This window comes from Castanea sativa, chromosome 12, assembly GCF_040712315.1.
Source record: "Castanea sativa cultivar Marrone di Chiusa Pesio chromosome 12, ASM4071231v1".
In the NCBI taxonomy this organism is placed as follows: Eukaryota; Viridiplantae; Streptophyta; class Magnoliopsida; order Fagales; family Fagaceae; genus Castanea; species Castanea sativa.
In genome coordinates, this window is record NC_134024.1 from 23,006,789 (window position 1) to 23,071,657 (window position 64,869).

At 35.6% G+C, this 64,869-nt stretch overlaps 7 protein-coding genes, 1 non-coding gene and 1 pseudogene across 8 annotated transcripts; 1 reads left to right on the forward strand and 8 right to left on the reverse strand.

Moving 5' to 3' along the window:
- Nucleotides 1–4,115: 4,115 nt before the first annotated feature.
- Nucleotides 4,116–5,404, reverse strand: LOC142619160 (aspartic proteinase CDR1-like). Its single transcript, XM_075792238.1, has one exon. It carries the CDS (start codon nt 5,402–5,404, stop codon nt 4,145–4,147), a length of 1,260 nt encoding a protein of 419 aa, XP_075648353.1. The 3' UTR covers nt 4,116–4,144.
- A 3,057-nt stretch (nt 5,405–8,461) lies between these two features.
- Nucleotides 8,462–9,703, reverse strand: LOC142619009 (aspartic proteinase CDR1-like). Its single transcript, XM_075792082.1, has one exon. The coding sequence runs from the start codon at nt 9,701–9,703 to the stop codon at nt 8,462–8,464; it is 1,242 nt and encodes a 413-aa protein (XP_075648197.1).
- A 4,526-nt stretch (nt 9,704–14,229) lies between these two features.
- LOC142619300 (aspartic proteinase CDR1-like) lies at nt 14,230–15,414 on the reverse strand. Its single transcript, XM_075792363.1, has one exon. It carries the CDS (start codon nt 15,412–15,414, stop codon nt 14,230–14,232), a length of 1,185 nt encoding a protein of 394 aa, XP_075648478.1.
- Nucleotides 15,415–25,177: 9,763 nt separating this feature from the next.
- On the reverse strand, nt 25,178–26,376 carry LOC142618891 (aspartic proteinase CDR1-like; annotated as a pseudogene).
- A 4,847-nt stretch (nt 26,377–31,223) lies between these two features.
- On the reverse strand, nt 31,224–31,919 carry LOC142620385 (uncharacterized). The gene has a single exon (XM_075793759.1). It carries the CDS (start codon nt 31,917–31,919, stop codon nt 31,224–31,226), a length of 696 nt encoding a protein of 231 aa, XP_075649874.1.
- Nucleotides 31,920–35,952: 4,033 nt separating this feature from the next.
- LOC142621394 (small nucleolar RNA R71) lies at nt 35,953–36,061 on the reverse strand. Its single transcript, XR_012841775.1, has one exon. It is a non-coding gene; the product is annotated as a small nucleolar RNA R71 (small nucleolar RNA).
- A 925-nt stretch (nt 36,062–36,986) lies between these two features.
- Nucleotides 36,987–38,404, forward strand: LOC142620386 (uncharacterized). The gene is made up of 2 exons (XM_075793760.1): nt 36,987–37,337; nt 37,490–38,404. Exons 1-2 carry the CDS (start codon nt 36,987–36,989, stop codon nt 38,402–38,404), a joined length of 1,266 nt encoding a protein of 421 aa, XP_075649875.1.
- Nucleotides 38,405–50,558: 12,154 nt separating this feature from the next.
- On the reverse strand, nt 50,559–51,299 carry LOC142620387 (uncharacterized). Its single transcript, XM_075793761.1, has 2 exons — nt 51,220–51,299; nt 50,559–50,886 (listed from the first exon to the last, which is right to left on the reverse strand). The coding sequence occupies exons 1-2, from the start codon at nt 51,297–51,299 to the stop codon at nt 50,559–50,561; spliced, it is 408 nt and encodes a 135-aa protein (XP_075649876.1).
- A 6,399-nt stretch (nt 51,300–57,698) lies between these two features.
- LOC142619157 (aspartic proteinase CDR1-like) lies at nt 57,699–58,877 on the reverse strand. Its single transcript, XM_075792237.1, has one exon. The coding sequence runs from the start codon at nt 58,875–58,877 to the stop codon at nt 57,699–57,701; it is 1,179 nt and encodes a 392-aa protein (XP_075648352.1).
- Nucleotides 58,878–64,869: the final 5,992 nt, after the last annotated feature.

The following is a 64,869-nucleotide window of genomic DNA, read 5'->3' on the forward strand; positions in this document are numbered from 1 at the left end:
CCACTAAATCAGCAAGGATCTGACCCTTGATAGAAGTGCTAGGCATATACTTAATATCAAAAGTCCTTAAGACGGTTCCCCACTTAGCTATCCTCCCCGAGTAATCAGCACTTCGCAATACCGACTTAAGAGGGAGCTGGGTCAGAACAACAACTGTGTAGGATTAAAAATAGTGAGGAAGCTTACGCGTAGCATGCACTACAGCCAGAATTGCTTTCTCCAACGGCAAATATCGCACTTCAGCTTCATGCAGAGATTTGCTTACATAGTACACTAGTCTCTGTATACCATTATCATCCCGTATTAAAACCAAGCTGACGGCGTGAATAGCCACCGCTATATACACAAACAGGATTTCATCCACCTCTGGCCGAGACATGATGGGTGGTTGAGAAAGATACTCTTTTAAGTTGTTAAAAAGCTAAGGCACATTTCTCAATCCATCTGAATCCCTTCCACTTATTCAGCAATTGGAAGAAAGGTCTACACCTATCAGCGGATCGAGAAATAAACCTGTTGAGAGTAGCAGTCATTCCCGTTCTCAGACAAATACGTCGATATTGTTTTTCAAAAACATGACCAATTCTATCTTCTCTTGATGTGATAGCCGAAAGCTAACCTGAAAGAACTTTTCAGGATCATCACCTATAAGAAATCTTTCTAACTCTTCACATGTTACTTCCTCTGCTGTCACCACACTGGGCTCATCCAGAGACGTTAATTGCTAAAAGTCCTCTACAGTTGAGATTGAGGACTCTGGTTCGGCTTGATGCAGTATTGCAGCCGATATGCATTGTCTTGCTACTGATTGGCTCCCAAGAATTTCTTCAATCAATCCCCCCGATGGGAACTTCACCTTGACATGTAGAGTTGAGGAAACAACACCTAGAGCATGCAGCCAAGGCCTTGCGACGATGGCCGTATATGAGGAATAAGCCTCAACCATAATGAAATCCACATCCACTGTTTCCGGACCTGATTGCACAGGCAAGCGAATTTATCCCTTTGGTATGACGGCCTTCCCTTCAAAACTTATTAGTAGTGATTCATAAGCCGTAAGATCCTCGAGCTTTAAATTAAGTCCCTTAAATAAATCTGGGTACATAATATTAACACCACTACCCTGATCAACCATCACTCTCTTCACATCATAGCCCCTTACCCTCAGTGTAACCACCAGGGCATCGTCATAGGGTTGAATAGTCCCAACCTTATCTTCGTCCGAGAAGCCAAAAATAGGTGGAGTCCTCGCCTTAATCTTTTTTGGCCTCGAGCCAGACTCCTCAGCGAGAATATGTGATACTGACATCACCCTAGTAGGACAAGAGCCAATCTTGCCAAGAGTAGCGAAAATGACGTTGATCGTTCCCAAAGGAGGTCTGGATGAGTTGTTCCTTTGGTTACTCGAACCTAAATGGCTTCCTTGTTCATTGGGATGACACAAGAATTGTTTTAACTTGCCTTCACTAACCAACTGCTCCAAATGGTTCCATAGTGTTCGACAGTTCTCGGTAGTGTGACCTATGTCATGATGATATTGGCAAATGAGGTTTTGGTTCCGCTTCGTAGGATCTCCAGCCATCTTGCTGGGCCATTTGAAATATGGTTCTTTCTAGATCTTCTCTAGCAACTGATGCACTGGTTTTCGAAACACGATGTTGATTGCCTGAGGAGCGGCTGAATTAGACTGCCCAGTGAAATCTCTCCTCGGCCTGCTGTTATTGTATCTATCAGACCTGAAATCCCTCCTCTCTTGAGGGATAACCTTCGCCTTCCCCTTACCTTGCTGTTGATCTTCTTCAACTTTTTTGTACTCGTTAATACGATCCATGAGCCGGCGTACACTTCGTACAGGTTTTTTGGTCAGCGATTTCCTTAAGTCGTGATTAGGGAGGCCTACTTTGAAAGTGTTAATCGCCACCTCGTCAAAATCGCCATCAATTTCATTGAACATCTCCCAATATCTATCCGAATATGTTTTCAAGATTTCTCCTTCCCTCATGGCCATGGACAATAACGAGTCCAAAGGTCGAGGAACTCTACTACATGTAATGAAGTGAGACCTAAATGCCCTAGTGAGCTCCATGAAGGAATCAATAGAACCTTCCTTTAGGTCGTTAAACCATCTCATAGCAATGGGTCCCAAGCTAGAGGGGAAGACTTTGCACATTAAGGTTTCATTCTTAGAATGTACCGCCATCCTCTGATTAAAATGACTCACGTGCTCCACTGGGTCTGTCCTGCCATTATAAATGGTGAACAAGGGCTGAGTGAACCGTCGTGGAAGCTTTCTTTTTTCGATCCTATATGAGAAAGGTGACTTAGAGATCTGATGCAATACCCTGCTCATAGCATCGTTTCCTAAGCCCCCTGGAGGAAGACTTCTTATCCCTACGACCAGGAAGGTCGTCTTTCTCATACGAGAAAGTTTCGCTAGGAGGAGTCTTGGACCTTGGCCTGTAACTACTACCCTAAGAGCCCTCAGAAGAAGGATCAGAAAGCGATGGTGTCCGCCTCCGTCTCGCATGGCACAACTTCTTCTTTAGGTGATCAATCTCCTTCTACATGGCCTTTGCATCATCCTCTTGGGGGACTTTGCTTCCACCACGCGAATGACTCCCACCGGGGTGTTCTGTATGTACACTACCCTCTCGATCCCTTTCACATTCAAGTCGCTGGAAATGATCCTCACGCTGGGACCCTTGAGACTCTGCATGATGCGGACCTGAGCCTGCCACAGTATTCCAATTCCTAAGCACAAGGTCCCCATAGACGGCGCCAACTGAGCCAATTGTAAGTGCACAATTTGTACTTGGACCCAAACGAGTGATGGGCTCAGGCCCAAAGAGCCTTATACAATGAAATTTATAGAGTGTGGGCTTGAAACTTAGGCTTTACGGATATTGGACAACAGATAGGTGGGCTAAATCACCACTGCCTAAGCAAATAGATAAGAATAACAGAAATTCTCCTCGGACATAAGCCGAGGATGGTTTGTATTACCTTTCTTTCTTCGAATGATAGACTAAAGTTAGAGATGAGGTGTATAATGCTTTCTTTCTCTCTTTTTCTTTTTCTTCCTCCCCATTTTCTTACCTCGTTTGTTCTCTTATATCCATCTTCTTCTCCCTTTGATCTTCCACGTGTAGCACAAATCACCAAATTAGATACTTGTCCCATCCACCACCTTCTTGAAGTTTTTTTAATAATAGCTAGAAGACTGAATATTTACTGTTCAGAGGTCATTTTTCCATTAATGCGGCCAAAGAAGTAGGAGCAGGGTCTTTAATGCGGTAGTAGCAGCCTTTTCCCTTGATATTTCTTATACGTTCCCCCTCTCTATAACCATGTGGAACATATCTTTACCCAACAAGTTTTCTAGAATCCTCTCCCCAAACATCATGACGTGTCATACGATCTTCATTTGACTTAGCCGAAGAGATGCCTCTCCTTGGACAACCTCACTAATCTTTCTAACAAGAGTTAGCTTGTAGGCCTTAAAGGCTCTGCTTGGACAGGCTCACACCACTAAATCAGGCCCAAGGCCCAAATGCGTGTTTTGAACATTTTACCCCCACACCTCATATTTCTAAATATATTGTGCAATTATGATATGATGACTATTGTAAATAAAATAAGATTAAATAATATTTTATACTCAAAAATCTTTCCCATGGATTGCATGGTTTTAGAATTCGCAACTACCATATAATATATTTGGATGACATCATGTTTTTGTAAACTTCATTTCTCTTTGTGGTGTATTGGCTGCTTTTTAGTTCAGACTCATCAAAGTTTGGTGAAAATTAAATTGTGTCATTTTGGTTTAATTTATTTTTTGGCTTCTTAAAAATAAGATTTAAAAAATATTATTATTATAACAAAAAGGATGTGAAATTTAAAAAAAAAACAAAAAAGAACAAAGTGGAAGTATTTAATAGAAAAATTAACACTATATTTATATATCAATTCAGAATTTCAATTAATCAAAATACCAAAGAAAATACGAAGTTTGAAAATTATATTATATGGAAACTTTCCCATGAATTGCACCACTAGTTAAGATTAAGATATATAAAGTATAAAGAAGAATAACCAGGTCATACTTCTTAATTGACATACTGTTACATGAAACTGGAAAAATCTACTGTTTGGTACAATCAGTCGGCTTGAAGGAGACCTTCATAGTTTCTTTGTCAAATCCAATCAAGAAATTTGCTTGAGCATAGTTGCCATATATGCCAACATCACCGTCAGATTCTTGCATGGCAAAGCAGTAAACCCCATCTTTAAGTGGAACGAAGGTATGTACAGGCATTAACTGCACATTTGCACCCTCAAAATGGACAGTCAAAATTGGTCCATTAAGATTAGTTTTAGTTCTATAGCAAAGTTGTGTCCCCACATCAGGATCATCCTTAATGGGATCCATTGCAATTTGCCTCTGCACTTCCGCTGCCAATGGGTCATAAAAATCAAATGGCACAATCGTCGGTGGTGTTCCTGAATCTAGTAACACGTTGCCCTTAGAAAGCTTACGTGAAGAGTTAAATGGCACATATGTATCTCCAACACTAATTCCTTCTAGTGTGACAAAATAGGGGGTCTTATCTTCTTTGGCTACTAAAGGTGTTGAAACCACACCATCACCCACAACTTCACTGCCATTGCCAAAACTTATCTTGCTTGCAATACTAGGATCAGTATCATATGGCAACAAGCATTGAGAAAATTTGTTGCTACCAAAGATGGAACCTATTTGTGAAACAAGGGACACAGGCCCTCCTCCTAACCCAATGATTCCCATTTCATGGTCATTGAAAGTCCCGGTATCGTTGTGTCCACACCCAAAAGCAATGTCTAGGGAAACTGTTTGCCCTGAGGTAGAAATCATGGTGACTTTTTCTTTGGCCAAAACACCTTGGGCTATGGAAGCATCTGCATATACATACATGTAACTGCAAAGATTTTGAGGAGAACAAGTGGCAGAGTCTATAAGACGACATTGTTTTGACTGACAAGAAATATCACTATATGTGGAGGACTTTTGAGGATCAAACATGGGATTAACCTGTTTGTAGCAGCCATCACATGGTACACATTGTGTCCACACAATGTCGCTACCTGTATCGACAATGCCATAGATGTCTACCGGTGGAGTTCCAATTGACACCTTCATAAGATGCTGAGCGTTGAGAGCTGTTACTTGTGATTGAATGGCATTTGGATAGTATTTGTTTAGATGGCCGGTAAAAGTTTTGTTAGCATTGTAGAAGGGAGATTTGGGAGAGTCCGGGTGCATTAGCTCCACCGTAAACCCACCATTATTGCTAGCAGTTGTTGCCAAAAGGCCTATAAAATAATTTGTGAGAATAGAGGCAACAAGGAAGTATGGATGAAACATGACACTGCTTGCCATTGAATTTGAGGTTTGGTAGAGAGCCACACATTGGAAAGTTTTATATACACTTTCTCAATCCTCCAAAATTTGCATTTAATTATTTCAATATTATATTATATTATTATCTTTAAATTCTTAATTGGCAAATACAATGTATTATTTATACCTAATATATTTGATGATACCATCATAAATATAAGACATTCATTTCTCCAAGCATGAATGGTATCAAATGACCTACTAATTAAGCAAAATACAGAAATTGATATCTACCAAGATTTGCTATCTTTTATAATATAAAGATGGTTTTTTCCCCCTCCAAATCAAGTAGGACAATACCTTTCTCAACCAAAAAAAGAGAGTAGGACAATACAAATCTTATCGGTTTTTTATTTTTTTAAGAAGAAGTAAAAAGGGAACAAATTGGAAAATTTCTTCCTATTATAGTGGCTTGTTTTTGGTCAACAACTCTGGCCGAATTCATTGGATTTAGTCAACTTTTGTTTTGCTTCAAATTCAGAAAAACTCTTTTATTATATACATATAGGCTTGAAAATTCAGAACTTTTTTTAAAAATATTTTTATATAGAAAGTTTCAACTTTTGACGTTTGCTTTTGATAATAACTTTTTATAATCAAACCAAGACACCAATTGGCTTTTGGTGTAAGTAGAGATTGAATCACAAATCTCTTAATCAACCATTAGAAACTTTATCAGTTTTTTTTTTGAGGGGTAGAAACTTTATCAGTTGAGTTAATTGGAATTCACTTAAAAATTTTAGATTCGAATTATCTAATATCTAGCCAAATTATTAGCTGAAAAATTAATTGTAGAAGAATGAAACTATTCGATACAAGGATATATAACCTAATCCTAATATTGTTACCTATAGCCTATAGGCTATAGTTTGGACTAATGGCTTTAACGACACGCAGCTCCAACTTAATTGAACTCTTTTATTTGGTGTATTTCTGTAGTGTACAAATACATTTTGTGTTTTTGTTATTTGGATGAGAAAGTTTTGGAATACATTTGGCCTTATTTTTAATTTTCCTTTTGTATTTGGATCGTGGTTTTCTTAGGGGCAGGTTTTGAAATTATTTATTTCATTTGTTCTTTGAATTTTAAATTGATTAGATTTTTTTTTTTTTGTATTTTTTTATATTGGATAGGACAAAATTTAGTTATAAATTTAGCTGTTGCCAATGACTACTACTTTGATTAAGAAAATTTAACATAATTACATATTTTGAAAATCTAACCATTTGATTGTATGATTTTTATGCTCTTAATATGCATTTCGAATTTCTTACCAATTAGATGTTATTTACTATTCGATCTTTAAACTTGTTTTTATGCATAATTTTAGACTACAAAAATTTAAAATTTAAAATTGAAACATTTGATTGATGACATATCTATTGATCTGTGATCTTATGAAAAATTTTCAAATATATAGGATAGAAGAAGAAAATATTATCCAATGATTGAGTGAAGATATAGTTATTGGTTGCAACCAAGTTTGAAGCAAAACCATGTCCTTTTGGATATTAGGGAGAGAAATTTTGGCTTTTACTCCTTTATTTATTTATTTATTTACATTATTATTTTCTAAAAAATGAATCATTTTCCATTTCCAAAAGCAATTATTTTTTCAAAAATTGTCTCATTTTTTAATGTTTACACTTTCAATGGACTTTAGGTCATGAGAGTGTTTGTTTATCATTTTTTTTTGTTCGATTTATTAGTTTGATATAATTTTCAATATTTTGGATATTAAGAGAAAAAATTGGGTTTGTTTGTTTGGGATAATAATTGTCAATTTCTAACATATTTTAATGATGCTCAAAATGTTATAAATAAATGTTAGGGTTAACTACGTATTCAACCCCTATCTTTTACATCATATTTTATTTTGATCTCATTCTCAAAAAAAAAAAAAAAAAAAATCAATTTAGTCTCTAACTTTTAGTGTCTTGTCAATTTAATATCTATCATTATCTCTTAGATGAAAATTGCTGACGTGACAAATAACTAAAATAAATAAATAAAATTAGTTCATTGCCACATCACTAGAAGTGACTAAATTGACATTGTACTGAAATTTAAGGAACGAAATTGACACAATTGAAAGGTTAGAGACCAAATAAAAATATAGTGAAAAGGAGTGGGACTAAATATGTAGAGGACGTTTGGATGCAGCTTATTGCTGCGTCCACTGCGTCCACGTTTTGCCCCCTTCTTTTTTTTTTTTTTTTTTTTTTTTTTTTTTTTTTTTTTTCAGCCGTAGTTGTTGACTAATTTCTCATGAACAGTACATCCGTGCACTGTTTATGGACCCACAAATTTCACTTTTCAGTAACTTTTTCATTAAAAATGGGTCTCACGGCACTATTCACACATTTAAAAATTATTTTGCTACAGTGTTTTCAGTTTTCAGTTTTCGGTTTTCAGCAATAAGTTCTATCCAAACGGACCCATAGTTTACCCTAAATGTTATTTAGGAATAAAAATTCTCTCTAAATTATTTTCTGAATTCTTGAAAGAAAATGATTTTTTTTTTCCATTTTGATATTGTGGAAATTCTTTTATATATTATATATATATATATATATATATATTGAGCACAGCGTCTTGTTTGATTGTTGCTCATTAATAAAATATTTGATATTGTTATTAAGTTATTATCATATATATATATATATATATATATTAATAAAAAAAGGAGATTGTTTTTTTTTTAAATTAATTTATTTATAATTTGATAGTTGGGAAATGAGAGATATTTGAACTTGGACATCAAGTTTCAAGTTTCATCTAACACACATCTACTTCCTAGATATCACCTAGCCAAGAACGTATCTCATGTGGCTGGAGCATACAAGACTTTTGTCCTAGCTAGGCAGGTGTGGTAGAAAATTAAGTCTTTTATTTTATTTTATTTTTTTTTTAATTATTGAAAATTAAGATATACAATTTATAAAAACGAAAAAGAAAAAGAAAAAAGAATAGTTATATATCTTTTATTGAACGACTATTTTACATGATACTGGCGAACTCTATTGTTTGCTGCAATCAGTCAACTTAAAGGAGACCCTCATTGTTTCCCTGTCAAACCCAATCAAGTAATTTGCTTGAGCAAAGTTTCCATATATTCCAATATCAATATTGCCAAAACTTTGCATTCCAAAGCAGTAAACCCCATCTTTAGGTGGAATGAAAGTATGTATAGGCGTTAAAAGCACATCAGCACCCTCAAAATGGACAGTCAATATTGGTGCATTATCATGAAGATTAATTTTAGTTCTATAGCAAAGTTGTGTCCCCAAATCAGGGTCATCCTTAATGGGATCCATCGGAATCTGCTTCTGCACTTCTGCTACCAAGCGATCATAAAAATTTTGTGGCAAAAGCGTAGGTGGTGTTCCTGAATCCAGAAACATATTGCCCTTAGAAACTTTACCTGACAAGTTAAAAGGCACATATGTTTTTCCAACACTAATTCCTTCTAATGTCACAAAATAGGGAGTTTTATCTTCTTTGGCTACTAAAGGTGTTGAAACCACACGGCTACCTACAACTTCACTGCCATTGCCAAAACTTACCTTGCTTGCAATATTAGGATCTGTACCAAATGGCAACAAGCATTGAGAAAACCTCTTGCTACCAAAGGTGGAACCTAATTGTGAAACAAGGGAAACAGACCCACCTCCTAACCCAATGATTCCCATTTCTTGGTCATTGAAATTCCCGGTATTGTTGTGTCCACAACCAAAAGCAAGGTCAAAGGAAACAGTTTTCCCTTCGGTGGAAGTAATGGTAACTTTTTCTTTGGCCATAACACCTTGAGTTATGGAACCACTTCCATATGCATAAGTGTAACTGCAAAGATTTTGAGGAGAACAAGTGCCAGTGTCTATTAGATGACATTGTTCTGATTGACAAGAAATGTCACTGTATGTGGAGGACTTTTGAGGATCGAACATGGGATTAGTCTGATTGTAGCAGCCATCACATGGTACACATTGTGTCCACACAAGGTCACTACCTGTATCAGCAATGCCATAGATGTCTACCGGTGGTGTTCCGATTGAGACCTTCATGAGATGTTGGCCTTTGTATGCAGATATTTGTGATTGGGGGACATTTGGATAGTATTTGTTAGCATTGTAGAAAGGAGTGTTGAGAGAGTCTTGGCGGACTAGCTCAAAGGTAAAGCCACCATTGCGAGCGGCCGTTCCCAAAAGGCATACAAGATAATTTGAGAGAATAAAGGCAACAAGGAACAGTGGATGAAACATGATAATGCCAACCATTGAATTTGAGGCCTGAGGACAGAGTCACGCAATGAAAAATTTAATTATATACACTTTCTCTACTCCTTCAATAACTGTACTTTCAAGGAATTTTCATTTAATGATTTGAATATTATATTACTATTTTTAAAATGTTGTAAATCTAGCATTACTAAAAATACATTATATCACAGTACCTGAATAGATGTTTTTGATGATAACACTATTTTTGGAATAATGTAATACTAATTCATTGCTCTATGATAAAGATAACAATTCGGAAACAACCCCCCAAAAAAAGAAATCTAAAATATATTACAAATATACATGGGCACAGGAAGATTTGCGTAGAAGGTGTGGGTAGGTTTACATTGGTTGCCAAATCAAGGTATTAAACCAAACTTTCATGTCCGGCCTGGAATAGTTACGTGAGAACGTACATAACCAGAAAAAAAGGAAATATATTAGTCACCTATAACGATTACTTGATGGCATCAATTGACCTACCATTAAAAAACAAAAAGAAGCGATTTCTCCTGCCGTGAATGGCATCAAATGACCTACTAAATAAAAGCTTGAAAATTTTCATATCTATCAAGATTTGCTTTAGTAATAGTTATTGAACGAAAAGAGCATAAAGGATGCAATAATATTATAACATATCTCTTATTTCGTTGAACAGTTGAATTAATGGGTCATAAAGCCTTATTATGTAAGAATAAATTTTTTTAGGCCCCGCAATTTCGCAGGGGCAAGCAAATAAATATTTGTTTGACTTTGCTGTTTATAAGGAACTGCTTTTCTATTTTTTTTTGTTTTTGATAAGAGCTTTTCTATTTTTTAGGTGAAGACAAAAGTTTTTTTTTTTATTTTTAAAAGAGCATTATTGGCCTCTTGTTACCTCACCTGAAGGCATTCTCAAAACATGACCACAATATTTGCCACAATTGTGGTGAAAAAAAAGTGATAGATTTATGTAACAATGACAGACAACCAATCATAATCTATTATGTGAAATAGTATATTGTGCATTTTTATGTGGTACTAAAATTACTCAAACTTCCTTGACCGATTTCTTTGATGATCATCCAATAACTCTTCCATAGACAGGAGCAAAAATAGTGGGCCAAACCAAAAAAAAAAAGAAAAAAAAATTATATTATATACTATATAATAAAAGTTGAGATTAGATGTTGTGGTTATATAAACACACAAAATTGCAAAGTTAAGCTTAGAAGTTGTAGTGGTGCCAAGTGGCAACACCAAATTGAAACAAATTTTTAGATAAAAGTAACTAATTTGTTCTTATTAATGATTGTTTTATCATGTCGTAGTTGCACTAAGTGGTTGTACCAAATTGCAAAGTTAGACTTAAAAGTTGTGATTTTGTCAAGTGGCGAAACCAAATTGCAATAAATTTTTAGATAAAAGAAAATTATTTGTTCTAATGAAAGATTGCTTTATCACTTTTTCATTGACGATGTGTTATTGCGAGGCCAACCAATCCTACCTCACCAAAGTTAAGAAAAGAAACCATTTACTTTAAAAAAAAGGATCAATTTCATTATTGATTTTGTTTTCTTACCTACAAAATGATCAAAATTTAGTTTTGAAAATATATTATTTTTTCCTTCTTATTTACAAAAGAAAGTAAAAAAATTTGACACTTAACTGCAATATTTAATGAAAGTTATCCAAAAAGCCTTAATTAAGTAAATTTGAAATTTAGAAAACTCAATTAAAAGAAAATAAAGTTAGAAGCCTTAAATGAATATTTGTTCAAACTTAAGGGTATAATTTGTATTTTCGCTTTTTTTTTTTGTGCGGTTAAAATGAAAAATACACTCTCTAAGTTTCTCCATAATTCATTTTATTTTTTTAGGTTTTAAGTTTATTTAATTAAGGCTTCGTCAGCTTCTACTAATTTTTTTTATAAAAGAAATTCTAGAAAGTATTTTCAATCATTAATTGGATTTTAATAATTTAAAATTTTTGAATTTTTTTTATTTTAAATTTAGACAATCAACCGTGACATTTAACAAAATTTTATAGAGAAGCCTTAACAGCCTTAGGTGTCATTGCAAGAAATAGTTAAGTTCAAGTAATAGTTGTTTTATCCCATCGGGTACCATTGCCTGCATCACTTTGAAGGAGATTCTATCACAATGATGACAGCTCCTTTTGGAAATCCAATCCAGATACCCAAGCTTTAGCCGCCCCTTTCTAGGGATACCCACTTTCTCATGTCTGCAGAAAGAGTAAAACCACAGCTCCTCATCTCCTACCTCTCATGCAAAGCTAAAGAATTATCTGATATTGTCATTTAGTTATAGTATGATTACGGGGACACTGGTGTTAATTGATATCAAAATATATCGTTCTCTACTCTTTAGTACGAAATTAACTCCTTGTAATGTACACAATCTGTTTGAAAAATGTCTCACTTATGCATTAGATTAAGTCAACTTCATGTTTTGTGCCTCTTGGTTTAGTTTCCACTAGTCACATTTTTATTTTTATTTTTTCTCATGTGCATTTAGGCATAATAGGCCATCAACATAATTGGTATTTTTATCTGTCTGAAAAATATTAAGTTAGCCTTCAAAAATAAATTAAAAATAACCAATTTGCTCCCTTTTAAAAAATGAATATTTTTTTAAATAATAAATACTCTTACTTGGTACCAACGTATTTAAGGTGTTAACTACTTAATTCAGAAAATGTTGCTAGCTTGTCCAAGGATCAACAATACTTTGAAATACTCCATCCTACCGAAAATACTAGATAGGCTAAGGGCTCTTAATTAATTCTCACCCCATATTTTCTCTCTCTCTCTCTCTCTCTCTCTCTCTCTGTCTCTCATGTTTTAAAAATGTACATAAATATAAATTTCTAAATCAAATAATAAATAGCATTCAATTAGCACAAATTTTTGCATTTGTATTAAGAACACAAAATCCAATTGTGGAATATTCAAAATATTAATTTAATAAAAAGTTATTAAATAGCATAATATTGTTTAAGAGAAATGTTATGTCCACAATATTTTCACAACAAATTCTAAGTGACAAGTTGTTAGTAGTTGTTATTATTGAGACAAAAAAGTAATCTCCTATGATTTGAACCAACAACAGCTAACTGCCTATGATTTGTTATGAAAATATTATGGACGTAGCACTTCTTTTTGTTTAAACTTACCAAATGTAATGGGTTCCAGTTAACTCAACTAGTAAAGCTCTGATAGTTGTATAAGAGATTTGAGCTTCAATCCACCACATAAAAAACTTATTGATGTCTTGGTCTGATTGTAAAGAGCTATCACTCTCTCTCTAAAAATAAAAAATAAAAACTTACCAAGTGTAACTTGATATATATTATAATAATTACATTAACAAATGAAGTGCTTAAGAAAAATTAAGTGCTTAAGAAAAATACTATATTTTTTTTTCAAAATTTGTCATAGAATTTTTCAAAATTAACTGCTTAAGAAAAATACTATATTTTTTTTTGAAGGCTAAAATAAATGAAATCAAAGCAATCAATTAATTGGTAAAAAGTAAATTATAAAAATTATTATGTTTTAATTCTAGAATTAATTAATTTCGACGCAACACTTTCAAAAAAGGAAAAGAGCAAACACAAATACTAGAAATTAACATAGACAAATGTAATTTATAAGATTATATGACAACAAAATGATTTAAAATTATGATTAATTTTCAATCAATTTTTTTTTCTTGGTGAGAAACAAACACTCACACAAACTCACAAGAGAGGGAATAGGTAGAGAAATATGATTTTATCTGTTTTCCAAAAATTAAAAAATCTCCCAATCAAAAGTAAAAAAAAAAAAGAAAAAAAGAAAAAAAAGAAGAAAGATGGAAATTGAAAAAAAAAATAATATAAAATTATACGATAAGCTTCAGAGGGATGCTTGAAGCCAAGGGGTTGCAGATCTAGAACAAATTGTTCCACAGCTTAATTTTGTGTATGTGGTATTCCGCTGTGTATTGGTTTGATAAAATAATAATACCTTATTAAGCTAACTCATTTAAGTCAGAACAATACCTTAGAACAAATTCTTAAACCTCATTTGCAAGCTCAAGAATTAAGACGCATCTTTCCAGGCCCAGCGATACAAACTTTCTCATGTCCGCTATGAGGGTAACACCATAGCTCTCTTAGCTCAAAAAGCTAAAGAAACAGCCAATATTATTGTTATTTAGTTTGGTAGTTTTCTTCCTGAATTTACTTTTTCATATCAGTTGTAATTTATAATCTATTTCCTTTTTTATTTGATTAATACAAAGTTTTGCTAATTTCTCAATAAATAAATGAAGTGAAGCAGTTGCGAAAGACAAAGAGAGAGTAAAAACATTTCTTTAAGTTGCTGGAAATGTGATTAGATCGTAATGAAAGTAGTCTTTTTGTTTTTTAAAGATTATTAAGCTATATATATATATATATATATATAAGTATAAATAGGTATATATCTTTCTTTGATCGTATAAATTACATGAAAGTGTCAAACTCTACTGTTTGGTGCAATCTATCGGCTTGAAGGAGACCATCATTGTTTCCAAGTCATACCCAATCAACAAATTTGCTTGAACATAGTTGCCATATATTCCTAAGCCATCCCAAGCGGCCAAATCAGAATTTGCAGTACTTGTAATTCCAAAGCAATAATATTCATATTCTTTAAGTGGCTGATTGAAAGTTTGTGTAGGCTTTAACTCCACATTTGCACCTTCAAAATGGACAGTCAATATTGGTCCATTTTCATTAGTAATTTCAGTTCTATAGCAAAGTCGTGTCCCTAAAAGAGAGTCATCCTTAATGGGATCAATTGAAATCTGCTTCTTCACTTCCACCTCTAAGCGATCATAAAAATCTGGTGGCAAACCAAATTGTGGTGTTCCTGAATCGATAAACACGTTGCCCTTAAAAACCTTATCTGAAGAGTTAAAGGGCACATACGTGTCTCCAACGCTAATTCCTTCAAGTGTCACATAATAATAGGAATTTGAATCTTTTGTGACTATTAAAGGTGTTGAAACCACACCATCACCCACAACCTCACTCCCATTCCCAAAACTTATCTTGCTTGTAATACTAGGATCAGTGCCATATGGTAACAAGCAATAAGAAAATCTCTTGCTACCAATTTGTGAAACAAAGGATGAAGGCCCTAGTCCTAACCCAATGATTCCCATTGCATGGTGATCGAAATAGAAGGTATCGTTGTGTGCACATCCAAAAGCAATGTCAAAAGAAACCGCTTGCCCTGAGGTAGAAGTGATGGTAACTTTTTCTTTGGCCAAAACACCTTTGGATAATCCACTTGCATATCCAGTATTGAAATTGCAAATATTTTGAGGAGAACAAGTGGCTTCGTCCAATAGTAGATGACATTGTTCTGATTGACAAGAAATTTCACTATATGTGCAGGACTTTTTAGGATCGAACTTGGGATGAATCTGATTGTAGCAGACATCACAAGGACATCGTGTCCACACAAGGCTACTACCTGTATCGGTAAGGCCATAGATGTCTACTGGTGGAGTGCCAATTGAGACCTTCATGAGATGCTGACCTTTGAATGGTATTAATTGTGCTTGGGGGACATTATGAGCTGTTGCCAAAAGGCCTATAACATAATATAAGAGAATATAGGCAACAAGGAAGCATAGATGAAATCGTACACTACTTGCCATTGAATTTTAGGCTTTGGGAGGGAGTCACAGTTTGACACAATAATGGTTACCAAAGGCTTTTATAAACACGATATAACCAAACCTATAATGATTGCTTCTTTTTTCCAGCAATAACAATTACTGTAAAATTTCATATCCACCAAAATTTTCTCCTTTTAACAAAAATAAAAACAAATAACGTAAAGAGTGCAATCATATCGTAATATATCTCTTGTTTCTTTGAAGAACAAGTCATCAATCCTTATTTAATTTTTCTAACCAAAAAACCTTATTTAAGAATAAATTTGGTTAGCTAGGCCCCACGGTGTTGCATGGCAACTGTGCCTTTTTTTTTTTTTATAATGAAAATAGGAATTAATTTTTGTTTGGCTTTGCGATTTATAAGGAACTGCATTTCTTTTTAAGACAAAGACAAGATTTTCTAATTATATAGTAGGGATGCAACTTAATCTATAGGCATTTCCAAAATATTATTTGAATTTAAACTTTTACTAAAGCTTCAGTTACAATATTCTTTAATGTTGTGAATTTTAGTTAACTTAATTGATAAAGTCTCTGATGGTTGAATAAAAGATCTGAGGTTCAATTTCCGCCTTTACCAAAAACTGATTGTATATCAAAAATTTCAATCATACCAATTAAGGCTTATTTTTAGATATGTTCCGCAACACTTTTTCTTCCACTCTCAAATCTTATTGTCTCTGTTCAAAACTGGAAGCCTCCCCTTTCTCACTTTCTGTCTCAACTTATATATCCTCAGTGCAATACAATCTCTCCTCTTTCTCTCGAACTTGGTCTAACCTCGCTCACTCCAACTACTCAATTTCCTTCAACCCCTCAAGTTGCAGAAACAATCCTAGTCTCTCGAACTTGGTCTAACCTCGCTCACTCCAACTACTCAATTTCCTTCAACCCCTCAAGTTGCAGAAACAATCCTAGTCTGCTGTTGGCAAAAAATTACTGAACTATCTCTAATAATAGATGAAAATGTATTGGAAGAAGTATTCTCCTATTCTTTTGTGTTTTCTTTGCTTCACATTGCTTCTTTTTCTTTGTTTCATTGTTTGCTCCCTTATCTTCTATTTCTTCATTTCTTCTCCGTCTTAGGTCTGTTTCTCTCTATGTGACTGCATTGCTTTATTTCTTTGTTTTTTCAATATTGGTTGCACGTGATGACACAAAAACAACAACATGAGACAAGATTTAAAGTGGGAACATGTGGAGGAGTTTAAAAGAAGGGAAAAAATATCGGTTCCAATTAGCTTAACTGGTAACGTCTCTGATGGTTGTATAAGAGACTTGTGGTTCAATTTCCGCCTACACAAAAAACTGATTGGTGTCTTGGTCTAATAATAAAGAGTTATTATCAGGAGCAGATGCCATAGGTTGAAACTTTCTCAAAAAAAAATAAAAAGAAAAAGATAAAACGTAAAAGGTAGAGAGAATAAGTGGATGAGAATAAAATGGTATTAAAAAATGCTGGTATTAATATTAGGATAGTTAGAGCAAAAAATATATAAATGATCTAAAGATAAAATTATAAATTTCACCAAATTTCACCACTTAATCTAACCTTTAGAAATTAATGTCACCAGTCAAATTTTTATTTATTTTTATTTGTTTATTATTTATTATGTTATTGTCATTTACCAATCATAATTATTATCACATCAATTTATAATATGTTATTTTATAAAATTTGTAGTATCTTTAGCATTTTTCAGAACATTTTGCTTAGTTTATATATAGTAGTAATTCCAAAATGATACATCAGTATTGATTGGTATTGAAATATATCATTCTCTACTCTTCAATACAATATTAACTCCTTGTAATGTACACAATGTGTTTGACAAAATGTCGCACTAATGCATTAGATTAAGTCAATTTTATGGCCTCTTGGTTTAGTTTTCACTAGTCACCTTCTTCTTCTTCTTCTTCTTCTTTTTTTCCCTCATGTGCATTTAGGCATACTAGGGCATCTCCATAATTGGTATTTTTATCTAGCCAAAAAATATTAAGTTGGTTTAAAAAGACTTCAAAAATAAAAATAACCCAGTCCTTCATTGCTATGGGCCCTCGCTATTCTTCCATCACGTCTGTTGCCAAATACTGGAGAGGGGAGCTAGGTTTTGCTTGTTCTAAGAAAGTGAATATCATCACTCCTCTTTAGGCAGAAGTTGAAGCTATTAAATGGACTCTATCCTTAGCAACCAACTTGGAGTTTAAGGCGGTTATCATAAAATTAGACTTCCAACATTGTGCAAATCTTCCTTTGATTTGGATTCTGTCCCCCCTCCCCCCCCCCCCCCCCCCCCCTGGGGCACTTGGAGAATCAAATCTGTTTGTGCTAACCCTCAGGTTCTCTTGGCATTATCACCTAAGGTTTCTATCTGTTGGTTGCCTAGGTTGTTTAAAGTATATTCTAATTTTTTTGGCAAAGTGGTCTTTAGCTTGAAATCTTTTTGGTTCTTTTGATATTGGTAACAACCTCCCTTCTTTTGTTTTGGGATGAGGCTTCTTTGTCTAGCTGTGTAGTTTATTATTCTCACATGGCAGATTGCCAAAACCATTCCATTACATTCATCCAAAAAAAAAAAAACTAACCAAGAGATTGAGTAGAGACACTTGTGGCCTACGAGGACTGAATAACCAACTTAGGCAATGAGACCCATTAGAGGCAGGTTGCACAATATCATTCCAGGCCCTAGTCACCAGATCTGAGTAGAGCAGCAAGCTCTCTCTCTCTCTCTCTCTCGGTGTATGTATGCACACGCAAAGGCACGATCTCTCTTTCTATTATTCTCTCTGTAAGGCCCTCTTAAATCTTTCTCTATTTTAACTCTTATATTTGCTAAATGATGAGATGATACTCCCTTTGCTCTTAATAAATGATAGGTGAATGTGAGTAATGAGTGGGTGTTTTTTATAACATATGTATATATGAATTCTATAAAGGTGAATGCTTCTTATCGACATGATACAAAATAGACAAATAATTAGTAGTTTTGCACTTATGCTTGTTCACTAGTGACTTTTTTAAAAGTAATGTTGAGATGATTTGAAATTTGAGTAAATTACGTATTTGGTTCTTAATCTTTTACATTGTGTGTCAATTTGGTACTTGACTTTTCAAATGTGTCAATTTAATCTCTAACTTTTTGTTATTGAATCAAAATGGTATTTGTCATTAATTAAGCGATGGATGAAAAATGCTTATTTATTTATTTATTTATTGATAAGAACACACACTGAAATATTATTAAACATCAAGAACCAAGTACATCATAGAGAATAACTTGCTGAATACAATAAGGAATTTTTTCAATCCAAATTATACCATTGACAAAGCTTTGAGCTTGTCGTGCTAGAATGTGGGCTGACTTATTACCAGTCCTACGCACATGAGAATAACCAACAACCCCAACATCTGAACTCAACACATTAATTCCTTCCACAATAGCTGCAACCGTAGTAGGAGGCTGTGAAACCTGCTTGAGGGCGTTGGAAACAATCAAAGAATCTCCTTCTAACACTCCATTCTTCAGCCCCAAATGTCTCGCTAGTAAAACACCAGCTTCATATGCCTTTGCTTCAACTTCAAGTACCCCATTGGAGCTCTAATTTTCCTGCATAATGCAGCCAACAATCTGCCTTGCTGATCTCTAATGACCACACCAATGCCAGCCAACATTTTTCTGGGAAAAAGAGCACCATCTACATTAATCTTGCATAGACCCGAAGGAGGAGGGACCCAGACCGTATGTTGAACATCATTTTGTCTGTCACCGAAAGGCTGAATCAGGTCAGAGGCAGTGGAGTCATGCTTCTCTGTTGCAGACCAAAATTCCTGTAAATAACTTGCTGCTGACCAAGCCACTTCCAGTCCAGTTTTGCTTCACCTTTATGATAAATTTCATTCCTATTGCACCATAATTTCCAAGCAATCATAACCAATTGTGAGCATTTCATATCCCCAGCATCACTGGTTGACTATCAAATATAAAAATAATTTTTATGCCACTTCAAATCAAATTACACGTCCACTGCCACATGAAATAAAAATTAGAAAAAGATTCCCACGCTTTTTGAATTTTTTTTATTTTCAAAAAATCACTTTCTCTCATTTTCCTTTCTTTTCTTTTCTATCAAACACTTCCAAGTATCATAAAATTTGCAATTAAATAAAAACCGACCCCAGAAACATGATTGCACCATTTCAACATGAAAAACTTTCACCAGACTATTTCAATTGAAGGAAAAAAAAAAAAAAAAAAAACCAGTATAAACTGTAAACCACAAATCAACCATTGATATTGGAGAAGCCATCGAAAGTGAAAAACAAGGCAAAACGGTCTCTCCCCTCATATCACTGTTTCCTTGAAAAAAAGCCACCAACGGAAAATTATAAATTCAACCAAAACAAAAAAGAGCTGTGGTAGGCAAAGATTTGACGTCCAACTCCGACCTTCCGGTACAAAACGAGTCCACCTTAATGCTCCACGGGTTCAAGCATATCTGAAATCTGGAGATCAACTCCATTCCAGCAACCCCAACGTGGTTGATGTCTACTCCACAGTGACTGATTTTGATTTGTTTGGTTGCCAAGAAAATAAATTAATTTTTTTTTCATTGATAATCTAACACATTTGCAATATTTTTTTATTTTGAAATATTTTAGGGAGTTTCAATGGGTTAAATTTCTATAAGTCTCCTATTTTCTAAGCCCTGTTTGAAAAGAAAAAGAAAAATACTAAAGGTATAACAAAATGTTCGCAATACGATGTAATAATGATTGCGATTGATAAATTTTAGTAACCTAATTAATGAATATTTGAGTTACTTTTAGGGTTCGTTCGGTTGGAGGAATGGAAAGTGCAAGGATGGAAAATTGTGGGAGGATGGAAAATATTTAGTTTCCCTCTTGTGTGTTCGGTTGAAGGGATGAAAAAGTGGGAGAGTGGAAAACTCTTTTGTTCGATTAGAGAGAAAAATGGAAGGATGAAAAATGTAATTTATATAAATTGACTATTATACATTTGCTACATAATATGTAAAAAATAGATTTATTTGTACTCATTACATAATATAAAATTTATCACATCATATATATAATTTTTTATTATTTTTTTATTATTATAATGTAAAAATTAGATTAGGTCACATAGGAAAAAAAAAATATTCAGGTCACGTTGCGAACGTTTAGGTAACGTTGAAAAAAAAAAAGGACAAGACAATGTTTCAAGTGACGATGAAAAATAAAAAAAGAAAAAAAGATGAGAATGTTTCTCAGGTCACAATGAGAGAGAGAGAAGAGAACGTTGAAAAAAAAAATAGATGAGAAGAGAGTATTTTTGTAAAAGTGCTACTATAACACTTTTCTTTCCAGATTTTCCTTCCGATTTGGAAAGAAAAAAAAATGTGGGCCCGGAGAGAACTTTTTCCCTGATTTTCTCTCATTCCTATTTTCATTTTCTAAACAAACAGTGAAAAACAATATTTTTCACCCTATTATCCTTCCTCTATTTTCTATCCTCCTTATTTTCCGCCCAAACGGACGGACCCTTATTATAATTGGTAACATGTCAGTTTCTAAGTTTATGTTAAAATTTGGGATACTCTTAGCATCTCTTGTTAAGGAAAAAAAAGTGCTCAATCATTTATAAAATTTTAGACATTTTATAATGAGAATGGGCTCTTTTTTTTCCTCGGAGAAATTTTGTTTTTGTGGTGGGGCCACTTTGTTGCCAAGAAAACAAAGGAAATGAGAGAGAGAGAGAGAGAGAGAGAGAGAGAGAGAGAGAGAGAGAGAGAGAGAGAGAGAGAGAGAGAGAGATTTTTTTTTTTTTCATAGTTAGTCACATAATCATTTTCCATCTGTCAATACTTAGAGATGGAGATTATTTTGCCACAATAACAAAATCCTAAGGACTAAACTGGCACATATAAATGTTGGGACCAAATTAACACATATTTTAAACGTTAGGGATCAAATACATATTTTACCCTTGAAACTTTGAATGGTTAATTCTTGAGATTTTATAAAGTTAGTTGATTATTGATTTGTAGTGTAATGTTGTGTGTGCATATTACTATTTTTAACAAAAATAATTAGTATCTTTTATAGATGATTATTAAATATAAAATAAGATGATAAATAATTAAATACAACTTTTATATTATCTGTCGACCTTTTCTTTTAACAGGTGCATATTGCACCCATTAAGATAGCAATTAATACAAATTTTGTCAATCTATTCCAAAAAAAGAGTGCCACTTTTAAAATGTTCACAAGAAGTTAATATTTTTTTAATGAAACCAATTGACCTTTGTTCCATTTCCCTCCCCGGCAAAACAATTTTTTTGTCTACTTCTATGATCATATTTTTCTCTTTATTTAATTTTTTTTTTTTGTGGAGATATTAAAATCAGTTTGAATTTTTATTCTATATATACACTAAATAAAAGAAATTATTTATTAATTTTTACCATCTCAAATAAAAATAATGATTTATTACTAAAAGAAAAGAACGGTATTAAATTTTTCTGTAAAAATATAAATATATTTTTAATTATTAAATCTATGATAAAAAAAAATAAGATTTTTGCTTTTTTTTTTTTTTTGGTTTTTGTTTGTTTGTTTATACTTCATCCCCCTGAACCCCAAGTCCTGTTTCCATCTATAGACATGAGTGATGATAGCTCTCTAGAATAATAAATATTTGCTGGCTCCTTTTGGAAATCTTATTCATGATACCCAAGCTTAAGACATGTTTCCAACGATACAAACTTTCTCTTATCCGCAGAAAGGGTAACACCACAGCTCATCTCCAACCTTGCAAAGCTAAAGAAATAGCAGATATTGTTATTTGGTTGGATAGTATTCTTCCTGATGTTTCTGTTTGAGATCAGTTAGTGTTCCTTGTATTTTGTTTTATTCTTCATTTGATTAATACAAAGTCTTGACAGTTTCTAAAAAATAAATAAATGAAGTGATTTATTTGTAAAAGAGATCCCCCTTCCCTTTCCAGTGGTCACTAAACCAGTCTGGTATTCCTAGATGCATTCCTTCCTTTCATCGAAAGATGATCATGAAAAGAGACATGTGGGTGCAACTAAATAAATTTCTACACTTTTTTAGCAGTTGCGAAAGACAAACTGTAAAAGTAAAAATCTATATATGTATAAAAGTAGAGACCTCATGTGAGAGTGCATGAGGTGTTGTCATGTGTCACTTTAATATAACATTTAACTTTTTTTTACCTTTTTTCATTAAATTTTTTTAACCGTTACCCAATAGATCATTGTAACTCATTTTTACTATTATATAAATTAGCATTTTTTATCTCTTTTTATTTTTTTTTTACTGTTACCCAATAGATCATAGTAACTTCTTTTTACTGTCTTGTCACGCGGCATTCTAATATTGCATTTAACATTTTTTACCTTTTTTCATTAAGTTTTTTTTAACCGTTACCCAATACATCATAGTAACTTATTTTTACTATTATATAAATTTAGCATTTTTTACCTCTTTTTTTTAAGTTTTTTTTACCGTTACCCAATAGATCATAGTAACTTCTTTTTACTATTATATAAAATATTGGATGTTCTTAACAATTAGACTAAAATTAATTCACTATAAAGTAAACTACATTTTAAAAGTAGACCAAACCTTATGAAAAATTCAAGCCAGCTCTTACCTTATATATTATGACCCAAGTTTGACTCTTCCCACTTTTAAATCAAAGGAAAAACTCTTACTCTCTTACAAACTCTCTTCTTCCTCCCCCACGTATAGGTGATACTTCTAGAAAATCTCATCCTCATGAAATCATGTCTTCATTTTTCCTCAATTTCAATTCAATATGCATTTGTCTATTAATAATATTATATACGATTTATGCAGAAAAATTTGTTGTCATCGACCAGTGCAACAAAAATATATATAAATCCTAAGATCCTTGCTGAAATAATTGACAAGTGCATATTTCTAAAATTTATAATAACAAAAAAGTCTAATAAATATCGTATACTATCTCACAAAATGCCATTAACTCAATATTTTCTTCAAAAAAAATCAATGATAGGAATGGTAAAAAACATGATCTTATACAAGAAATACCAAAAATACATGCAAAAAAAAAAAAAATTCATAGGAGGATTTATCTTTAAATATTATGAAGACAATAGTAAAAATAAAATGCATTGAATGAGATCTTACAAAACAGGTTTGTTAATCATTTCAATTTATACTCATCATTTACGTAAAAAAAAATCATACATCATATTATTTATATTAAAAAAATAATGCATATTAATTTCAAAGTTCATTGCAAGATGTAAACTACTAGGGTATTGTAATAATAAGTCATATTGATACAACAGTAGGTTGGTATTACATTTTATGCGTACTTTATGAAAGGAATGTCAAACCACAAGCAAAATCATTTTGATATGCGAAATGTGAAACAAAAATAAATCTTTCTATCCCAAAGTTAGAGGAACTCACATTAACTATATACCCTCCAAATATATAAAATATATTTATCTCACTATAACTGCTATATATATACAATTGCAAACTACTTCAGATACATGATTCAAATAGAAGTTTTTGATGCAACTATCAAAACAAATTTTGTGATATTTGATTGAGATGCCGAGAAAATCCTAATTGAATCTACAAGATATTTTGCTGAAAAATAAACTGAGATACAACTTATTTAAATTATTGTAAAAATATTGATATTGGAAAACGAATTCCCCGAGATTTGAAAAAAAAAATTAGGGAAAAATGGATTTCTCTACTTCATTTGAATTAATTCAATCTAAATGGTGGTTTTGAAAATTACATAGTTGCTAAGATTCTTGATGCACCTTCAAATGATAAAAAGTTATGAAAGAAAAAAAAAAAATACACAATTCAATATGCTATATTAATTCTTTTTGCTGCACTATTCCAAAATTAACAAAAAATATATATATATATATATATATATATATATATATATATATATATTTACAAAAAACTATAACATCAGTGAAATTTAATATAAATGCAAATACTATGAAAAATCTTAGCGACAAAGTCCAAACTTTGTAAGATCCAATTAAAAATCTCTCGATGCCAATTCATTAGTGATTAACACAAATGATGTAACAAAAGTAAAAAAATGATGAAAGCTCAAAAATTGAACAAATATGGACGGACTAAATTTCAAATATTGAAGATAGAGAAACTGATGATGATAACAAGTATCACCATACCTTAATAACAAAGATTGAAGAAAAAAAAATGATTTCGTAATAAAGCTTTTTATTACATCATATAATAAAAATCAATAATATAGAATGAATTAATATGCTTTTATCAACTTTTATTGTACAATATTACTTCAAGTGGTTTTAATTATTGCTCATTACTTGAACAAAATAATTATAATAAATATATGTGAGCAATTTATAATTGTTACTTTTTATGATGAACTCATTACTAACAAAGTTTTATAATAAATATGCTATAATATATGTCTAATATTTTCAAAAAATAAATTTACATAAAACATTACAATAGTATCCATGCATCACACGAGAAACTTACTAGTTTCTTTAAATTGCTGGAAATATGATTAGATCACAATGAAAATAAAACTTTTTTTTTTAATTTACAAAAAAAAAAAAAGATAATTAAGCTATATTTTATAAAGTATAAGTTGGTAGGAGTATAAACGTTTAGGTTACATGAAATTGGCCGCAAACTCTACAGTTTGGTGCAATCAGTCGGCTTGAAGGAAACCATCCTTGTTTCCAAGTCATACCCAATCAAAAAAATTGCTTGAACATAGTTGCCATATACTCCTGTGCCATCCGAAAATTCATTATATGTACTTGCAATATTTGTAATTCCAAAGCAATAATATTCAAATCTTTTAATCGGTCGATTGAAAGTTTGTATAGGATTTAACTCCACATCTGCACCTTCAAAATGGACAGTCAATATTGGTCCATTTTCATTAGTAATTTCAGTTCTATAGCAAAGCCGTGTCCCCAACAAAGTGTCATTCTTAATGGGATCAATTGAAATTTGCTTCTTCACTTCCACCTCTAAGCGATCGTAAAAATTGGTGGCAAAGACAATGTTGGTGATCCTAAATCAATTAACATGTTGCCTTTAGAAACCTTACCTGAAGAGTTAAGGGCACGTATGTGTCTCCAACACTAATTCCTTCTAGTGTCACATAATATTCATGTCCAGATTCTTGATCTACGATTGGTGTTGAAACCACACCATCACCCACAACTTCACTGCCATTGCCGAAACTTATCTTGCTTGTAATAGTAGGATCAGTTAACTCAGTACCAAATGGCAACAAGCAATGAGAAAACCTCTTGCTACCAATTTGTGAAACAAAGGACAAAGGCCCTTATCCTAACCCAATGATTCCCGTTTCATGGCCATCGTAATGGAGGTTACTGTTGTGTGAACATCCAAAGGAAATGTCAAAAGAAATCGCTTGCCCGGAGGTAGAAGTGATGGTGGCTTTTTCTTTGGCCGGAACAACTTGGGATCAATCAGATACATATCCACTGATGTAATTGCAACTATTTTGAGGAGAACAATAGACTTGGTCCCATTCGTGACATTTTTCTGAATGACAAGAAATTTCACTGTATGTGCAAGACTTTTGAGGATCGAACTTGGGATACGTCTGATTGAAGCAGTCATCACAAGGTACACATTGTGTCCACACAAGGTTCACATTGTGTCCACACAAGGTTACTACCTGTATCAGCAACGCCATAGATGTCTACTGGTGGAGTGCCAATTAAGGCCTTCATGAGATGCTGATCGTGGTATGGTATTAATTGTGCTTGGGGGACATTATGAGTTGTAACCAAAAGGCCTATAAGATAATATGAGAGAAGGAAGCATGGATGAAATATGACACCACTTGCCATTGAATTTGGAGAGATGAAACAGTAGTAGCTATACTAAAGGCTTTTATATACATGATTAAACCAAACTTTCCATGTCTTGCCTAACGATTACTTGATTGCACCATTAAGTTAACCTAACAAAAAAACATAAAGATGAGAATTCTCCATCCATGAATGGCATCAAATGTACTACTATAAACTAGAAATTATAATAAGCACCAAAATTTGCTTCTTTTCAACATTATTTAAAACAGAGATTGTAACAAATGCACTAATACCAATATATTATAACAAATCTCTTGTTTCACTGAAGAATAGGTCATCAATCCTCATTTAATTTTCCCAAACAAAAAACCTTATTTAAGGATAAATTTGGTTATCTTGGCCCCTTGGTTTTCCATGGCAAATGCACCTTTTTTATTTATTTATGAAAATAGGAATTATTTTTTTGCTTGGCTTTGCGATTTAAAAGGAATTGCTTTTCTCGTAAGACGAAGACAAGATTTTCTAAATAGTAAGATGCAACTTAGCCTAAAGGCATTCCCAAGGCATGATATGAATTTAAACTTTTACCAAAGCTTCTGTGACCACTTTCTTAATACTCATCCAATTACTCTAGCTACCATAGAGAGGAAAATAAATAAATAAGAGTTCTTTGGTGGTGGATTAGTTCTGTATTGGAAAGCATTGATTAATTTAATGGTGGAAGATTCAGATAGATACTATATAGATGCGGTGATTGATAACAACACGGAGAATGAATGGAGATCAACGGCTTTTATGGTGACCTAGGTTTCCAAAATGCTATAGTCGAAGGGGACTCTCTTGGTCTGATTCAAGTTTTAAAGGCAGAAGACCATAATCTATCCCCACAAGGTTTATTGGTAGAGGATGTGAAGTTGTCTGCAAATAATTTTGTAAGATTATCGTATTCTTACATTAAAAGAAGCAGCAACAGTGTAGCTCATAATCTGGCAAAACATACTATACACATACCAGATTTTCAAGTATGGATGGAAGATGTCCCATTACATATTGTTTCATTTTTACAAGCAGATGTAGTTGATTTACCTTAATAAAATCACACAAGTTCTTTCTCAAAAAAAAAAAGAAAAAAGAATCACTTAAATCTAAAAAGTTTATTTCTTAATCTCATTATATTAGAGGGAGAAATATTGTGCCTCTCTACTCAAATATGGGACAGGAGCCTAGAGTCAGGGACAAAGCTAGTCTTTGATCTTAGGGGGGTTTCCCTCCCCCTCCCCTTGCCCCCTCCCTAAAAAATATGAAAAAATAAATACTAGTATATAATAGGTAATTAATTTTAGCAAGTTTGCGCAATAAAATTAGGCTTGGCTCCCCTAACAACATCCCAGGTGATCTAAAACAAAAGCAAAATGGCCATATTAAAAATTACTAATATGAAATCTCGAAAAAAAAAAAATAACAAGCCCAAAAAAGATTGGCTTAACCACAAAATCACTAAGAGAAAAGCTAAAGAAAATCTAGCCCAATCATTCAACCAATTTGACCATGCCCTTAAAAAATTTAACCAAAACCAGTCTCATCATACACGGCAAATTCCAAAATCTATTCCATCAAAATAAATAAATATAAAAAAATTATAAAAACACATAAATAAGAGACTAATCAAAGGCACTTGCTACCTGTGAGGAAGGCTGACCGACTAAGGTTATGAGGAATGAGTCGTGAGGGATAACCATAGTTCACTTTTTTTTTTTTTTTTGGTAAACGGGAATTTCATTCAAGAAACTAAGAAACAGAAACAACTACATCAGGATCAGGACACAGCCTGAAATGAAAATGACCATATAGGTCAGCAAGATAAACATTTAACAGATTAGAGGGAGGAGAATCATAATACAGTGTATCTGAATCTTGAAGAGATCCTATTCTAGCAAGAGCATCCGCACAAGAGTTTGCTTCCCTATAGAAGTGGCTCACTTTAATCTGTAGAACTTGGGAGATTAGAAGTTTGCAATCAGCCACAAGTGATGAGTTAGTAGCATTAGAGATGTTGTCATTGTTCATCAAGTCAACAACAGCTCGTGCAACTAACTCGACTTCAAGAGCACTAATTCTCAAGTTTAGACACATGATTAACCCATCCTCAAAGCCCAAAGCTCAGCTAGGAAGCTGGTGGTTTTTCCTATGTTTCTGGAAAAAGCTTGTATCCACGTTCCGGAATCTGAACGAAGAATGCCCCCTCCACCTACTCGACCCAAGTTTCCAAGAGCTGAACCTTCTGTATTCAATTTGAACTAGTTGCGGTACAATCTTTCCCACCTCATACTTCTCTCAACACGTGGACTCTTGATAGAATTTCTTTGAGCACAATACACAAATTCAGTTGTTCTATGAATGACTTCGGAGTGAATATCATGGTTGGGATTTCGATTTTGGAACACCACTCTGCTTTGGTGTTGCCAAATGTTCCACACACCAAAAGCAAAAATCATGTTCCAAGGTATATGCATTCTCTCGGAATTGTATTAGCCTTACAATTAATCTCCAACTAGTCCTGAAGGTTTAGATTGAAAAAATCTGCTCTACTATTAGCTCCAAGGTTTTGCCAACAGTTTAAGGCAAAAGTGTAGTCCCTCAAGGGATGCTAAATAGTTTCTGGAGCTTGATGACATATTGGACAAGAGGTGTTTACAATGATTCCTCTAGCTGCAAGGGAAACACGGGTGGCAATGCTATTTTGGAAGCACATCTAGATGAAGAATTGGACCCTTGGAAGAACATTTACTTTCAAATCCAATTGCCATTGAAGTATTGGTGAGGCTCAAGTTGCTGTATTGATAGAAGGTAGGCACTACTAAGGTTGAACTGTCCATTGGAAGTTGCTGCCCATATCAACCAATCCTCTGATGACGCAACACAAGAGTGAGGCATAGCTCTAATTTCCATGACAATCTGACTTGGCAAGATTATAGAAATCTTCCTCCAATCCCAACCCAAGTCTGAGACTATGTATTTGACTTTAATATCCTCCTCCCCTCTAGTGAGAGGCCCCTACACAATAGCTCTCAATGGACTATTTGAAGTCCAATTAATTATCAAACCAAAAATTGATGTTACTGTCACGACCTAGACTCCATCTAGTACCTTTGGCAAAAATATCCAACCCCTTCCTCATTGCTTTCCAAATACGGGAAATAGGCAGAGATGATTCATTAGGAGAAGCCAACCTCCTACGGGTCATATATTTTTTTCCTCAAAACCTGAACCCAAAGAGCATCCTTTTCGGAGTGGAACCTCCTGTTGAGCTTTGCAAGGTAAGCTAAATTTCTGCCTTTAGCTGTTTGAATACCGAGACCCCCTTTAGTCTTTGGCCGAGTTACTGTAGACCATCACACCCAATGCATTTTTCTTTTCAATTTACTAGATCCCCAAAGAAAGTTCCTATTGAGCCTGTCCAAATTGTCTAGTAACCTTGAAGGGAGATAGATGGATTGCATTACATATGAAGGAATGGCACTAGTAGCAGCTTGGATAAGAACCTTACGACCAGCAAAGGAAAGGAGATTTGCCTTCCATCCTACTAGTTTTTGTTTAACTCTGTCTACAACAAAGTTTAAGTCTTGATTAGAGGCTCCAGCATGTCTTAAAGGGAAACCTAAATAAATATGTTCTCAAATTTAAGGTGGGTTGAAACCCAAGAATATTACAAAACTCTTCTCTTTGATCACTACTAACATTTGGAGAGAAGTACACCTTGGACTTACTATAATTTATCTTCTGACCATACCTTAGGTAAAATTCATCAAATGCATCCCTCACACTATTGCAATAAGTTGCATCCGCTTTAAAAAAATGAGGAGGTTGTTGGCAAAGAAAAGATGGGTAAAGGCTGGCCCACTTTTTGAAGCTTTAACCGGACTCCATTTCCTATTGGCACTTTTTTCCTCAATAATTCTACCCAAAACTTCCATACAAAGAATGAATAAAAATGGCGATAGTGAATCACCTTGCCGGATCCCCCTTGAAGGGAAAAAAGGATCAAGGGCTCCACCATTAAAAAGAATAGAATTGGAGGTTGAGGGCACACAACTCATAATCAATTAAATAAATCAAAAGGAAATCTGACCTCTTGAAGAACTTCCCTTATAAAGGACCATTCAAGCCTATCATAGGCTTTTTCAAGATCAACTTTGATAACCATGTTGTCAATCTTCCATTTTTTCCTACTAACAATATGTATGATTCTTGAGCAATTATAGCATTATCCATGCCTTTTCGCCCCCGCACAAAGGCTGATTGGAAGGGGGAAACCAGCTTCTCCATGAGTAGCTTGATTCTAGCCACTATCATCTTAGTTATGATTTTATAAACAATGTTGCAGAGACTAATAAATCTAAAGTTCCCTACAGTTTCCGGGCCTTTGATCAACGGAATGAGAGCTATGTGGGTTTGGTTTAGGGAGGTTGGGACCCTTTTTTCTTGGACTATTCTTCTTATTTCTTTAGAGACAGAGCGGCAAACCACAAGCCAGAATCTTTGAAAGAAACAGCATGGAGTCCGTCAGTACCAGGGGATTTGAAAGGCTTCAAGGACCAAAAAGCATGTCTAATTTCCTCATCAGAAACAAGGATGTTGATTTAATTTGCCTCGGATTCAGAAAGGTAAGGCCAAACTAGATCACTTGAAGGTGTGGTCATTGAAGAGGAGGTGAGCTCTGAGGAAAAAAGCTTGATAAAATGATCACGCACAAAGTCCATGACTTCCGCGGTATCATTAATCCACTCTCCTTGGCTGTTTTTTAAATTTATAATTTTGTTATGTTTCCTTCTAATCAAAGTGGACACATGGTAGAAGGAAGTATTATAATCCCCCTGAATCATCTAATTAATTCGGGATTTAAAGGCCCAAAGCTCCTCCTCTTGGTTCAAAATAGAATTGAGCTCCAGTTGTAGCTCTTTTTCTAGATTGACAAGAAAAGAAGTAGGCCTAACTGCCATGGTTCTTTGAATTCCACTCAAACAAGCCAAGATTCTTTTCTTCTTTGCAAATATGTTCCCAAACAATTCACGATTCCAGAACTTGACCTCACTTGTGAACTTATTTAAGGAATCATATAAACCAGCATGGTTGGCCCAAGCATTCCTCACTAAATCCGGAAAGGAATTATCCGAGAGCCAGAAGTTTTGAAATCTGAAAGGTCTATCCAATCTGAAGTTTGATTGTGGATGAAGATCAAGCAACACTGGGCAGTGATCTGAGGAGCATCTAGTTAGGTGTGAAACTTGGGCTTCCAGATACAACATGCACCAGTCAGGATTTGCAAAGAACCTGTCTAGCCTTTCTTGGATGAGAGAACTAACACCATGATCATTTGACCAAGTGAATCTTGGCCCTTGAAATCCAAGATCAGCCATATTACAAGCATCCATACGCTCTTTAAAGGAAAGGGCTCTAGATAGGTTAACAGGTCTACTCCCAAATTTTTCATCATTTGACAATAATTCATTAAAATCACCAGCTATAACCCAAGGTAAATTATGAATATTTGCAACAACAGACAAATATTCCCAAAGCATTCATCTTTCTCTATGCCTAGGACTAGCATAAATAGCAGTAAAAATCCAACTAAGATTAGAAGATCTCACCTTAACAAGTGCATGGATCTCCTGTTCTGTGCTAGCAAGGTTTGTAATTTCAACTCTATCTGGATTCCAGAGGAACCATAGACCTCTAACATAACCCATGGTATCCGTGTGTATTGCTCCTTGAAGTGGAAAAGTGTCCGAAATTTCTTTAGCTCTATCTCCCCTTACACGAGTCTCCATAATGACAAGAATTGCCAGGTCATGATCAACAATCAAATCTTGCACATGGGATTTAAAGGAGGGCTTCAAAGCTCCCCTGCAGTTCCATATTATAACATTCATCATGAGAGGGTGTTGTGGTGATGGGCACTCATTAACATGAGGGTTGATCCTCGCCTCCTCCCTCAAGGTCCATCCGGTCCGACGTCTCATCTCCTTAGAGAAACCTCTCCTCGGCATCAGAGTAGCACACTGTTGAAGTACCCCCATCATCATCTCCCTTGAATGGTGACGAAAGCTGAATTCGGTTGTTGATTGAGAGACCTGGATTAGCTTCAAAACAATCCTGTCCCCCATCACCGATATAGAGATTGGGCTGAATTCCAGCATCCACCTTTCCATTAGTGATGGTCTTTGATTTAATTTGCAAAAGATTGGCACCGACAAAAGCTGCAACACACTTCTCCATACTTCCACATATGTCTCTGTCTTTTCTTGGATACCTGACTTGAACATCCACCATAGTTGCTCCATTAGTTGCCACACGGTGACTGTCAATGCTAGTGTTTCCATCCTTGCACTGCTCTCCGTTAGTGGGGAGAAGAATTTCTAGGCTTTTGCTAGGTTAGGGTTGAGCCAAACCATTTCTAGCTTGAGTAATCCCCACTTCCTTACAAGGTTCACTAGTGAATTTGAAACTTCCATCAGTGAAGCTTAGTTGAGGAGAGCAAAAGCTGGAATAATTTGTGTTTGCTCCAAAGGGATTTTTGGATGAGGAGGCGTGTTGCATAGAATGTGTTGGATCCCTAATTTGGCCTTTTATTTCTTTACCCTTCAATCCATAATTAGGCTTCATGTCATAGGGTTTTTTTATTGGGCTTTTAGACAGCCTACCTATTACAGGCTTCTCCATTATGGGCTCTTCCATCCCATTGGACTTCCTTTCCCCCTCCTTGTATTTGCCTACTCCGGTTTTAAAAACCACCTCACTGGAATGCCGACATATTGCATCCGTATTTTCTTTAGGGGACGTGCCACTACCACTACCTTTTCTGCCAATCCTAATTCCATTCTTTTTATGTGTCACTACAATCCATGGACCATATGTTTCCTTGTTATGTTGGGTAGTAGTATTTTTGTCTTAATTAGTAATAGAGGCATTGTCATTAGCATCCTCCACCTGCACATTCTCACCGCTTTCTCGTGTTGTACTATCCCTGGATGGCTTATTTGTCACCGGCTGTTTAATCGTATAATGGCATGCCTCTTTCTGATGGCAGCCACATGAAAAAAAAAGCTTACTTATCCCTTCATAGGTGACTAGTTGCTGAAAACCCCCTATCAGAATAGTGTATATCAATGGCTTGTTGATGTCCACCTGCATGCACAATCTAGCAAAGCAACCTCTTGCTTCCGATGTTGTGTGGGTGTTAGTCCGAAGGACAGTTCCAATGGCTTGGCCAATTTCTGTCAAAGCTTTAGGATGATAATACTCAATAGGCAAGTGTGGTAATCTGACCCAAACAGCTACAAAGGCGATGTTGGTAATATTTGACCTAAAATTTGGCTCCCATGGCCTAATGGAGAGAAAGTGTTTTCCAATAAACCAAGGGCCTTTTCTAACACCAGATCATGGTCATCTTTCAATGAGAACCTAACCAAAAAGAAATCAAATCCTAAATCAACACAGTTGATTTTTCTTTTATGTTTCCAGAGGGCCTGATGTGCATTGATAATAGCTTAATTTTGCATGTTTATATCATTGTTAGAAAGCATTATCATACTTATTTTGAGGTAATTCATGCATTTTATATTTGCTTTTGGAATAATGGTGAATAATCAATTTTGTGCTTAAGTGAATCTTATTGCGTGAATTTATCTTTTGTAGAAGAATGGAATTAAATAAGTGGATTTGTGCAAAGAAGAAAGCTAATGGACTTTACTTTTACAAGGGCCATGATGAAGTTAAAGAAGACCAACCCAATAAAATTTAAGTCCAATTGGAGCAGGGAATCAAAGGAAATTTGCATCAAATCCAAGTTCAATTCGGACTAGGATTCCAGCCTGCACATCAGTTAGTATTTTTGGCATAACTTTCGGCTCAGATGTTCAATCGAGATGAATCAAGTTGGGCTGAAAATTTAACTTAAAGGGATACAACTTTATAGTTTACCAAAAGTCTGAATTCTGACGTTAAATGGGTCAAAATTGTCCGTTAAATAAAGCCTAAAATTCTGGAATTTTCTCCAAACGGGAATTCAACTTGTAATAGGATTCCTTGACCTATTTAAAGTCTCTTTAGGGCAAAATTCAAGGGGGGCTAGTGCTAGGGCTGGGGGCTGAACATAGAGAGTACGGCTACTTCTTTGGTTTTCTTCCATGACAGTTAGTTTTATTTTATTTGTCTAGTTTAATATTTAGTATTTTATTCTTGTGTTTTATTTTAATTACTATGAGTAGCTAAATTTATAATTAGGGTTGAGGATGAAACCTTATTAAGGATTATTAGTAATATTTATGTGATTTGATTTTTCCCACAATAGTTGTTCTTTAATGATTTAAATTGTTCTTGCTTCATATCAATTGACTAAGATGAGATTCTAGATATGAGTTCAATTATGTTTTTCTCATGATTTAGGATTTGTCTTAATTAATTGAATGCTTGGTTTATTAATTCTTGATTATAAAATTGGGTATCGCTTGTGATTTATCTGTCAATGGATACAATTTATGATTTGATTTTTAAAATTAGATATATCTTGTGATTTGTTTGGCTATAGATACAATTGATGATTTGATTTTATACTTAAGAAGCGAAGAAGAACATGCTTTTGATTTTTAAAATAAGGATTTTAATGAGAATATTTTCCATGATAGCAAGATTGATTTCTAGATTATCATGTAGTGAGTTGGGAAAAATTAATGATCATAAATATATGCTGATATGACTTACAAGGCAGATTCCAAAACCTTAATTCATTTCCCTTGATTGTTTACATCTTTTTATTATTTTATATTTTTTGCTTAGTTTAACCATTTTCTTAACTTTATTATTTGCTTAGTTTATTTACTTTCAAAACAACCAATTTTTATTAAACTAGATTAGGATTAATTTGGTTAAGATTTAATTAATTTTCTTATATTCATTCAAGTCCCTGTGGGTTCGACCTCGTTCTTGTCAAACTATACTTCGGTACGGTTTGTACACTTGCGAGTATTTTAAAATTTCACAACAAGTTTTTGGCGCCGTTGCTGGGGACTTGGTTAGAAAAATAAATTAAGCCTTAATTGAATTTTTTTCTTCTACTAGTTGTAGTTAAATTTTTTTTATTTAAAAAAATAAAATTATTTCTTTGTGCATGGTGTATGAGAACTTGGATACGTGATAAAGAAAATCGTCTTGTTAGTTTTGATTATTCATCCACAATGGGAGAAATAGAAGATAATTCAAAAAATCTTAGGGAGTTGTTCTCACCCATAACCACCAACCCTCCATCTTGCATAGTATTGCCTGCAACCACTGCTGCACATTTTAAGTTAAAGCCACAGATAATCCATCTTCTGCCTACTTTTCATGGATTGGATAGAGAAGATCATTATATGCATGTGAAGGATTTTCTTGAGATTTGTGCTACTTGTAAGTTCCAGAATTTCACTGATGACTCTGTTTGCTTGCGTTTATTCCCTTTTTCATTGAAGGATAAGACAAAAGCATGGCTTAATTATTTGTCACCTGGATCTATCACTTCATGGAAACTATTGGTCACAAAATTCCTCTCTAAATTTTTCCCAATGGCCAAGACCAATGCTTTGAGGAGAGAAATTGCAGATTTTTATCAGGATGAACAAGAGAAATTTTATGAGAGTTGGGAGAGATTTAAGGACTTGATCTTAAAGTGTCCCCATCATGGTTTTGAAACATGGAGACTAGTTCAATATTTTTATAATGGTTTAACTCAGACAAATCGTAACATGATTGAGTCCATGAATGGTGGTAGATTTTTGAGTCTTGTAGATGGTGAGGCATACAAATTTCTTGAGAATTTTTCTGAAAGTTCACAACAATGGGATTTTTCCAACCATAAAGAGAGATCTGCCCCTGCAATTAAGAAAGGAGGATTGTATGAAGCTAGTGAAGATTTAGACATAAAAGCTAGGTTGGACAATCTCACTCGTAAGGTTGAGGCTTTAGCTTTAGGTAGAGGGATGAATTCTATCATTCAAGTTCAAAGTGAAACATGCTCTATTTGTACAAGTCCTATGCATACAACACAAATGTGTCCCTCTGTAGTTGGGTACCCTGGTTTTTATACTGAGCAAGCAAATTCACTAAATAATTATGGAAAACCATTTGCTAGTCCATTTTCAGAGACATACAATCCAAATTGGAGGAACCATCCTAATTTCTTATGGAGGCAAAATCAGACTCCCACAAATGTAGGTGGACAACAAGTGCATCAACAAAGTCAATTTCGTCCACCCACTCAAGCATATCCTCCCATTCCTCAATCACCTCCTCAGTTTGTAGCACCACTAAAACAACAATCATCTTTGGAGGAGTCTCTCAAAACTTTCATGCAATCAACTAGCCAAGCCATTCAAGAGTTAAAAAGTTCCACCCATTTGAATACTCAAGCTATTTTAAAGTTGGAAAATCAAGTTGGCCAGTTAGCAACCCAAGTTGGAGAGAGGGAAAAAGGAAAGTTTCCTAGTCAACCTATACCTTACCCAAAAGGACAGTATGCCATCAATGGTTTTTCTAGTTCTACTCATGGACAAGAACATGTTTAGTCTATTACTACCCTTAGGTCTGGTAAGCAAGTTGATAATCAAGTGAAAATGCCAGAAGTGGAGGACAATGAAAATATTGTGTTAAAGGAAAAAGATACTCATAGTTCACATGATGATCATGGAGAAAAGAAGGACAACCCAACCTCCATTCCAATTCAGGATCTTTGTTTCCCCCTTGATAAAAGATTTGTTCCTAAAGTTTCATTTCCTCAAAGGTTAATCAGTTCTCAGAAAAGTGCACAATTTGGAGACATTTTAAAGGTTTTTAACCAAGTGCAAATAAACATTCCATTTCTTGATGCAATTCAGCAAGTTTCTACTTATGCCAAGTTTCTAAAAGATCTTGTGACAATGAAGAGAATGACAAATGTCCCTAAAAAGGCATTTTTGACCGAGCAAGTCAGTTCAATCATTCAGAATAAATATCTAGTAAAATGTAAGGACCCAGGATCTCCTACAATTTCATGCAAGATTGGGGATCGCCTCATTGAGCGAGCTTGCTAGATTTAGGGGCAAGTGTGAACTTAATGCCATATTCAGTTTATTTACAGCTAAGTTTGGGGGAGTTAAAACCAACAACCATGAGACTTCAATTAGCTGATAGGTCTGTGAAAATACCTAGAGGTATTGTTGAGGATGTGCTGATTAAGGTGGATGCATTCTATTTTCTTGTTGATTTTGTTGTGTTAGACACTGAGCCTGCTCCAAATGCCAATACACAAATCCATGTCATTTTGGGTTGCCCTTTCTTAGCCACATCCAATGCTTTGATCAATTTTCAAAGTGGTGTGATGAAGATTTCTTTTGGAAATATGACTGTTAAGCTTAATATCTTTGACAAAAGTAAGCAAGTACTAGATAATGAGAATATATGTGAGGTTAACATGATTGGGAACCTAGTCCATGATACTCTCATACAATCAAGTTGTGAGGATCCCCTAAAGGATTGCTTAACCCTTTTTTATTGCAATTTGGATATTGAAAAATCAATTGAGGAAGTCAATGCATTGTTGGATTCTGTTCCTCTCTTAAGTACTGATAGCTGGCAGCCAAAAGTGGTCCCTTTTCCACTTTCTTCATCTCCACTCCCATCTACTGTAGGACCACCAAAGTTGGATGACTTATGGGAACACCAATTGATAAGTATACTTCAAGAACACAAGGAAGCTATAGGTTGGAAAATTATTGATATTAAGGGTATTAGTTCCTCTGTAGTTATGCAACGAATTCACTTGGAAGACACTACAAAAGCTTCCCAACATGTTTTTGATCCAGGCAAGTTACGATCTCGATGGACTGGTCCATTCATAGTTCACACTGTTTATCCCCATGGTGCTATTAAGATTGAGAATCCTAAAAATGGTGATATGTTTAAAGTTAATGGCCAACATTTGAAACCATTTTTAGAACTTGAGCCTCTAGAAGTTGAAGAAGTCCTCTTGGATGATCCTGTTTATCAGGATTGATCCCAGTTGTGTTTATCAGGTTTGCAATTTTTTTTTCTTTCTTTCTTTTTCTTGTTCATTTTCTGTTTTTAGATTAATATTTTTGTTTATTTCTTGTTTAGTTTTATTCTCTTTTGTTCTAGCTGATATTTGACAGAAATTAAAATTTATAACAATCAGCTTGATCAAGGTACGTCTCCTTCTTCTCCTTACCTTACTTGTTTCTACTTGGTTCTCATGTTGCATATTAATTTTTTGCTCTCTTTTCATTCAAGACATATATTTGAGAGTATCATTTTTAACATTGAGGACAATGTTTGGTTTAGGTTTGGGGGGGATGTATATAGATTTCTATGTTTCTGTTGTGTTTTGTTTAGTCTAAAAAAAAAAAAAAAATCTTTTGACTAGCTTGAGGTCTATGTTTTGAGTTTGTTATACTACTCTTGCTTAAAGAATTTCATTGCTTTCATGCTCAATTTATTGCACATGCACGTAGCCACTCAAACACAACTTCTTGTTGAAGGATAAAAATGATTAGAAAATCTTGATGATAACAATGTGGAGACTGTAACCCCTATGAGTTTTGAGCAAATCATTATTTTTGGAGGGTTATTTATTGTTTCTAATCTTAAAGTTCATTTGGAAGTGCATAACATGTTTCCCTTGTTGTAGTATCATTGTTCTTTCTTTTGGCCAAGAAAAAAAATCTAATTTTATGCCACACTTGAATCTTTGGAAGTCATTGATGTTGAATGAACTATACTAGTCTTTGAGAGATGAGATTAGGCCATTTTTGTGTACTTTGAGCCATATATGTGTTTTTCTTTTTCTTTCTTGATACATTATCGCTAGTCAGCCCATTGAGCCTTTTAATTAGCCTTTCTTTCTTAAAGCTCTTATCCATAGTGTTTCAAGATAGAATTTGATTAGTTTGTTTCAATATGGTGGTTTGTGTGAGAATTCAAAGAAGGAAGAAAAAAAGAAGTCAAAGAAAGAAAAAAAATTCTAGAACAAGGAAAAAAAAAAAGAGGAAAAGTGTCAAAAAGAAGAAAATAAAAAGGGTTCTCATCAAATTTTGAGAAGTGAGATGGAAGGAAGGAGTACTACTTTGAAGAAGAAGAGTTGAAAAAAAAATGTTGAATGGAAATTCCAAAAAGTGTTGACATTCCAACTATCTTGAAAACACTTCTTATATTTACCTTCACCCATTTTTATTTCATTCCCTTTGCTTTTACCTTACATTACGTCCTTATTTGATTTTGAAGATTGTGTAGTTCAGATATTGATATGACTAAGAAGAAAAAGGTGCGGTATAAATATTTTTGGCATCCTTTCATGAGACTACTTGTTCTTTCTTGATTAAGCGTTTTTCATGTGATTTATATATAAGGTATTTGATTTTGCTTACATTATTCCGCTCACATATGTTGTTGAGAGTGTTACACCTCATTTCAGAGTGATTTCATTTGTTGAGTGATAACACCGGAAAGATTTGAGTTGAAGCATACTTTCAAATAGAGATTCGAGTCAAGTTTATTCTAAAACTAAGAGTATGTTTGGGTTGGCTACCACTTTTCACTCACATTGAGTTTTGATGGCATGAGAAATTTCTTTAGCATTTGTAGTGTTTTTGAACTTGAACTAATCCTCTTTGCAAAAGGCAATTGAAAAAAAAAAAATTGTTTGATTTTCTTTGTTTTGTTTATTTTAGTATTCACTCTCTGAATTTTGTGGGTATATTCCCTGTAAACCCTCACGAGACTACAACTCATCCACTAGTGTAAGCTAGGGGTTTAAAGGCTTGTTACATACGCTAAATGCAGTCGAAATTTCCAGCGAAAGTGGATTAGTTAGGATTTTCTTTTTCTTTGTTTTTTTATTTCTTTGTTTTGTTTTACTCTTTATCTATTTTGCTCAAGGACTAGCAAAATGTAGGTTTGGGGGTATTTGATGTGCATTGATAATAGCTTAATTTTGCATATTTATATCATTGTTAGAAAGCATTATCATACTTATTTTGAGGTAATTCATGCATTTTATATTTGGTTTTGGAATAAAGGTGAATAATTAATTTTGTGCTTAAGTGAATCTTATTGCGTGAATTTATCTTTTGTAGGAGAATGGAATTAAATAAGTGGATTTGTGCAAAGAAGAAAGCTAATGAACTTTACTTTTACCAAAAGTCCGAATTCTGACGTTAAATGGGCCAAAATTGTCAGTTAAGTGAAGCCTAAAAATCTGAAATTTTCTCCAAACGGGAATTCAACTTATAATAGGATTCCTTGACCTATTTAAAGGCTCTTTAGGGCAAAATTCAAGGGGGGCTAGTGTTAGGGCTAAGGGCTGAACATAGAGAGTACAGCTACTTCTTTGGTTTTCTTCCATGACAGTTAGTTTTATTTTATTTGTCTAGTTTAATGTTTAGTATTTTATTCTTGTGTTTTATTTTAATTATTATGAGTAGCTAAATTTATAATTAGGGTTGAGGATGAAACCTTGTTAAGGATTATTATTAATATTTATGTGATTTTATTTTTTCCACAATAGTTGTCATTTAATGATTTAAATTGTTCTTGCTTCATATCAATTGACTAAGATGAGATTCTAGATATGAGTTCAATTATGTTTTTCTCATGATTTAGGATTTGTCTTAATTAATTGAATGCTTGGTTTATTAATTCTTGATTATAAAATTGGGTATCGCTTGTGATTTATCTGTCAATGGATACAATTTATGATTTGATTTTTAAAATTAGATATATCTTGTGATTTGTTTGGCTATAGATACAATTGATGATTTGATTTTATACTTAAGAAGCGAAGAAGAACATGCTTTTGATTTTTAAAATAAGGATTTTAATGAGAATATTTTCCATGATAGCAAGATTGATTTCTAGATTATCATGTAGTGAGTTGGGAAAAATTAATGATCATAAATATATGCTGATATGACTTACAAGGCGGATTCCAAAACCTTAATTCCTTTCCCTTGATTGTTTACATCTTTTTACTGTTTTATATCTTTTGCTTAGTTTAACTATTTGCTTAACTTTATTATTTGCTTAGTTTATTTACTTTCAAAACAACCAATTTTTATTAAACTAGATTAGGATTAATTTGATTAAAATTTAATTAATTTTCCTACATTCATTCAAGTCCCCATGGGTTCGACCTCGTTCTTGTCAAATTATATTTCGGTACAGTTCGTACACTTGCAAGTATTTTAAAATTTCACAACAGAGCCAAAATCTTGGAGTTAAGATAACCCTACTATCCTACCATAGACCTTAATGATAAGGGCATTTGACCAAGGAGCTTCGATGTGTTGCTTGAGAGCTTTAGAAAGCTTTACAGCAGCAAATCCTTCCCTGAGCGTTTCAACCTCTGAATCGGACTCCATTTCATCTTCTACATACTTCGAGAAATCAAAAGCTTGAACACAGGCCCCAGGGATTTCCCCTATGAGCTTATCTTTAAAGGACGACGGTGCTCCATTGGAGCCAACTAGAGCAAAGAGATCATTCCCATGAGGAACAGTCTCTTGTATTGGTTCCAATGAGTGATATTCCTCGACTTTCTTGGTGCTATGACGTAGCTCTGCTTCTTCTTCGCGAGAGAGCACTTGAGAGAACATCCATACTCGTAAAAATGACCTCTTCTGAGCCCTAACCATAGTTCACTTTACTGTCCATATAACATTACAAATTTAGACTTCTTCATTTGGAAAGATTAAATTATGCATATAATTTTTACTTTAATGATCTGAGAAATTAATCCTAACAAAAGATGACACTGAAAAGGAAACAAAGGGGAAATTATTCATACTGATAAGCTAAGTAATTAAAATTAATAATTACTTTTAAAAGAACACGTTATAAGTGCTTGGACTCATTTATAGAAGTAATACATAGAACAAAATATGCAATGAATTTTAATTATTTAATAAACCCTTTCATAAAGGATTTGTCTTTGGTTAAACACCCTGGAATAGAAAGGTAGGTTCATAGTAACTAATAAATGGGGTAGATTTTTATCAAGATATTCAATTCAGTCCTTTAAGATAGTTTCAAAATTAACCCACCAAAACAAAACAATTGAATGGCATGGTTGTAGATTTTTCACAACAGAAAAATCACATACCCAAAGATGCACTAAAAACCCTCTAATATTCACAGCCATAAAACCCAACTAGGAAAACACCCAATGATGAAAGAACCCATGGAATCCAACTGAAATTGAACCCACACACCCAAACAACACAAACATAAATAACAGAGAAGTGAGACAGAACCAGATCGAGTGAATGAATGAAATACAGAGAGATTTCAATAAAACGACACAAAATGCAAGAAGAAGATTGAGGATTCCTCCCCACCCACCTTGTACACAATACCCACAATATCAAAATTGATTATGATCCTTTAAAGAAACCTTCACCTGAGAACACAAGAAGCCTTATTTCCCATTTTGCTGAGCTATTAAAACTTAAAATAGACGTATGTCAAAAATTTAGAAGAGAAATCTAAAAAACAGTACCTACCTACTGTATTTAAGTATTGCCCTTATTTTAACAATTGGGCTTAATTGTGTAATAAAGTAGAATTGGTCATAAGCTGCATTTGCTCAACTGTGTTTTACACGTTTTGCAAATCTTGTGATTCAAATTTCAAAATCTCACCTTCCATCCACTCTATGGAGAACAAAATTGTTGTTTGAAAAATACCATCTAACTTTGAATGATTTTCTCAATTTTCTATAATAATACCATCTACGTTCAGTGTACCTGTACCCTTCAGCTATTGGCAACAAGTGTTCATGGGGATCCAATGAATGATGACTTTGTCTAATTTTGCAAATCTTTGTAAGAAAGCAAAATCGAATGCTGCTCATTGCTAATAGTAATAGGAATCACCGTGTAACTGAGGACAACTCAAAGGACTTCATGTATGAAGAAAGACTATACCTTAACAAAACGTTTTCTTGCTATGGGATTATACACCATTTTCAGAAAAACTCCACAAACCTCGTACTAATTTGCATTAGGGAACAGATTGGCCTACTTACATATTCAAACGTGTTGTCCTCGCATGACAATGACAGGGAAACCAAAATTCAAAAAGTGTTGAAATAAAGCAAATGCACGCAAAGAAAAAGATAGATTGTGATAGTAAAGATTAATTCATCCATTGAACGAGCAATATCTTTCGTTCTCACTGATAATTTTTGTTGTTACACTAGTGTTAAGCAATTTGAGACAAATCAAAGTACGTTAAACATGCTAGATAGGTTGGTCTCCTCTCCTCTTCTACATAATCCAAATCTAAACTATATATAGATTTAATCAAGCAAAGTTATCTTTCTATACATTCATATAGGAACATACTGTTGTAGAGGAACATACTGTTGTGGTTGTTCCATGGGATATGATATGGGGTATCTTAGTTTATCTTAAATCCTTGTTATTTGTGGGTTACCGTTAATTCAATCAATGAAAACAATGAATTGAGGATTTAATTTTGCATACGCACACCCAAAAAAAGAGAAATAGAAAATACAATAGATTTAAATCATATCTATCTATCAAAAAAAAATCTACGTTATTTTCATGTAATGAGAACACAATTCCAATACCCAACCCAAAGATTAAAAAAGAGAAGAGAAAATTAAAAAAATAACAAAGCAAGTTCAATAATGAAAAGCACATTTACACATAGCCTGACCTACTTGTAGACTAGGGTTATAAACAAGTGAACACTAAACACACAATTAATGTGGGATAAACATCCCCTTTTTTTTTTTTGAGTAAACAATAATACTTATTAGAACATACACGAAGTATTGATTTATAATTACTTTCTTAAAACTTAGATTAAATTAAATAAATCTCAACTATTATCTTGGGTATGACTTACCTACAGTTCTTTTTTAAAATGAATCTCTGTTTGTTTTAATGAGAGACTGCCACATCACTCATTAACTAAATAAAATATGAAGATTAAAACTCACTAGCACTTGCTATTATATATTTAAAATAAAATGACATGTCCAGTTAAAAAAGTAGTAGAGGTAAGTCAAATCCTATCTTACCACCGCACCAAGAATAAATGATTGAGAGGTGGGGGGGGGGGTAAGGGCTAGGGTTCAAGTCTCCAGGAGGGAGCTTCACACACATATACTTTTAAATTAAGCTAGAGTAGAAATTCTATCTTGTATAAAAAAAAAAAAAAAAAATCTTATCTTAAAAAGGTAGTCATCAAAGCTATTGAATGTATATCATTTTCATTGGTAAAATGAGAAATTAGAACAAGAATGGAGGATCACCAAATATGACACCCTATTCAATGAAAGTGATACAAAATGAGAAAATAAAATAATTAGATTCGTATGATTAGATCTTGTAAATTTGGACCTAAACATGTTAACCCATTCGAATTAAAACCAAAAATTAGGGTATGTGTAATAGAACTTTAATCTAATTAATTATTTTTTTACCCATATATACCCAATTTCATCGGACCCAACCCAACCCATGAGCCTGTTAACTTTCCAGGCTTCATTGATCACTTCTTTGCATTCTAGGTGAGTGGACCTTTTTCTTTTTTTCTTTTTGATAAGAAAGGCCTTCTAAAGTACATAATGTGGGAGAGAACGGACCCATTGTATGTTGCCTAATGCTCCATCTAGTGGCTCCATAACAAAATCATTTCCCTTCCTTTTGTTCATTATGCATGCCCAGTTTTTCATAGAAGGCTGGACCTTGTATTTGGGCTCACAATTTACTTGTTTATGGGTTTTGAGTATCCTACAAGGGGCAGTTATGGGGCGGGCCCATTGAAGTGCCTAGTGCAGTAGCTAGTTTCTCTCTCTCTCTTTCTTTGAAAACTCTCTTTCGTATGCTCGGCTACTTTCTCCCTTTCTTACCTCTCAAATGTCTAACCCTTTTTCCCTCTTTTCATCACATATTTATAGCTTGAAGGTAGTGGATTGAGTCATGATTACCTTCTAATACCACTCGTGTGATTGGGGTCCAATTTGATTATTCCTGACAAAAATATGTTTTTGTTAGAAATAGGAGTTGAGACATTGGGACTGGGGCTGGAGTTTCCCAAGGCATTCCTAGTCTACTGAGGTATAACTGAGCATCATCGGTGCACGTGCTGACTACAGAGATCATCCTGCTGTGCATCGAACGCCCAAATGATGGGCTGATGCCCCTGGGCCGCTTAATGGTTAACCATGAGAAATGGTGGGCCCATGGCCGGGCACTGTTCATAGACCTATTTTAGTTTGGGCCCAGGGAAAATGGGCCCCTTGCCATATGCCGTACATTCATCATGCGCCCTTCGGCACTTAATATTGCCTAATCCAAGACTTAGTTCTAAAAAAAATTTGGTCATGATATTCCTCATATTGGAGCTGCTTTTGTTCTCTTTTCTGTTAACATCTTTTTTATTTACTTTGTGGGTAGGAATAGGATCTTAAACTTAGAGACATCTCATCCCATGGAAGCTGTCAGCTATGCTACTCTAGGCAGCCCCCAAAGTCCAAAGCCATTTACATAAGCTAACCAGTAACAATTTGTTAAACGAAAAGAAATATATATATCATTTCCGATCTATACTCCTTTGAGTGGCCCAGTTCCTTCATTCCTAAGGGGATAAAATTAGTAGATTTCCAAATTCTAACGTGTGTATACATACACACACACACACACACACACACACACACACACACACACAAATTTCAGTTAAGTTAGAAAAAATTAAAGGAAGTATCCACATAATAAATATAAATTATCATTCTTGATGATGCCGAAAAAATCACCAGTAAGTTGTAAGCACTCTTCAAACCGAAGCAACACCTGCAAAAAGAAAATAGAAGACCTAACAGAGAGCACCGGTGTGGTGCCGACCAAAAACCCTCCGAAGGTCAAGTTAGAGTCTTTTTTGCAACCCTAGAGTGCCAGAGTCGAGATAATTATGCGTACCTTTATTTATGAGGGTTTTGATGTATTTATAGTGGTGCAGGGTTAGCATCCCTACCTCAGTTACAAAGTTCTTTCCTTCTAGGATTAGAACTCCTTCCTTTCGAATACCTTCTATCAAGGCTAAACGTGCGATGCAAGAATTCCTCTTACACACGTTTTATGTGGAGAATAATGAAGGTCACATCAGCCCTAATTATATAGCGTGAACCCTTATTTAAGACTTCATGGAAACATTCCTAAAAGGGCGATCCCCGCATTATATCCATCCGTCCACTGTTGATCCGTCATCGTTGGCCATGTTGAATACTGTCAACTTTACGTTGTCATACCTACCAGGTAAGTTCATCAAGATCACTTTTTATTCCCCTTCAGTTTCCCCCTCATTCATGAGACCGTCACGTATCCTTCGCAGTTTCATGAAATGACGGTTAGCTATGACACTTGACGGGAGTGTTTTTGACGGACAGGCTGGAATGCGATCATAAATTCATAGGGACACGTGGGGGTACTTTACTAGTTGTTTGCTGGAATCGATGCGTCCCTTCGTTTATCGCGCCGTTCCCTCTATATATACTACCCATCACTTTCATTTTTACACTTTTAGAGAATTTTCTGCTGTTCAGAGCGCAACCGTCCACCTTGTTTAGAGAGCAACCGTCCACCATGTGTGATAACAGCCGAGATCCGGTGTTCTTTTAGCTCGTCTGTCACATTTACTCGCCGTCTACCTATAAGTACCTTTTTTACTTAGTTTTTGTTTTTTACTTTACATGTTGGTCATATCGTCGGTACAGATCTAAAGTCTTAGGTTTCCTTTACCCGTCATCTGTAGGTGTTAGATGTCTAGTGAGGTGTCAAGTAGTCAGTCCTATGCCCGTGAGGGAGCGGGCTATGAAGAGGTGTTCCCATCAGGTCAAGCAGACCAAGACATCTCTAGCGGGGAGAGGGAACTGTCAGCTAGCTCTCCTTCCCATGTGGAAGATGAAGGGTAGGATGGGGACGGGTCAGAGTATGACTCGAACGACGACCTAGATGGTATAGATCCACCAGTCCAATCCGTCATAGGCCCTGGTGGTTTCAGAGTATTCGTCCTGCTCCCTTTATGGACGGTGAACGACTTCATTTCAACCATCAAGCCAGCGCACTTCAATACGTTAAGGCAAAAGTATCAAATACCCGACACCATATCCATCCATCTTCCATTTAAAACAGAGAAATGTTATTATTACGGTCTTGAAGACGTCGGGGTTTATGAGTAGATGCTAAAAGCTGGCCTCCGTTTTCCCCTGAGTGCATTACACCGTCGTCTTCTTCAATACCTGGGTCTGGCCGTCACACAGATTTCACCGAATGCATGGAGAGTTTTTCTGAGTGTCGACGTGCTGTATAGTGTAATGTCCGATAGGGCGAGACGGTTAACAGTGGAAGAATTCTTTCATTGTTACCGTCCATCCGAGATTACTAAATCAAAGGGCATGTACAGCTTCGTGGCGAGGAGTCCGGTACTTAGGCTGGTGTCCGAGACCCCGGACTCCAATCGTAACTGGAAGGGTCGATACTTCTTCCTTCAAGGAGATAACTGGATATGTCATCCAGGTGATGACGACTACATGCCGGTAGATAAAACATGGGGGATAATGCCCCCGTCTGGTATGAGCCCGTCTTGTTTTTAACCGTCCCTTTTTATGGATTTATTCTCAATTTTGTTTGTTTGTTTTTTATACAGCGAAGGACCGTCCACCTGTTACGACAGAACAGTTTGGTTTTTTGGAGAAGATCTTTCAAAAAACTAAGTTGTCGGAGAGGACTTGGTCCAAACTTGTCACCTTAGACACGATGCACTGGTATTGTGATGGTCTAGAACCCACAGCTGCAGCCCGTCGATACAACGCAAGAGTGTTCAAACGTAAGTTCTGAAATCCTTCCATTGTTACTCTAAGTTATGCACCTTTTTTACCATCTCCTTTTGCAGAAATGGACGATGCAAGGAGACGGGCTATTATCAAGCAGCAGGCAACCAAGAAAAAGCAAGGAGGCAATGCTCCTAAGACGGATCCGTCTCATCCTGCCACAAAGAGACCTTCCACTGAAAAGTCAGACCGTCACAACAAAAAACAGAAGCTGGTGACGGGGTTACCTGCCGGTCAAGGGTCCGGCATGGTGAGGCTACCTCCCAAGTTGGGAATAGGCAAGGGTAAAGGCCTAATGACCAACCCAGACCCCGTCAAGGAAAAGCCTCCCGTCCTGCTTCAGGAAGATCCCCAGTATGTCCTCCATCGAATTGGGTCTATAATAACGGAAGAGGACTATGAAGATCTCGAAAACTATGCTACCGAGGCTATGGGGGAAACCTGTTTGTTCAACTTAGCTCAGGTCAGTATCCGTCGCATATTTACTCCGTCTTGTACCTTTATGCCTTGAACTAATTGAAATTGGCGCAGGGGGTGCTTATGGCCAAAGGCTTGTTTGACCGTTGCCTGGCTCAAGAGAGAGCTCTTGAATGGGTTCGCGCCAAGGTAAAGGTGACGGCGGAGGAGCTAGACGAACTAAAGTTTTGGAGGGTTTGTCATGAACAGAAACTGAAACTATCCGAGCAGGCTCGTGAGAACCTGGAGAAAGAAGTGGAGTCGCTAAAGGAGACGGTTAAATCTAATGACGATAAGATTCATCAAGCGAAAGTTGAAGTCGTAAGAGAATACCGCGACTCCGACTCCCTTCTGGCCGAACTTGGCTCCTTGTTTAGTGACGAGTTTGACGACTGTCTCCGTCAGGTGAAGGCTTCATTCCCTGATCTGGACCTAGCTCACATCAACATCGATGCTGAGGCCTAGACCCCTGCTCACCCCGTCGACTCTGAAGGGACGGAGGAACTTTTTGGCGAAGTTCCTAGTGATGACGTGGTCACCAAAGCTGAAGAAGAAACCGTCGTCGCCGACACCCATCGGTCATTGATAGAAGGTCTTGAGAATAACGAAGAGACCGTTGTGGTTCAAGACTAAAGTAGATATTGTAGTGAACGAAAACAATTTGTCATTGTCTTTTGTAAACCTTATTTTGGTAACGTGTATGACTTTTTCTTTTTATAATCTAGTTGGTTTTTATTTTTCATCGGGCAATCCGTTCATTTTGTGAACTTTATTGTACTTTTATATTTCTTAGATAACCCGTCCATATCTAGACTTGATGCATTTTCATCTTTCTTTAGATGATCCATCCACCTTGTGGAACTAATAACTTTTCATCCTAGTTGGATTATCCGTCCACTATGCGGACTTGGTAGATATTCATTCATTTTGGACTATCCGTCCATTATGTACATCCGTTCATTATGTAAACACATTTTCATACTTTTGGATAATCCGTCCACTGTGTGGACTACACATTTCGACCCTTTTGGGTGATCCATCCACTGTGTGGATATGGTCGAGTTTCATTTCGATGATCCGTCCACAATGTGGACTGTAGATTTTCATCATTTTGGATGATCCGTCCACTTTGCGGACTTAACATACTTTCATCCTTTTTGGATGATCCGTCCACTATGTGGACTTTACATATTTCGACCCTTTTGGGTGATCCGTCCACTGTGTGGATATAGTAGATTTTCATCTTTTTGATGATCCCTCCACTATGCGAACTTAGTAGAGTTTCCTCCTGGTTGGATGATCCATCCATAATGTGGACATTGTAGATTTTCATCCTTTTGGATGATCCGTCCACTGTGTGGACTTGGTAGATTTTCATCATTTTTGGATGATCTGTCCACTATGTGGACTTAGTATGAATTCGCCCACTTTGTGGACTTTAGTAGAGATCCGTCGACTTTGTGGACTTAGTAGAGATCCGTCCACTTTGTGGACTTAGTATGGATTCGTCCACTTTGTAGACTTAGTAGATTTTGAGCACAGTACATTTCATACATTTTAAATAAAAACTCTTCTCATTATGACATACCGGTAGGCTATATTGTTCATGAAAAATAAAAAACTTTGGCTTTAATAAGTAAAAACTATGACTGTTTGAAAATAAATTGGAAACGAGGAGGTAGATGTTGTCTATGCCCCTCGACTACTGGTAGTATTTCTTCAAGTGCTCTGTGTTCCATGGATGGCTCAATTTTCTTCTGTCTAACGTCTCCAAGTAGTACGTTCCCTTCCTATGCCATGAAATGATTCCATACGGTCCTTCCTAGTTAGGATCCAGTTTTCCTTGGGAGGCATCCTTTGTAGCGCTGAGTACTTTTCGTAAGACTAGATCTCCCACCTGGAAATCCCTATGCCTAACCTTGGAGTTGTAATGTTTTACCATCGTGTCTTGGTATCGCGCTAGTCTTTGTGCAGCTGCTGCCCTGACTTCGTCTACAAGGTCAAGTTGTAAACGCAAAGCTTTGTCATTCTTGCTCTCATCGTAGCTTTCCACACGGTAGCTTGCTAATCCTACCTCTGCCGGTATGAGGGCCTTAGTACCATACACCAATCGAAACAGTGTCTCTCCTGTCAGTGTTCTCGTCGTTGTCCTGTATGCCCATAAAACGCTTGGTAGTTCGTCCGGCCAGATGCCTTTTGCCCCCTCGAGCCGGGTCTTGATAATCTTCAATAAGGACCGGTTCGTGACTTCAACTTGTCCGTTGGCCTACGGGTGGGCGGGCGATGAGTAGTGATTTTTTATTCCAAGTTGAGAACAAAGTCTCTTAATGTGTCATTGTCGAATTGTTTCCCGTTGTCTGAAACGAGCACCCTCGGAATTCCATATCTGCAAATAATACTTCTCCACACAAAGCTACGGGTGTTTTTCTCCGTAATAGTAGCTAGAGCGTCTGCTTCCACCCATTTGGTGAAGTAGTCAATACCAACCACCAAGAACTTCAGCTGCCTCACTGCTGTTGGGAATGGACCCATGATGTCTAACCCCCATTGTGCAAACAGCCATGGAGTCGTCATAGGGGTAAATTCTTTTGTCGACTGCCTAATGAGATTGCCAAATCGTTGACACTTGTCGCAAGCTCTAACGTATGTATGGGCATCCTTTTGCATTGTTGGCCAATAGTATTCTACTCGGAGTAGCTTGTGCACTAGAGACCTTGATCTAGAATGGTTTCCACAAACTCCTTCATGGATCTCCCTCATCACATAGTCTGCTTCTCCGCAGCCGAGGCATCTTAGATATAGTCTGGAGAATCCTCTTTTGTATAGGACGTTTTTAATCAAGAAAAACCAGGCAGCTTTAACCTTCAACTTCCTTGTGTCTTCTTTGTTATCGGGCAGCTTGCCTTCCTTGAGATATGCCATAATTGGAGCCGTCCAACCATCCTCATTGCTTACCTCCTATATGCTAATGTCATCTAATAATGATGAAAGCTGGACGAAGGACAATACCTGTTCAGTGACGATCATGGGTTCGGCCAAAGCTACCTTTGCGAGTCGGTCTGCTTCTTGGTTCTCCTCTCTTGGGATTTGAATCATCGTGAATTGGAGGTCATTCGTTCAACCCTTCACTTCCCCAAGGTAACTTTTCATCCTTTCATTCTTATAATCATAGCTCCCATTAACCTGACTAGCCACGATTTGAGAATCGGAGTAGACGACCGCCTTCTTAACTCCTACCGCTATTGCAAGCTCTAGTCCCGCAACCAAGGCCTCGTATTCCGCTTCGTTGTTAGTAGTGGTGAAGTCCAGACGGATCATGCATTCAATCTTGTCTCCTTTCGGGGTATGGAGTACGACTCCAACACCCCCAGCGTGCTTATTGGAAGATCCGTTTATATGAATTCTCCATATAGGCGTCTCTTCTGCCCCCTACTCTTTTGCAGTAGTGAATTCGGCAACGAAGTCTGCCAATATCTGTCCTTTCACTGCCGTCCATGGCTGATATTGGATATCAAATTCACTTAGCTCGATCGCCCATAGAGCCATCCGTCTAGCAGCTTCGGGATTGCTCATTGCTCTCCGTAAGGGTTTATCTATCAAGACATTTATGGTATGTGCTTGAAAATATGGCTTGAGCTTCCGAGCCACAGTCACAAGAGCAAATGCAAGTTTTTCCATCTGAAGGTATCTCTCTTCTGCTCCTCTTAGTGCCCGGCTTATAAAGTACACGGGCTTTTGTACCTTTCCTTCTTCTTTGATGAGAGCTGCATTGACCGTGGCTGAGGAGATGGCAAGGTACAGGAACAATTCTTCCCCCAGCATAGATGGGCTAAGCAACGGCAGAGCGGAGAGATATATCTTTAACTCTTTAAATGCCTTTTGGTACTCGTCTGTCCATTTGAAAGATCTCTTCAGTGTTCGGAAGAATGGGAGGCATTTGTCTGTTGCTCTTGATACGAACCTATTTAAGGCTACTATCTTCCCGGTCGAGCTTTGTACTTCCTTTACCGTCCTTGAAGAAGACAGTTCCATAATCGCCTTTACTTTCTCTGGGTTGACTTTAATGCCCCTCTAGGACACCATAAATCCCAAGAATTTTCATGCGGTTACTCCGAACGTGCATTTGTGCGGATTCAGCTTCATTTTGTATGTCTGAAGAGTATTGAAAGTCTCCTGGAGGTCCCTCAGATGATCAGACACCTTTACGCTTTTTACCAACATATTGTCCACGTAAACCTGCACGTTTCTGCTGATTTGGTGCGCGACCATTTTGTTCATCAATCTCTGATACGTGGCTCCCATGTTTTTAAGCCTGAAAGGCATTACTTTATAGCAAAAAAGCCCCTGGCTTGTTACAAATGAGGTTTTTTCCTGATCAGTCTTATCCAATTTGATTTGCTTGTAACCGGAGAAGGCATCCATGAAGCTCAAAAGTTCATGTCTTGCGGTGGAGTCTACCAGGGTGTCAATGCGTGGGAGTGGGTAACTGTCCTTAGGGCAGGCTTTATTCAGATCCGTAAAGTCGACACACATTCTTCACTTCCCATTGGAATTCTTGACCATTACTACATTTGCCAACCAATCAGGGTAGTACACCTCGCGTATGAAGTCTGCTTCTTGTAGCTTATGCACTTCTTCTACTATGGCTCGATCTCGTTCGGGGGTGAACACTCGCTTTTTCTGTCGTACTGGAGAGAAAGAGGGTAATGCGTTCAACCTGTGAACTATGACTATTGGATCTATTCCTGGCATGTCCTCGTGACTCCATGCAAAAACTTCTTGGTTTTCTTTAAGGAATAATGCGTGCGCTTGCCGGACTGTTTGGTAGGCGAGGGTGTCGATTCTGGTTGTTCGGTCGGGCCTAGAATCATCCAATTGTACTTCTTCTAACTTTTCCACCGGTTCTGCCATTGTTCTCTGTTCCTCGATATTCATTGCTTGTAGGTGGTCATCCATTTCCATCATGGCGACATAACACTCCCGTGCAGCCACTTGATTTCCCTGCAGTTCTCCAGCTCCGTATTCGGTGAGAAATTTGATCATTAGATGGTAGGTAGAAGTGACAGCCTTCCATGCATTGAGAGTGGGCCATCCAAGGATGGCGTTATACGCTGAAGAGCAATTAACCACGAGAAAAGAAACATCCTTGGTTATTTGCTGTGGGTAATCTCCCACCGTCACAAACAACATGAAGACGCCTAAAGGATAGACCCTTGTTCCTCCGAAGCCAACAAGAGGTGCATTCGTTAGGACCAATCATTCTTTAGCAATCTCCATTTGCTGGAATGCAGGGTAATAGAGGATATCTACTGAGTTTTCGTTGTCTACCAAAACTTGATGCATGTTGTAGTCTCCTGCCCTTATGCTGACCACGAGCGCGTCGTCGTGTGGGTGGTGAAGGCGTCGCGCATCCTCTTCCGAAAACTCGATGCTGGGGCAATCCCGTCGTGTTGCTTTTAGTGAGGAACCTATCGACTGGACACTTTGAACCGTCCGCAAGTAGGTCTTTCTAGCCTTTTTGGATGACCCTGCAGAAGTAATGCCCCTTACAATCATCTGTATATCTCCTACAGGTGGTTTGGGACGCTCGTTTTCCCGTCGGGGATTCTGTTCCTAGAGTTGATCCATTTCTCTCCTTCCTCACAAACCTCTGCAACCTTCCTTGCCTGATAAGGGCCTCAATTTGTTGCTTCAAGTCATAACAGTCCATGTATCGTGGCCATGATCCCCATGAAAACAGCAGTATCTATCTCTTGGCCTCTTGTTCGGATCTCCCTTCAGCTTGCCAGGAAACGTCAAGGTTCCTTCATCTTTGATCTGCATTAACACTTGGTCAATTGGGGCTATGAGGGGGTTGAAGTTTGTAAATCTTCCCGTAGGTGGTTTGGGTCGTCGATCTTCCCGTCGTTCTCTAGTCCTTGCCATTTTTTGTCCTTTGTCCGGTTGTGTATCTTCCTGTCTTTCCCTCTTTCTAGGCTTGTCCTCTCGATCTAGCAAGGCATCCTCTGCATTCATATACTTTGTCGCCCTGTAAAACACATCGGACATAGTCTTTTGGTCATTCTTGTACAGAGAAAACAAGAACTTACCCTTTCGTAGCCCGTTTATGAATGCTGCCACAAGTATCTTGTCATCTACCTCGTCTATCAAAAGGGCTTCCTTGATAAAGCAGGCTATGTATGATCTTAATGTCTCGTCTTCTCGTTGCCTAATATTCAACAGACACGCAGTAGACTTCTTATGCCGGTGACTCCCGATAAAATGTGATACGAACTGTGCGCCTAATTCCTTAAAAGTGCTGATGGAATTAGTGTCAGCCTACTGTACCAGTCTCTCGCAGGCCCTTTCAAAGTGGTGAGAAAAGCCCTACACATGATTTCGTCCAGTACGCCATGAAGATACATTAGGGTCCTGAAAGATGCCAAGTGATCCAATGGGTCCTTGGATCCGTCGTAATTCTCCACGTGAGGCATGCGAAACTTTGGAGGAAGGGGGCATGAATTCACAAGCGCTGTGAAAGGCGAATCTGTTCTATGGACTAGGTCGTCCAGGTCGCTGGAGACTCGTCCTCTAAGAGCGTTCATCATCACATCCATACGTTCCCTCATCTCCTGCATCTTAGCTACTATGTAAGTCGGCAAGGTGTCCGAAACGAATGGTCGGTTGGTCTCCTGCCGCTCCGGTCTAGTCGGAGCGTTGCTACCCTCAGGCCCTTCCGCGTTCCTTCCTTCTGGACTAGCACCTTCTTGGTCTTCCTCAGGTGCACTTTGGTGTGCATTCCTTTGTCGCAGTTGCTCTTTTAAATCACGATTCTGCTTGGTGAGGCGCTCAACCGCCGCTGTAAGCATTTGGACTTGCCTCTCTAGAGCTGTGGCGTGCAGTTCGTTGCCTTGATTGTTGGTTGTTGCCATCGATCGAGTGAGTACCATGCAACTTTTTGTCTCAGGAATAGAGCAAAGGCTAAATAATCTTTCCCACAGATAGCGCCAACTGATGATGCCGAAAAAATCACCAGTAAGTTGTAAGCACTCTTCAAACCGAAGCAACACCTGCAAAAAAAAAATAGAAGACCTAACAGAGAGCACCAGTGTGGTGCCGGCCAAAAACCCTCCGAAGATCAAGTTAGAGTCTTTTTTGCAATCCTAGAGTGCCAGAGTCGAGATAATTATGCGTACCTTGATTTATGAGGGTTTTGATGTATTTATAGTGGTGCAGGGTTAGCATCTACGCCTCGATTACAGAGTTCTTTCCTTCTAGGATTAGAACTCCTTCCTTTCGAATACCTTCTATCAAGGCTAAACGTGCGATGTAAGAGTTCCTCTTACGCACGTTTTATGTGGAGAATAATGAAGGCCACATCAGCCCTAATTATATAGCGTGAACCCTTATTTAAGGCTTCTTGGAAACATTCCTGAAAGGGCGATCCCCGCATTGTATCCATCCATCCACTGTTGATCCGTCATCGTTGGCCATGTTGAATACTGTCAACTTTACGTAGTCATACCTACCAAGTCTGTCAAGATCACTTTACTGATGATGCTGAAAAAATCTCCAGTAAGCTGCAAGCACTCTCCAAACCGAAGCAACACCTGCAAAAAGAAAATAGAAGATTTTAATAGAGGGCACTGGTGTGGTGTCGGCCAAAAACCCTCCGAAGGACAAGTTAGAGTCTTTTTTGCAACCCTAGAGTGCTAGAGTCGAGATAATTATGCGTACCTTGATTTATGAGGGTTTTGATGTATTTATAGTGGTGCAGGGTTCGCATCCACATCTCGGTTACAAAGTTCTTTCCTTCTAGGATTAGAACTCCTTCCTTTCGAATACCTTCTATCAAGGCTAAACGTACGATGCAAGAATTCCTCTTACGCACGTTTTATGTGGAGAATAATGAAGGCCACATCAGCCCTAATTATATAGCGTGAACCCTCTATTAAGACTTCTTGGAAACATTCCTGAAAGGGCGATCCCCGCATTGTATCCATCCGTCCACTGTTGATCCGTCATCGTTGGCCATGTTGAATACCATCAACTTTACGTAGTCATACCTACTAGGTAAGTCCGTCAAGATCACTTTTTATTCCCCTTCAATTCTCATAGTTTATACTTATCAAAAGAATATTATCTTATCGTTCACATATATGTATCACCTTTTCACAATATATATATATATATGTAAATTATAAACCGTATATAATTAAAGGGACAAACATGCTATGAGTATGAGAGAGAATATATGTATACAAACCTAATTATATATACAACCTAATTAAGGAGCTGAAGTTAGGTACATTGTAGAAGAGAACAAACCATATAGTGATCCAAAACTCCCTAGTCCAAGGTCAATGATGTATTTGTGCAAAATTAAAGAATTCAAGATATACAAATCCCGTAAGAAATCAAACTAGCCTCGCCTTCTTTGATAACTAGACATGAATCTCTCTCTCTCTCTCTCTCTCTCTCTCATTTAAAAAAAAAACATGAATTTCATTTTTAGGCGAAGACAAAGGTACCTAAACCACCATAAAGAGCAGGATTGCCACGTAACCTAAAGTCATTCACAAAACATTATTTTTTATTTATTTTTTTTTTTTTAGAAGAGACAAAACATGGTTTGAATTAAACTTTTTCTAAAACTTCGGTGACGGCTTTCTTTGATGATAATCAAGTAAGTCTTCCATGGAGAGAGGGAAAATAAGTATTAGAGTTCCCTAGGTCCAATCCAAAACAATTAATGAATAAAAAAAGAACATATAAAGCTTACTTTATATTTTTTAACAACAAAAGAGGAGCGATCACTAAAAACATTTCTTTAAATTGCTGGAAATGTGATTGGATCGAAACGAAAATAAAGCCTTTTTTTTAATTTAAAAAAAAAAAAGATAATTAAGATATATTTATGAAGTATAAGTAGGTATATATCTTAATTCCATTGATCATATAGGTTCCATGAAAGTGGCAAACTCTACAGTTTGGCGCAATCAGTTGGCTTGAAGGAGACCATCCTTGTTTCCAAGTCATACCCAATCAAAAAATTTGCTTGAACATTGCTGCCATACACTCCTGTGCCATCCTTAAAATCCAACTCAGTATTTGCAATATTTGTAATTGCAAAGCAATAATATTCATATTCTTTAACTGGTCGATTGAAAGTATGTATAGGCTTTAACTCCACATCTGCACCTACAAAATGGACAGTCAATATTGGTCCATTTTCATTAGTAATTTCAGTTCTATAGCAAAGCCGTGTTCCCAAAAGAGTGTCATTTTTAATGGGATCAATTGAAATCTGCTCCTTCACTTCCACCACTAAGCGATCATAAAAATCTGGTGGCAAAGTCAATGGTGGTGATCCTGAATCGATACAAATGTTGCCCTTAGAAACCTTACCTGAAGAGTTAAAGGGTACATATGTGTCTCCAACACTAATTCCTTCTAGTGTCACATAATATTGATCTCCACCTACAAATGGTGTTGAAACCACACCATCACCCACAACTTCACTGCCATTGCCAAAACTTATCTTGCTTGTAATACTAGGATCAGTACCATATGGCAACATGCAATAAGAAAACCTCTTGCTACCAATTTGTGAAACGAAGGACAAAGGCCCTGCTCCTAACCCAATGATTCCCATCCCAGGGCCTTCATAATGGAAGCTGCTTGTGTTGTGTGCACATCCAAAAGCAATGTCAAAGGAAACAGCTTGCCCTGAGGTAGAATTAATGGTAACTTTTTCTTTGGCCAAAACACCTTTGGTCAAACCAGAAACATATCCGTACTTGTAATTGCAAATATTTTGAGGAGAACAAGTGGTTTCATCCAATAGTATACGACATTCTTCTGATTGACAAGAAATTTCGCGGTATGTGGACGACCTTTTAGAATCGAACATGGGATGAATCTGTTTGAAGCAGGCATCACAAGGTAGACATTGTGTCCACACAAGGTTACTACCTGTATCGATAGAGCCATAGATGTCAACTGGTGGAGTGCCAATTGAGAACTTCATGAGATTGTCATTTCTGTCTGGTATTAATTGTGCTTGGGGAACATTATGAGCTTTAGCCAAAAGGACTATAACATAATATGAGAGAATAGAGGCAACAAGGAAGCATGAATGAAATTTGACACTGCTTGCCATTGAATTTCAGGCTTTGGGAGAGAGTCACAGAATGACACAATAATGGCCAACAAAGGCCTTTATTTACCCATACGATTAAACCAAACCCATAACAATTACCCTTTTTTAGCTTTATCAGTTACTGGAAAATTTCATATCCACCCAAATTTTCTTCTTCTTAACAAAATTTAAAACAAATAACAAAAAAAAGTGCAATAATATCATAACATATCTCTTGTTCCTTGGAAAAATAGGTCATCAATCCTTATTTAATTCTTCCAAACTAAAAAACCTTATTTAAGAATAAATTTTTTTACCTAGGACCCTCAGTTCAGCATGAAAAATCCTCCTTTTTTATTTTATGAAAATAGACATAAAATTTTGTTTGGCTTTGCAATTTATAAGGAACTGCTTTTCTTTTTAAGACAAAGACAAGATTTTCTAAATAGTAGGATGCCACTTAACCAAAAGGCATTTCCAAAACATGATTTGAATTTAAACTTTTAAACCTTCTGTTCATCCAATTACTCTACCAAAGAGAGGAAAAATACTTAAAGAGTTTTCTGGTGCTAAACGAGAATAAATGAAAAGAAAAAGTATATATAAGGTCTAATGAGTCATATTTGGTGTGTGAGTGTATTTCCTTATCTTATTCTCCTTCCCCTATGTGTGTGTGTGTGTGTGTGTTTCTCAAATAAAAAAATATACTCAGTGTTGTCAAGTCATCCCGCATCGGTAAGATGTGATATTGAGAAAGAGTTTATCACTTATTCTACAACACTAACTACTGCATGTAGTTTTGGTATTAGCGTGTAAATGTATTCTCTTATCTTATCCTTCTTCCCTTATATATGTGTGTATGTGTGTGTGTGTGTTTCTCAAATAATTTTAAAAAAAAAATTCACTTAAATCTAAAAAGTTGATTTCCTAATCTCATTATATTAGAGTAAGAAATATTGTACCCTCTCTTCTCAACTCCTGTGGCTGCTGGAGCCCCTCCCACCTCCTCCCCCCCCCCCCCCCCCCAAAATGACAAAAAAAATTTGGCAACTTTACCCAATAAAATTTCACCTGCCCGCTAACAATATCATTGACCATTTTAAACAAATGCAAAATGCCTATAAAAAATTACTAATAAGAAAATCTCAACAAAAAAAAAAATTAAAAAAATAACAAGTCCAAGAAAGATTAGCCCAACCACAAATTCACCGAGAGAAAAACTAAAGAAAATTTAGCCTCGTCATTCAACCAATTGGACTGGCCCTTTAAAAATTTTAACCAAAACCAATCTGATCTTACATAGCAAATTCCCAAAAACATTCCATCAAAATAAATAATTATAAATTAAAAAAAAAAACATAAATAAGAAATTGAGCAAAGGCAGTTGTTGCTTTTGAGGAAGGCAGACCAACTAAGGAAGTAAGGTATGAGACATAACAAAGGCAGGGAATACGACACCACTTTAGGCACCAACCATCAAATCTAAGCAAAGCAACATGGTGTGTGTCTATATGTGTGTGTGTGTGTGTGTGTGTACACACACATTTAAGCAGAGGCAAAGCCTCTCTTTCTATTATTCTCTTTTTAATTAAGACTATCTTTAACATTCTATTTTTTTTTTTTTAAGTGAAATATTTTCTCGTCTTATGAGTTTGGACCCATAGTCTAGGTCTCTTTTTATTTATTTATTTAAATAAATGACGCAATTAGTAATCACTCGTGTGACCATGCACTAGGTGAATATGAGTAATGAGTGGGGTTTTTTTTGGGTAATATATGTATATATGAATTCTATAAAAGTGATTTTTTTTTTTTAATCTATCTCTTTTAAATCTTTTCTTAAAAAAAAAAAAAAAAACTCTTTTATTTGCTAAGTGATGAGGCTATACTATCTTTTCTGTTACAGACCCATTTGCTAGGTGTCTTCTTCTTCTTCTTTTTTTTTTTTTGGTAAATTGCAAATTACACCCTTGAAGTTTGGGGTTGACTAAATTTTACACTCCAAAATTTTGAAAACTTGATTTCACACCCTGAAGTTTGATTCTATTAGCAATTCACCCTCACGGTTAATTTCTGTTGTTAAGTGACACATCATCATGCCAATGTGTTTTATTTTTGACAAATCAGCCTCAAAACTATGTCATTTTAGTGATGACCAAGCAAAGAGATAGCATGCATCAAAACTACATAGTTTCAAAGCTAAACTTAAAACAAAAACCTTCCCCTAAATGGCACTGTTTCAGCCAAAATCCTAAAATCTAAAAACAAAAACTCACCACAAAAAACTATAAGTTCCAAGGTTGATTTGTTAAAATAAAACACATCAGTATGTGTAGATTCAAGGAACTCTTCGTATATTCCAGATGTTCTTTGATAACAATGTGTAGATTCAAGGAACTAGTCTCGCCTTCTTTGATAATTACTAAACATGAATATCTACACATAATTAAAGAATTCAAGATATACAATTCACGTAAGAAATCAAACTAGTCTCGCCTTATTTGATAACTAAACATGAATCTCTCTCTCTCTCTCTCTCTCTCTCTCTCTCTCTCTCTATGTGTTTTATTCTCCCTAATTATAATAAAAAAATAAAAAAAACAGGAATTTTCTTTTTTAGGCGAAAACAAATGTACCTAAACCACCATAAAGAGCACGATTGCCACGTAACCTAAAGTCATTCACAAAACATGATTTTTTTTTCTTTTTCTTTTTTCTTTTCATTGAGAAGAGACAAAACATGATTTGAATTAAATTTTTTCTAAAACTTCATTGACGGCTTTCTTTGATGATCATCCAATCAGTCTTCCATATATAGGGAGAGGGAAAATAAATAGATATATATAAGAGTTCCCTAGGTCCAATCCAAAACAATTAAGGAATAAGAAAAGAACATGTAAAGCTTACTTTATATTTTTTGAACAACAAATTAAAAGAGGAGCGATCAGTTCTTTTTTTTTTTTTTTTTTCGCAGGATTAATAAAGTCTCCAGAAAGACCAATCCTAGAACTTGTTTACAAAAAAAAATCAACTATCTTAAAGTAAATTGTGATCTTGATACGGTGATAACAAGCAATTATTATAAAGTGTTAGGACAAAACCATTAGGAGACCACAAAAAACTAATTTATGTCTTAGCTTAATGATAAAAGACAATCGTTATAAAATAGACGTCATAGGTTAAAATTCTATTATATCTATTATATATATTTATACACATATATATAATAGAATAATAACGTGTAAAATTTTGAGACCTCAAAAACTAATGTGACAAAATATTATAAAATTAATCAAAATTGAATGTCTTCCATTTATATACATTATACTTTTTAAAATTTGAAACCATTGCAAATTATAAAAAAATTACATAAGTTATCAACGTTGTTTTAATGAATTTTAACTATTCTACACAAATTAAGACTGTAAGTACTCAAAAAGTTAAAAGTCCAAGCCCACTAAGAATAGTAATATCTTGTTTTTTAAATCAAGCTCAAACCATAGAATTTCTTCAGAGAGTGAGAAAACAGACTTCAAACACAATACTAAACTAAGCTTTAGTCTATGGCCGAAGATTCCCAAATAACTGACAAACGTAACTTGAGTGAAAATTATGAATAATGCTCTCCCCGGGTTGGTCCGAGGGGATGTTTCTTATAAATGATTAGTTCAACTTTTTACTAGATAATACACTATTCACTTTTCTATTTTTCTATCTTACAGGGAAAAAGAGCCTCCCTCTTCTAGGAGGTTCCCTCCCTTTTTATCCTTCTTTTTTGCATCATAACCTTCCACCTGTACGCCTCAAAACATTCCTCAGGATACTTGTCCTATCACAGCTCTGTTGAAGGTGGTAGAAGGGGCTACTAGTTGTGAAGTCATTGTTTAAGTGTCATTTCCACATTAGCACAGCTAATATGGTTGGTATGGAGCATTTAATGCGGAGGTGAGAGGTATATCTTTCAGGAAACTTCCGGCCATGTCCCTTGCTCCTTCCATGGTCCCTTCTTCTCTTCCTAGACCTTCGTAAGGTACTAACTACCCTGTTTCTGATTCCATCCTTGGGTAGGTGAACTCCTTAGATATTACTCATCTCCTAAAGCTAGCTTATACAAGCTTCTTCAAAGTCCAATCCTCTCTGCTACTCGGACCCCCCACAAAGACGGTGCAACTATTTGGTGTAACTACGATTTCTAAGACTTCATTTTTATTAGGCGTAAATGTATTTTTAGTCCTTATATTTTGGTTTTTTTCCATTTTAGTCCCTACATTTTAATTTTACCACTTTTAGTCTCTAACCCTTAGTTTTACCTTTTAATTGCTGTTGTGTTGTGATTAACTATGGTGTGGAGTTGTTTATTTGTTTAGGTTTCTACTTGTACCTATTATTCCACACATATATTGTTTGGGTATAAGCTTATATTAGTTTAATTTGAAATTAGAGGTCTAAACATTCATTAGTATTTTCTACGTTAATTGAACTTTTAGATAGTTTAAAAATGTTAAGGATTTAGATTTGACAAAGCCACAAAGAATACTTAGTAGATTTGTCAAATCCAAATTCTTGACATTTTTTGAACTATATAAAATTCGAAACATGATATTTGAATTTTAACGGTCATTCTACGAGTATAAGTGCTTGTGGAGTGTAGAGGGCAATGACTGAGATTCAAGTCTTCAGAAGAGAGCTTCACACATATATACACTTAGATTAGGTTAAAGTAGAATTTTTATCTTGTATCAGAAAAATTTAATAACCTAAATTCAAATTCAAATACCCAAATCATGTCATCCAAATGTACCAAAATGGTATTCATTTATAAAATACTTTTACAAACTTTTTGTGAGAAATTAATAATAATAAAAAACTGATTTATTTCTTTTAATATTTTTTTATATTTTTCATAAAAATAGTATTAAATTTTTTCTAAAATGGTTCATTAAACGCTCTAGAACCAAAAGAAAATTTAACTTTTATATTATTTGTCATTATCAGAACCAGAAGGCATTCAACTCCAACATCAGATTCTCCACCTACGTAATTTTCTATAAGCAAGTGAATATAATGTGCTTCCTAATCAAATGAGCATCGCAAATCTCAGTTAGCTAATACTTACAAAGTTGTACCATATTCTAGGTTTTGCAAAGGTCTAATATATTCTCCTATAATACATCATCAATGTTCTTCCAAGTAACTTTGGAGTTTTCAATAAAATTGATACCAAATAATTGATGAACTTTGAATGAGAATCTTTATTTTTGCACCAATGATTGTTGATTCCACGTTCATTTCTCTAGTCCGTATAGATTCTTCCACGTAATTTTGGAGTCTTCAAATAATTTTTTGAAGTTTCAAAAACTTGGAGGCTTCACGCTGCGATTGAGTTATAAACTTAATTACTATCATAACCTTACCGTATAAGAAATGGTTTCATGTTTGCATTATTATTTTATAGTGCATGAAAGTTTATTACACCAACATAACCATAAAATAGAATATTTTATCAATAAATAAATTTTAAGCATCATGCTTCAAATTTATTAATTATGCACTTGGTATAATACAAGTGCAATGATATAATCTCACCTACAGTAGTGCCAACGGGATTTATTTGCATTCATAAATAATAATAGTAAGGTGAAAATAATATAGTAAGATGAAATTTTTTTTTCAATTTCTAGAATTTAAAATTTCTCAATTTATTTGCGTCTACGCCAGCCAACCCAATCAAGTAATTTTTTATTTAAAAAAAAATACTTTTATGGATTTATGCTTTACAACTCTTCGTCAGCAATTATTCACTCTATTATTTTTGCATTTTTATAACTGCTTGTTCCAACTTTTTGCTTGCCTTGTAAATAGAGAGTCAGGTTGGAAACTTGTGTAGTAAGAAAAGCCTTGAATGGCATGTAAAGGCATGCCCAATTAAGTTAAGTCCTTAGTCCTTACTCATGCAGATCTATACCCTTGCTCATTCTCTAGAAATCGAATCTATAACTTATGTCTTAAATGC

What these genes read in the sequence shown, in the direction of transcription:
- LOC142620386 (XM_075793760.1), top strand. Translation starts at nt 36,987, where the DNA reads ATGCCAGAAGTGGAGGACAATGAAAATATTGTGTTAAAGGAAAAAGAT. An exon ending in AGGCATTTTTGACCGAGCAA is followed by an intron (nt 37,338 to 37,489) that starts GTCAGTTCAATC and finishes GTTTATTTACAG; the next exon opens with CTAAGTTTGGGGGAGTTAAA.
- LOC142619300 (XM_075792363.1), bottom strand. Translation starts at nt 15,414, where the DNA reads ATGGCAAGTAGTGTACGATTTCATCTATGCTTCCTTGTTGCCTATATT.
- LOC142619160 (XM_075792238.1), bottom strand. Translation starts at nt 5,404, where the DNA reads ATGTTTCATCCATACTTCCTTGTTGCCTCTATTCTCACAAATTATTTT.
- LOC142619009 (XM_075792082.1), bottom strand. Translation starts at nt 9,703, where the DNA reads ATGTTTCATCCACTGTTCCTTGTTGCCTTTATTCTCTCAAATTATCTT.
- LOC142619157 (XM_075792237.1), bottom strand. Translation starts at nt 58,877, where the DNA reads ATGGCAAGCAGTGTCAAATTTCATTCATGCTTCCTTGTTGCCTCTATT.
- LOC142620387 (XM_075793761.1), bottom strand. Translation starts at nt 51,299, where the DNA reads ATGGCTGTTTGCACAATGGGGGTTAGACATCATGGGTCCATTCCCAAC. An exon ending in GCTGAAGTTCTTGGTGGTTG is followed by an intron (nt 50,887 to 51,219) that starts GTATTGACTACT and finishes ATGGGCATACAG; the next exon opens with GACAACGACGAGAACACTGA.
- LOC142620385 (XM_075793759.1), bottom strand. Translation starts at nt 31,919, where the DNA reads ATGCTTTGGGAATATTTGTCTGTTGTTGCAAATATTCATAATTTACCT.